General features: G+C 37.1%; 1 protein-coding gene across 1 annotated transcript; it reads right to left on the reverse strand.

The window, feature by feature from the left end:
* Positions 1-15812: 15812 nt before the first annotated feature.
* On the reverse strand, positions 15813-41148 carry SLC6A15 (solute carrier family 6 member 15). The gene is made up of 11 exons (XM_070946797.1): positions 40860-41148; positions 38058-38215; positions 34119-34245; positions 30039-30220; positions 26533-26643; positions 23230-23471; positions 22933-23122; positions 21472-21664; positions 18184-18343; positions 16759-16921; positions 15813-16184 (listed from the first exon to the last, which is right to left on the reverse strand). The coding sequence occupies exons 1-11, from the start codon at positions 41146-41148 to the stop codon at positions 15813-15815; spliced, it is 2187 nt and encodes a 728-aa protein (XP_070802898.1).
* Between the last annotated feature and the right edge of the window lie 30941 nt (positions 41149-72089).

Genomic DNA, 72089 nt, shown 5'->3' on the forward strand with positions numbered 1-72089 from the left:
TGCTGAGAGACCAAGGAGAAAAGATACGGTAGATGCATCACACTTATCCTGCCAAAGCACAATCAATTCTGCCTCCATACAGAAATGTGTAGCTCAGATTTCTCCGAAGTAGACCTCCAGGGATCAATGAGACCATCCATTGTTGTTATTCTTGTTGTTCTTTGTAGTACTATTAAAATAGTACTGATTACATTATTTGCAAATAATTAATGTTTGGGTGTCTGTTACCAAACTGAAATGTCATGAAGGGTTTAATGAGCTGCAGAGTTTGGGGACTCTTCATTTGAATAATCGACTTCCTCCAGGGATCTGTGAATCTGCAATCTGTCCGCCTTCTCATCTACCTTCCCTAAAAAAATAGAGTGTGCTACTATGAAAACTCCAGATTTTTTTTTAAAAAAGACTTTCTTAAGGTTTAGTCCAATTAGAAGAGAGTATCAGACAACCATGGATATCTATTTTAATGCCTGCCTACCTCATTTCTATTTAGCTGTAAAGCTATTTGGGACTTTTTAAGGATAAACAAAGTCTGTTTTGAACCAAGTTTAACTTGGTTACTTTACATCCATTATATTTTCTCAGCCACAAAATAGAAGTGGCTAATGTTTATATCCAGTCTAACCTACATATTTGGGGATCCTTGTGGTTTCTCATCCAAAAGCTAATCAGGTTTAACCCAGCTTAGCTTTTCTGAGATAATACAAGGTTGTATACAAGTGCTGGAATCTGTGCACTTGTATGAATAGCAGTTTCACCTAGCAAAGAAGGCTGGTTATTGAAGTCATGGCAACAACCACACATTTCTACTATTGTAACATGACATTTTCCCAGAAAATGCAATCAGAGAAACAAATGCTACTGTCACTAAGCTGTAGAGGTAATAATATTTTCTGTGAAAAATGTTCACATACAGAAGGAAGGGACATACAGAAGGAACTTGGTCATTGCAAATTCCATTTTTAAAAAACTGTACCTCTTAGGTAAATGACCATTTCAGAATTTAGCTATTGACAAAATCTGGTGCTTCTCTAAAAAGTCTGCTTCAGTTCTGTCAACAGGGTAAAGATATCAATTATGTACTTTGAAGAAACTGAAGTAAATTAAAATCCATATTAAAATAGTTACCTTAAGAAGATTTAAAATACCAAGAAGGTTGCATTTCAGTTTAATCATTAGGGAATTTGGTAGGGAGGCATGGGGAAAACATTTCATTAATTCTAAGAATATATTGAATTACAGTAACACAATAACAATCAACTAGTGTTTATGTGCTAACAACAAAACAAAAAAAGACTGCCAAAAACTACCGGAGGGGTATGTTATCAATATTTCCAGCTTTCTCTGCTTCTTCCCAGTTCTGCTGGTGTGTTGGGGATTTCATTGTGTGAGAATCATTAAAAACTATTCCTTCTCCAGTCTGATTTGGATGCTAGCATGAAAGTATGTGTTCCTTTGTCTGTCAATATTGTATTTTTTTATGATGGATGAATGACCTCCAGGCACTTAGCTCAGTTTTACTTGCACATGAGATTTATTTGAAGCTCAAATCTGTAGCAGTGACTAAGTTCAAAACATTTCCATTTCCTTTCCCTTAGAGGTTGTTGTTTTCGCTGTCACTGTTCTTTTCTTCGTATTTCTATCACATTAAATACCCCCAATTTTTTAAAAGCAGTTTCACCTCAACAAAAGACATGGTGCAAATGGGAATTATACCAGCAATGTTAGTACAATGTATGATATAGTGTCTTGTTGAATCTTAATTCTCCATAGTTTTTGAAGTGGCATTAATAGGACAGACACACATACCCACACCAGTGTCAATGATTGGAAAGCTAAGAATTAAAGAAGGAAGTTATAATGGTGCATTACAAATTTTGGGGGTGGCTAAGTGAAATCAGTTATTCCTCTCTTTGAGGAATATTATATTTCTTATAATTGCAGGTGATGTATTTATTATTTAATAGATTTATATGTTGCCCATCTCACTCTCAAGCAACTCTGTGTGGCTTACAATCTCATAAATAACAGCATAAAGCAACTAAAATGCTAAAAAGAGTAAAATATTGGACATTAACAGTTAAAACATTAAAATTAGCAACAAAGCGGTTAAAAAGAACCCATGTATAGACAAGTGGAGGTGGGATCTTCTCCTAATCTACTAGTCATCTCCAAAATTGGAAGTTCCCATTGGGGGCCCCCAGCCAACTGGCAGAGCCAGGTTTACAAGCTCTTTTCAAAGGCCAAGAGGGTGGCAGTGGGTTTCACATCAAGGGACATAATGTTTCAAAGAGCAGGAAAAGGCTCTTCTCATGAAGCCCACCAGCAGCAATTCCTTCGCCAATGGGTTAATGGAGCCTGTCCCTTCTGATGTATGATATGTCTTTGTGTAATAGCAGCTAATGTTTTAATGAGGTATAACACCTTTCCTTATATTAAGAGAGGGACCTCATTGATGGGACAAAATGACGCGTGTAAGAAACATAATCTTTACTTGATCTGATTATTAGACTTACCCCTACATAGTGCTTTTTACTCAATTCGCTTTGTTATCTTATGCCATTGTTTGGAACAGCCAAGTATTCTTTAAAGCTTGGTTAAGTCAAATACCTTGCAACTATATCTGCACATTTAACTCTTGGTTTAGAATACTGTATTAATCAAACCCATTTGGCTAACTTATGGTTCAATCTATTATGTGAAGCCACACACAACAGGTTAATTCAGTAATCAACCTTACTTTGCCAGACGATGACAGTCAATCAATTCAAACGTTGTAAAGCTAAAACATTTTTTTAAAAGAAAATTTCTCAAAGACAGTGATGAACTACTAAGGCATAAAAATTCATAGGCAAAAGCATTATGCGAGACACGAAAAAGTCAATGAATGCAGGAAGCTGGTTTATACCGAGCCAGCCTATATCTTCATATAATTCAGTAATGTTTCATTACCTGCTATGTTTTCCTAAATTTTAGACCAGGTTTCTTTCCCAATGCTATCTGCAGATGCTTAGACTTCATCCTAGGGTAAGGTGACCAGATTTTAACATTGCTAAAGAGAGACACCATTGACTGGAGGGGGGGGGGGGCGGGGGGGGCGCTAGTCAAAAATAACTTTTTCAGCCCTCTGAGTAGTCCATGTGCACAAAAGGACAACCAGAGGGCTGAAAAAAGTGATTTCTGACAGGTCCTCGCACTTTTGACCAGTCTTCGCACTTATGACTGGTCATCATTTATGCCCATTGTAGCATTCTTAACAACCGTGTCACTCATTTCACAACTGCTTCTCTTCACCATGGTGACAAGATAGGGCAAAAACATAAAATGTGAGGACAGTCGTAAGTTCGAGGACTGGTCAAAAGTGCGAGGACCAGTCAAAAATAACTTTTTCAGCCCTCTGAGTAGTCCATATGCATAAAAGGATATAGCAATAGAGAGGGATGAAGGAAGGGAAGGGAAATTAGAGTAGGAGGGAGGGTAAGACAGGGAGGAAGAGAGGAGGAGAAGGAGAAAGGAAGAGGAAGTAGGGAGGAGAAGAAGAGGGGGGAAGAGAAAGTAAGAAAGAAAGAAAAGAGAGAGGTGGTAGGTTTGAGGAGAAAGATTTCTGTACAATAAAAAAGATGAAAGGGAAGAAAGCCAACCCCAAACAAATATAAAGATATTAAGATAAAGAATGAATTGTTAAACTTTAAAGAATAAAAGAGAACAAATATGAATAAATAGCAATAATTAGAAACACATACAAACATACAATGTATTTTCTTTGAACAGAGTATTTGGCCGGTTCACAAATTTAAACAGTGTTTAGTCATTTCAATTAAATTTACAATTTCTATATTTCCTTTTTGCTATATTTATTCCTCATCTATTTTTAAAAAAAACCAATATTACCCTTCATCCTCATCTCTAATCTTAATCAAATTCAATTTTCCCCTTCTATTCTATATTATACCCCTTCCCATTGTCATCTATTTTTATATCCATCCTCACGTTGGTTAATTATGTAATTATGTAATACAGTTGTTTAATACAAATTCAACATTTTAATATAAATCAATTAGTTATATAACTATCTTTTTTGTATATTAATCAATATGAACATGAATATTCCAATTATTTCCATGCAATCCAATTTCTTAGAAATTAATTAATTATATTTACCAATAATAATAAACCAAATAATTTCCCCCATATATTCCTCCAAACCACAACTTAACCATTTCTGCTTTCAACACAATATACAATTAATAGTATCTCAATTATTACAATTCCCTAGTTAAATAGAGCTTTCTTCCTTTTGTGTTTTAAAATCTTGAACCTCCTCTTTTGCCCTAAATTTCCCATTGTTTGCAGTTTTGCATCTACCTTTTTTGGTGAGGAAAAAGAAAAAGAAAAAGAAATCTCTCTCTGCCTCATTTTGTCACGTTGCAGCAAAGACCCTGCTTTACTTTCAGTTTTGCTTTTTTAGCATAGCTAGGGGAAAAAAACATTTGCTCCAGCAATTTACCTCTTTGCAGCTAGCTAGCAACAGAGCCCTCCGCAAAACAGCTGAGAGCAAATCAGCTGAGAGTCGGGAGGCTGATCAAATCAACTTATGGTAATTAACCTATGCTGAAGCTGAAAGGGGCTGTTTTCTCTATTTTTGCAGGCACCAGTCTACTCATTTGTTTTTTTTTAACACTGATCAGCTGTAGGGCGGCCCTTTGAAGCCCCACGGCAAGAATTTAAACAGGTTTTTTCCCTCTAGCCATCAGCTGGGACTCAGCAATAGATTGGGAGTGGGCGGGGTAAGCGAACAGGGACCAGCGATCCAACAGAGGCAGAGGGTGAGGGTGAATGAAAACCTTATATTCCCTTCCCGTTCTCCCGCCGTTCCCTAGCTTGTCGTGCATTCTTTCCAAAAATCAGGACTTTTTTAAAACGCCACGGGACGCGGGACAAATTGTTAAAAATCGGGACTGTCCCGCCAAAAGGGGGATGTCTGGTCACCTTATCCTAGGGTCTTCTGCATGCAGAGTCACAAACTTTCCTCTGTACAAGTATACAGATAGAATGAAACCTGGAAGTTATTTTTCTCCTCAAAATTCAGTATTTTCTTCTTCTAAGGTGATTCATACATGTTTTCAAACTTGATTTTTTTCATGCATGCATGGTCTTCTTTTTAACTGATTCATTGGAAGCCTTTTCAGAAGAGAACAAACATAGTTAAGAATGCATTCCCCTATTCCCTGAGAACTTTTGGGATCTAAGAAGTGTGCTTCTTTGCTCATTGTGCCTGATGTTTGGAATGAGGCTGTCCCTGAGATACAAAAAAGTACTAGGCAGTTTGTGTGGTTTGTTAAGCTAAGCAGTAGCCTTTGCTGTCCCCAAGTTTGGGTGAAAAACCTATAAACAAAAAAGTCAATAGTAAAACAGAATATATTTTTTTATATATAGGAAGTGGTTTTCATCTTGCCTAAATTCATCTAAATTCTGATTTGTAAATAGACCAGAATCTGGCACTACATTTTGAACTGATTTTTTCACTACTGGTATTTCACACTTACACTTTAAGATTATTTACAAATTTAGAAGCTATGATTGAATTTTCTCTTAAACTGCAGTTCCATTTTCTCAACTTGTTCACGATATAGTCTTGAAGAACTGCATGACCCTGAATTTGTCAGTAATCATAGAAGAATAGCATTCTAGGGATGATGGTTAAAACATGATTGATCAAAGGGATGTGACTCCAAAGGAAACAACTAACAAGAAAACATTCATTTCATGCCTGTTTTACTGTTTGTGTACTGCTCATGGATACCAAATAAACCATACAGATTTCTGAGGCACCTTACCTACTTACAGTCTAACAAGCATTTTTCCTTGTAGAAAAATAGCAGTTGCCTTCAATTACACCTTATTCTCTTTATTTATAACATACTGCTCTAAACCATGAGTGTCCAACGTTTTGGCTTGCCACATTGAATAAAGAGAAATTGTCTTGAGTGAGGTCCCATTAATAAATATCCAGGACCGCATACAGCCTCTGGGCCATGGGCTGGACATGCCTGCTCTAGATAGATTGGCTTATTCTTTATCACTTTCCTGCTTTATTTTTCATGTTTGCTCCTCTGTTCACCTGCATTTGCAGTTATTTGGAAGGAGGCGGGTAAAATATGCAGTTTGATCTGACACTCTGAAACTCAGATGCATTGAGGTGCCAAGGGGGGGGGGAATCTTCCGTTATAGAAGGAAACAGACAAAAGCTTTAACCTTCCACTGTTAGGAGATAGAATAAAAATGTCACAATACAAATAGAGGGGAATTGTGCTGCTAGAAATGTAACTGTGCATGTGGAGGGACCACTTATAGAAATGTGCAAGCAAATCTGCCTATTGTATATAAAAAGAGGTGGGAAGAGCCTATTCATTTTCAGCACAAGACTGAGCTAGTGTCAGCAAATAATTTAAGACCCTACACTGGCAAGTTTAGATCTGATTATGAAAAATGACTGTTTTCCACATACACAGATATCTAAACAGTGCTATCAAGCAGCCATTAATTCCATCCTGATAGTGCAGTTTCACAACCATGAATGAAAAGGGAGAAAGATTGACTAAGTGCAATGTGACAAGGAAGATAGAAAACCGTATCTCTCATTCTCTCTCTCTCCCTCCCTCTCTCTCTCTCTTATTATATAATATATACACAGAGAGAGAGAAACACACAGATGCACAGAGATGCCAAGTACAATCTGGTGAACGGGCTTCAAATTGCTTCTAGTTAAGAGCTGGCACTATCTGCAGCATAGCTTCAACAAGCCAGTCTATGCGTAAAATAAAACAAAAAACAGAAATAGATTCAGGCTAGAGAACAGTAATGAATGTTGTAGAGTTATACACCTCTTATCAACTCCCAAATTGCCACTTCTGATATCCTAGCCAGTAATTTTACAATGACAGAGATTCCATTTGTTCAGACAGCATCAGAACAGTTAAGCAGATGATAACATGAGGACTCTTAGGCGAAATAGACAAGAGAAAGAATTGAATTGGCACAATGGATAGGGGTGAATACCCAGATGGACCTAGAGAGGAGGAGGAAAATGACTACAAAAAGGACTAATAAAGCAAAGGATGCCTCATATTATTTTAGTGAATTCTAATAAACTGTGCACCCAAATTTAAAAGTGTTCTGTCTACATTCAATTCATGGCTTGCTACTGCCACCAGCTGTGGAATAAAATATTGTTCACTATGTTGCAGAACAGTGAAAATGAGTTAATAGCTACACTGCAATTCAAGACAATATTTTATCTTATATAAAAAGATTGACTTAATTTAAAAGTCAACAACAAACAACTCTGTAGGAAAAGAAAACCACTTCCTTTGGAACAATTTGCCAATTCATCTACCATCACAAATGTGAACAAGAATTGGGAGAGCCTACAGAGCATTCTCCACAGTGTTTTTATTTCCTCTGACTTCTAGCTTCATAGCACAAAACTGTTTTATCATTCCCATTATTTTCAAAGCACATTGTTTGCCATCACATAGTAACATGACTATCCTTCTGGAAAATCTATTGCTTCTAGTAGTCCTTTTACAACAATTGATACTTCCTATCAAAACAAAACAATTTTCAACAAATCTATATACTTAGGATCTCCACCGTAAAAATACAATGAGTTGAAATTTTAAATGCTGAAAGTAATAGAAAGTGCATTTAGTTTTGAAATAGATTCTCCTGTTACAGTTCTCATTGTAACAAACATCTTAATGCATTCTGAATTCAAAGCATCTATACAATTATGAAACTATCTAGACAGTGGTTAAACAGCATGTTTCTGTACACTTACTTTGAATTCAGACTCCTTGAATTTAAATGGGTAGACACTATTCAGGTGCTCAGATAATCCTACAGCTCTCTTATTAACCCATTCTTGTGATGTAATAGCTATCTGCAACTATCACATATTCAATAAAATGGTCTACAGGAGAAATCCTATATCAACAGCTGAGTCATGGCTGATGTGGAAAGCTATGCAAATATAGCATGTATGCTCTTTCCTTGCATCCAATCATGCTGAATATGCAGGTTGCCAATATCATGAGAACAACATTGGTACAGCAAGATATGGAACTTAACTGAAGCGTTCACTTGTTAAACACACTGAATGTAATAGTGAGGGTAAAGTATTTACAACAATTGAAATTCTAGGCCCTCCACATGGCTAGATGTTATTATTTTCAAACTAGGATGGTCATTGGCATCAGACTGAAGAAATGAGTTTAAATTAAAGAGAAATGAAACAAGAGAAGAGATGCCTAGAGCATTGCTAGTGCTTGACAAGGGACACAGTTGACCACATACATGTTAGACCCATTATTAAGGCCTACCCTGTGGCAGTAAGGGCAGCAAAGAACAATAATCTCTACTCTTATTGCATCTGCAGATACCGTTTCCCCCAAAATAAGACATCCCCTGATAATAAGCCCAATTGGGCTTTTGAGCGCAATGCAATAAGGCCAAGTGTTTATTTCAGGGTTCAAAAAAAATATAAGACAGGGTCTTATTTTCGGGAAAACACGGTAGTTATCCTGTAGGCTTGTTTGAGGTGACATGGGTAGATGGCTTGAAGATCCTCCTACAGAGCCATGCAAAAGAATCTGCACAGCATCTGTCAGACAAAATCAGCCAAATTTGTTTTCAATTGGATGCTGGCTTTTTTGGGAATTGCCCAGAGCAGTCTTGGCCTGTTATCTGAGAAAGCTGTATTGGTTGCCAGTTGATTCTGAGGACCATTCAAGGTCCTGATTTTGATTTTAAAGCCTTTCATAACATGGGGCCAGGTTATTTGAGAGATAGCTTCCACTTGATTACATTTGCTCAACCCATCACAAGAAGTATGCTGGAGTTCCCATCTATGAAAGAGTTTCATCTGGGCTTTTTCTGCCATGTCACCTGCTCTGTAGAGCAACATCCGCTGAGGTGAGATCAACTCCATCTTTGACATCTTTCCCAAAATCCCTTAAAACATGGCTATGTCAGCAGATTTTCTTCCAGATTTATGCAAATATGAAGTCCTAGTTTTACAGCCTTTTTGAGTAAACTCTTTTGCAAAATTTACCCAATCTTTTTCACTATGGATAGATTATAGGGGAATCTATGGCAGTATTCAATTCTTTCATCATTCTTCCTTAATCCCTATTGTGGTCATGTTTTTTGCTATTTTCATGAAGGTATTCAATAGCCTGGAGGGAAAGTGTATCTTGACTTTCTTGTTGATTGATAGTTTGGTTCAGTTTATGTCCCATTTTTCTGCCTCCCTCTTCCTAGGGAGGGAGAATGGTCTTAACAGGAATAATAAAAATAAAATGCAGCAAAACAATTCATGCATCTACAACAAAATGATATAGAGAGCAGATTAAAACAAAAGAAATAAAACATTCAACCATAAAATACCAAAGGAAAGCCATTAAAACATCTTATAGAATAGAATAGAATAACAGAGTGGGAAGGGATCTTGGAGGTCTTCTAGTCCAATCCCCTCCCAGGCAGGAAACCCTACACCACTTCAGACAAATGGTTATCCAACATCTTCTTAAAAACTTCCAGTGTTGGAGCATTCACAACTTCTGCAGGCAAGTTGTTCCACTGATTAATTGTTCTAACTGTCAGGAAATTTCTCCTTAGTTCTAAGTTGCTTCTCTCCTTGGTTAGTTTCCACCCATTGCTTCTTGTTCTATCCTCAGGTGCTTTGAAGAATAGTTTGACTTCCTCTTCTTTGTGACAACCCCTGAGATATATCTCCCCTAGTCCTTCTCTTCATTATGGTAAACCATGAAAGAAAATCAGTGTATTGAAGGTAGAACTGCATTTCACTAAAAGCTGACAAACCTCTTACTATACATTTTAAAAAGTATATTACAGGTCTAAATGAATCTCTAGAGAATATAAAATTTTTCTGATCTTTAAGATTTCAACTAATTTCCCTAAGAATGTTTGGACAGGGTTTTATATTTATAAAGCGATGCACAAATTTTTAATCGATATATTCTCCTAGTTTGAACATATAGAGCGACCTATCCAATGTCTGTTGAAATATTTCCACAGATGAAAAGTCCAACACATCTCAAGGTATTCTGTTCTATGTTGAACAGTTCTTGCCACTAGGAAAATTTTCCTAATGTCTGAAATCTGGTTCTTTCTAATTCAGTCTAGTTCTTGTCTTTCTGATATTTTGGGACAACAATGAAAAATTATTCTAATTAATAGCCTTTCAAGTACTTGAAGAGTGTTATTATGTCTATCTGTAATCTTCTCTTCTCCAAGCCAAACATACCCAACAACTCCAACTGATTAAATTTCTCCTTCTAGGTCCTTTATCATTTGAACTGTTTCTTCTGAACATGGTCCAGTTTCTCATAGTAATTCTTAAAATATGTAGCTCACAACTAAATGAAATATGTTAAGTGTAGTGTGACCAGTACATAGCCAAGACAAATAATGACTTCCTTTGATCTTAATGCTTTGCTTCTGTTGACACAGCCAAGGACTGTTCATTCTTTATAGCAGCATCATTTCTTTTGCTCAAAATCACAAAAATATCCAGATCTTGATGGCCAATATGGTTGTTCCCATCCCACACTTTTGCTTTTAGTCAGTAATAAATACACTGAATCTTGGAATGAATTCATGAAATATACTTGACATCTCCTTCCACTTAATAGGGAACTATAGATGTAGATTCATGGATAAAAATGTTCAAATTATTTTTATCCTCTAATGTAGTCCAGTCTACTATCTTCTCTACTAGAATCTCATAGAAGACTTTATCAAGTCTTCTGCAAAAATAGAAATATAATATACCCACTGCATTCCCATGCCCACTAAACTGTACACTCTATCAAAAAAAGGAGATCAGGTTATTTGCAATGAGTTTTTTCTTGATAAACTCATGCTGGCTTCTATCAAGTCATGCATTCTTTTCTAAAAACCAATTGTTTCATTATGTATTCCACAGTTTTGTTCAGGAATGACACTAGGTTGATTAATCTATAGTTACTTGGGTTCAATCCTCTGGCAGTACAATCCATGATTTCCCAGTGAGCATAGAAAGAGGCTGATGACAACATACCGGTATTTAGGACTTCTGTATGTAGATTGCAAAAATTAGATGAGTAGTTGATGGCAGCAAAGTGCTAGAATATTGCATTTATTTTTTCTGCCACCTAGTAATTATTTTTGACTTCTGCAGCCCAGATAAAACAGCCTCAATACAATGAAAATAAGACATTTACCCAGTCTACTCAGCCATCTTCTTATTTCTAATACATAAGATACCATTCAATCCTAAAAAGATTAACCAAAATTCTTTTCTGCTCAGAAAAAAAATTCAAATTTCAAAAGCAACCATAATCAAATGAATGAGAACTGGTAGGAAATGATATAAGATAAATTTCTTAAAACATTAAGAAATTCTGCAAATTTTCTTTTAAAGATAAAATAATATCATTATCAGAACTCCATGAGACAATAAAATTGCCAAAATAAAGAATTAAAATACTTAGTTTCATACTTAACAATAACATCTGATAAATAATGTTTTTTCTCAAATCAATCTTGCATTTTCCTGGAAGTTTTCTTCCCCTGTGAAGAAAGACTATGGGATATTTTTTGTCCTCTTTTTTGAAGATATTTCATAAATTCCTTAGAACTTGCAGCCTTTTTTAAATTATTTAAATTTGTGAAGTAGTGATGGATAAGGAAAAGCTCAGTTTCTTACATTAATTATATGTTGGAGTCTATTACTTACATTGAAATAATTATAAGTAAAAGTAGCTTAAGGTATGTGTTGATTGATTTCTCGAAGGCAAATGTCCCAGAATCAGCTGCCTGTGTTCAATAAAAATTTAATAATCTGCATTTCACCTGCAAATTTATTTAGTTAGCTTGTAACTTCTTTGAAGGAGGTTCTTGGTGTTATTTGTATCTTTATTCTCTTGGGTCTGTTCCAACTACTGTTGTTATATGCTCCTCCTACTCCTCCCCCCCCCCCCGCCCAATTTTAGCTGCAAGAAAGTGGTTATTTTTACCTCAGGAAATTTCACTAGTACCCAGGCTTTAAAGCCAAGCAAAATTTCAATTTCAGTCTTCCAGTCCAAATCAGGATATACATAGCTTGTTCTCCAGGATCTAAATCACACCCATTTGTACATTCAGCATGAACTACTGCAAGGCTAAGATGGTGAGTGTTAAAAGAATATTTGTACATGAAGAGACTTCCATATAATCTGCAAGTTTCAGATGTTGTGCAAACTTCCAAGTGTATGTTGAAGTACCTCTTCCATGAAGTATGATACAAATAGAATGTCCCTCTGTAACATTTTACCATTCCCAGAATCAACAAATTCACTAATACATGCTTGGCATAAATACAGTTTCGGTATATAGATTCTACATGAAGGGATAACCTATGCTCAATAGTTTGGTTGTGACACTACAAAGCCCTGACTTGAATGTCAGTACCTGTTAAGGTCTTGGCTGGTCTGAGAAATGACTACATTGGAATCTATCTTGATCAATCATTCTAACTTATTTTAGTACTTTGTCTCTCACAGCAGTCATTTAATTATCATATGCATTCTGTCTTGCACAAACATTTTGTTAGCATTTGTCTCTCAAATAAGGGGTAAAGAAAGAGGATAGAAGGGAAGTTTCTACTTAGTTTCATTAAAAAATAGAACTTGCAGCTGCATTCAACTGATTGGCTCCTAAGATCACCAATTATAAGATCATCTACAGCTATTCTGTTTTTCTCCGTAGCAGATTTTTATTCATATAAGAAAAAAGATGAAAATGATAAATGGAGGTTATTATCTAGACTCATCCAAAACATGACAAATAAAACCTATCCTGCCAGGAGAAGCCCTATCTGGACGCAGCCACTGAATCATGCTAAATAATACAAATTCAGTAAAAACAAATGGAAGAACTCTTCACAGAGAGAATGATCAGAATTATAAAAGGAATTCCAACAAACTATGGTGGTGACCATAATAGACACACAGTCAAAGTAGATAAAACTATCAATGAATAGTATTGACAAAGGGTATATATTATCTCCATAATCAGAATATATTGTCAAAAGGTAATACATCAGCCATTTTTGTTCTTCATCAGCCATGATGGCACAGTGGTTAGAATGCAGTATTGCAGGCTAATTCTGTTGACTGCAGACTGCCAGCAGTTTGAGTCTCACTGGCTCAAGGTTAACCCACCCTTCCAACCCTTCAAGGTTGGTAAAATGAGGACCCAGCTTGTTGGGGGCAATATGCTGCCTCTGTAAGCCTCTTAGAGTGGGCTGTAAAGCACTGTGAAGCAGTATATAAGTCTAAGTGCTATTGCTATTCCTGAATGCTAGCTTTCCAGGTTTACAATGCCTGTGGAACTCTTTGATATCAAATGGCTAAATAAAGGGTTTTAAGATAGGCATGAGCCCAGCAACAAGTTTTTATCAGACTACCTAAATATCTAGGCAACAGCAATTAGGGAAATGACCTTGTTAAGAATTCAAATTCCATGGACTAAGACTTTCTGGGCAGATCTTTTGAAGTATATTGTGGCAAACATCTTGAAATTGCTTGTCATGGCTATCTCTGCATATAGACCTTGCAAAGAGCAGCCAACACCTAGTAAAATATGTGCACACATTTACGCAGGCAAAGCAGCACATATAATCTCAAACTATGTGCTCCCAGCTGTATTCAGAAGTGGACAAGACTATACAAATAGTATAGTCTATACATAGCCTATCTTTGAATGCTAATGCTGGCCATCTTTTGTCCTTGTGATCTGTTTTGATTTAGATTACAAATACATGGCAATGTCAAAAAAAGTTCCTGCTTTTCTTTGCAACCATTTAATAGTTATATTTAATGGTTATGAGAGTTCTTCCATTTCTGCAGCCCAATATGAAAGTCTGAGGCATTCAGTTCATCTCCATGGTCAATTGGATTTTGGATTATTAGGAAGGTCTTGGCATGGAATTGTTGTGGCTAAAAGGACCATGAGTAGCTCTTCTGGATTACTTCATAACGTAGCTGTTAGAATGGGCTGTCCCCTGAGATTTCTGCAGAGCTTTAGGGTGATCATTCTAAAAGGAATAAATTAATATTACATCCTTACTTACACAGAAACATTCACATTAAGAATGTATGATATGTGTATAAACCATGCAACAGGAGAAATAAAGACATCCTTCATCCATCCTATCAGCTGCTTCCCAACTTCTGTCATCTCAAGCACAGAAGTTACAATGGGCTACTGTAAAAACATATTTTATGTCATCCTATATTAAGCCATCCTGTTCTTTTCTGAGAAAAATATTATTTACATTACAATGACAATAAATAAATAACAAACATGTTCTATGCATGTTTTACATGTTCTAAAGAGGTATGCCCAGAATCTTTCTTAGGAGAGCAGCAGAAACAATGAGTAAGAAGAATGTCATTTTTATTACTCTAAAGAAACTGGTTATATCAACTTTACCCAACCTGGCAACTTCAAGATCTGATAGATTACAATTACACATTATCTCCAGTTAGTGATGCTAGCTGAAGAATATAGGAGGAATTCTTATGGGGACAATGTGAGAACGCATGGCTTTGAAACACAGGGCCAAGTTTCTTCAAGGTATTTAACTACTTCTATTATTTTTTTGAGAAACACACATGTAGCCACATTACAGAAAATACAAAGCAGTCATTTTCCACTCTTTTATTCTTAGTTTAAATGTAATGGCATACAGTTCTTGATGATTATTGACTGGGTTGAGGAGATTTCCTCTTTGCATGAAAACAGAAGCAAAACATATTTTTTAAAAAGCCATCTTGCTTCAAGGTTTGAAGCAGTTACATACATTATTACTATACATATGTACATTACAAGTATATTGTATATAAATATAATGTATGTAATCTTGTAACCACAATAAATATTAGGAAGAGGGTTTTTTTGTTTGTTTGTTTTAGGCACACAGCTTAGAAAAATGCAGAATCTGCACAGTTTTGTAAGAGTCTCAGAGCGACTCATGCTTATATCATTTTCACACTGAAAAACCAAATACAGTATGTAAAATACAGCCACATCATATGCAGTTCCCCACAGGCTGAGGAATTCTGTGTTTCCAGCATAATCATACTTGGTAGTCTAATACTACTACTCTATACAGCTATTACGTGTAAGAAAATAATCTGCAGGGTAAATGTTGTTTCCTTTTCTTAAAACTCTGCAAGTAGCCTAAGCAACTGTGATAGCTTAAAAAAAGTATAGGGTATCTACAAAACATATGTACAAATAAGTGCAGTAAATACAGGCTTGGTGAATTCTTTGGAACTAATTTTTTCCAATACACAGAAGGGGACTTAAATTGCGGGAACAAAGGAGGACTTTCCAATTACAGCAGTAGAGAAATATGAATTCACTTAAAAAATTGCTACAAACTGAGGTAACACCTGTACTTTAAAGATAGAAAAATTTCAAATTAAATGCAAAAATAATTTTGTTTTAAAAATTGGCATTTTTTGACAAAGCTAGGCCATCACTAATTTATAGTTATGTGCATTCCCTTCAGTACAAATGGAAACCAGAAAATCAAGCCAAAGGGAATTTTTTCAAGCTTTCTGTACCACATGTCACGATATTTTGAAGGATGCAGTCATGGGGCACCTGAGATTGCACTCTAGTAAGGGAAGCAGATCACTTCTCTTAAGAGAACAAATGTTCAGTAGCTTAATAGAAGCAGAGACATCAATACTGCTTAGCAGCTACAAATCAGACTCTGGCATATCTGACATGTTTGCCATTATGTAGCCAATACCATAACGACCGTTGGGGGCGGTGTCCACTGCTGGAGAGCCAGACTGTTTTCGGTAAATGTTTTTGCCAAAGGTTGGAAAAGGCCCCTCACTTGGACTCTTTCCATGGATCAGGCTGGTATCATCTCCCTCGAGATTCACTGGTTCCTTGATAATGTGCCCTCTTTTATAGGAAACAGCTGCCAAACTACCTGAAGTGTCATCAATAAGGTTGCAGCGGCGAATCAAGTAGACAACAGGGACCGGGAGCATTGCCAGAGCAATTAGAGAGATGCAAACAATCAGGCCCCATGTTGGGTAGTTCTGTAACTCCTTGCTTGCCTGCATGGTCCAAGAGAAGTATCATTAGCACATGTTTCTATGATAAGCCAACACTTAACACTGCCACCTAGACCCCTCACACGCATAATTTACAGTAGGTTTCACTATGCAGTCTGGTTCCTAATAGGCTATGGACTGGGGACCCCTGCACTACAGCATCTCTGCCCCATCCAATTTATTTTGCTAAGAGATTTATTAAGAGAATTATCATCATTGCCATCATCATCATCAACATCATCTTCATCATCTACAACTCATACCCTCCCCTCCTGCCCAGAGGACAATCTTAAGGACTTTTAGGTCACAGTGCTAATTCTCAGTGAGGAAACATGCGTTCTCAAAGTCTGATGGGTATTATAAGTTGTTCAATATGCCCTTTTGAGACATACATTGTAACTTTAAATTGCTTCTTATCTATATGCTTATAACATATACTCATATATATCTATAATATACATTATTAATGCTCCATGTTCTCTCTCTCCCTCTCCTCTCTCCCCCCTCTTCTCTCTCTCTCCCCTCTCTCTTCTCTCTCCCTCCCCCCCTCTCTCTCTCTCTTATAGGCATCACTCACCTTCTCTTCAATCCATGCACTGTAACTAGGGGGGCTTAATACCATCTGGATAATACTTGCTACCAGCAAAGATAATAAAACAATAGGGGAAATATATTTCCATGTATAATAATAGAATTGATTTGGTGAAAAGCCAAGCATATCTTTTAAATCTTCCATAAATCTGGAAAAAAGGAGAAATGTTATTAATTCAAAAGCTATCGTAGTCTTTCCCAAAATTCTAGTTCCCAATGAATAGCCACATGGAATTCTGAGGTTGTCATCCCAACATATATGAAGGGCTAAACATATGAATTAAAGCAAAACATTCTAGTTAATTTAAAAATTAAAAATATTAACAATGAGATACACCTTTCCCATGAAATATACAGTGTATGTATGAATTATAAATATTATGGATAATAATTTCAAAAATACAGTGTTACCTTCAGAAATATACTTATCTAAGTGTTCTTTATGATGCCTAGCATGAGACATAGGAAAGTATGTCACTGTATCTCATAATTATATATCTATCAACTTCAGCACAAATGTTTGTCACCTATTATAGTACTTCCCTGAAGGAAGCTTTAAATATCCAGAAACCAAGCACTAACCATATTTGAATGGAATGTAACCTCTATGCAAACTTGTTCAATAAATAACCCTTTCTGACAATCATGAAGGATAACAAGGTCAACAAATGCAGTATATACCGTATCTAGTACAGTCTCTATAACATTATCTTAAAGAATAATGTACCAAAGACCAGGAGAAGATAAAAATGAACTTCCATTATCAAGAACTACCCACGACCAGCTCAACCTTTCTCCAAATTGTATTCTGAATTGTAACACAATTCCATGAAAGATTAATGAAAACCAGTTGGTCAGAGTCTAATATTTTTAGCTTTCAAAATAAGAAACATAAAAGAGTTCTGTGTGAAGTAGGCAAGGGTGTGGGTGTAGTAAGACGGTCTCCATTCCTTAGGTTGACAGTTTGTTTTCTGCTTTTTGCATGCTATTTCTCCCATTATCTTTTTTACATTACAAAATGTTTCCGGACTAAACAGCTACAAGACAACTTATGGTAAGTATTACTAATTTAATAAGGACTCTCTTTATTATACTTGAGAAATTCATGTCAATTAGTGATGTGTATCTCCAATATAAGTTGTGCTAGAACTAAGTAATATATTAGAGGGACAACTGTATACAATTTTTGTTTCAATAAATCTATGTATTTTCGTATTCCAAACAGTTGATTCCTATGGTATTTGTGCCTACCAGAGACAATGATCCTTAGAGGGAAGAAAATGTGTTCTTTATTCTCTCATTTTCCCTGCCACTTTCCTATACAGCAGGACAACCTTTTAGAACAACAAAATTGCAACCTTCAGAATTATTAGCAGAGTTGCATATTAAAGAATGTAGTATGTGCACTTACTTGTCTATTCCATAAACGTAACTCATTGCAATATTCTCCAAACTGACCACAATAAGTAGAGGCAGTGTAGCAGAATAGTCATCAAACATTGTTACAAAGTAATTACCGGACCGCTGCACAAATATGAGACCAATGCAGAATGCTAGAAGACAGCAAGTGACTAAAAGAAAACAGAAAGAAAGAAAGAAGAGTAGAGGTTGTATATCCATTAATCCAGTGGTGGGATTCAAATTTTTTACTACCGGTTCTGTGCGTGTGGTATGGTGGGTGTGGCATGCCATGGCTTGGTGGGCATGGCAGGGGAAGGATACTGTAAAATCTCCATTCCCACCCCATTCCAGGGAAAGGTTACTGCAAAATCCCCATTTCCTCCCGATCAGCTGGGACTCAGAAGGCAGAGAATAGATGGGGACAGGGCCAGTCAAAGGTGGTATTTACCGGTTCTCCAAACTACTCAAAATTTCTGCTACTGGTTCTCCGGAACTGGTCAGAACCTGCTGAATACCACCTCTGCAATAATCCCTTTGGTGTTATTACCATTGTTTCTGAGATGAAACTACATCTTGGCTACTTTTCTTTTTTCCTTTTCTTTCGTTTATCCTTTACTCTTCATCTTGAAATATGTGGTAAAACTAGGAATGACTCTTTTCCTACCTAGTTAGTTACAAACTTCCAGTGTTAGAAATTAAAAAGGACTGAGAAGATTCTATTATTATATAGAATATTTGGAGAGTGACTTCATACTTTCCAGATAGAAGTCTTACAAGATTTAATCCTTGGCATGGGCAGGTAGGGCCAGAAAAAAATTCTGGTCAAACCCTGGGCAATTGCTGCAAGTCAGAATCAGCAATACAGGGCTAGGCAGACCAGTGATTTGATTTAGTATAAGATAGTTTCTTACATTCCTATGAATATGATATATTGGAAAAGGAATACATATGTTTGGTTTAAACCAAATTTCAACCGATATAATTATATTGGTTTAAATTGAAATATGAATCAATCTTTTCTTTAATCATACTTCTTCAAATGTTTTGATGTAATTCTCCAATTCCTACATTAGTGGAAATTGTTTTCATTACTGTATTGTGTTAGGGAAGTAGCCTGTCATAGAACATGTATTAAGCAAAAAGACCTCCAAATAATTTACAGAAGTATACACCAAATATGAAACAAATTTAATCCGAATGTAAAAGAAATATGCAAAGGGATATGGAAAGATGAAAAAATTAAATCTGGCAAACATGAGAAGCTGAACGGCACAGAATAGACTGTCTCTCTTTGTGATATCTTTCCTGACTCTAATTTACACTTTCATGCCATTCCAATGGGAACAGCTCTGCAGTTTCCAACATTCAGGAGACGGTCTTTTGAAAACATTCCCAAGTTATGTAAAAAAACCCATTAGAAATTGTTATTAGCCTCTACCTTGATATTTAAAAAGACTGTAAATATGCACTTCTTTTTGCAGATTTTAACTATCAAGTGATTTTTGGAATCATTTTATTGTTAATTGGTTAATCTATGTTGAGTTTTTAATATAGGCAGTTCTCAATTTACAACAATTCATTTAGTGACTGTTCGAAGTTACAATAGCACTGAAAAAAATTATTTATGACCATTTGGCCCATACAACTATTGCAGCATCCCCATGTTCAGGTGATCAAAATTCAGACACTGGGCAACTGACTCATATTTATGATGGTTGTACTGTCCCAGGGTCATGTGGTCACTTTTGCAACCTTCTGACAAGCAAAGTCAATGGAGAAGCCAGATTCACTTAACAACCGTATTATAACTTAACAACTGCAATGATTCATTTAACCACTGTGGCAAGAAAGGTGGTAAAAGGGGGCAAAAATCACTTAATAACTGTCTTGGTTAGAAGCAGAAACTTGGAGCTCAATTGTGGTCAAAAATGTATTTATTTTTAAACTTTGTTATCTGTTTTGAGTGTTTATCTCAGTAGAAACACAGAGAGAAAACAATAAAATAACAATAATATAATTTAAGAACTATTATACCTAAAAACATCTTTGGCATGATAGGATAATATCTAGAATTATCTTTATTGAAAATAATACTTATGAACTCCATAAGTATTCTTAGAATATATAACTATGAGTCATCGTAGGGGCTATGTTTACTTGCTCAGAAAAAAGGGATTTTTTTCTGTTGCTATCAGTGATGAGAGTTATATTTTAATTAAGAAATTTCCTAGAGCACCAGTTTTTTAAGAGTACTTATAACAATATCACAAATGTACCTATCCACCAAAAAGGATACCTAAATTTGTCCTAAATACTTGGAAAAACTGGTTCTAATATTTAAAATTTCAATGGAAGAGTACTAATGTTAAAAAAAGAGAAATTTGCATAAGATGTGTGAAGCAAAAAAAGACAAAGTTCTGGTTTAAAGGAAAGATCATAGGATTGTGTGATAAGCTATCTTCAAAAATTGGGTTCATAGTATCCTATAGGAAACTCCTTTATCCCGAAAAGAGTCGGTGTCACTTTAAAAGTTTCAGTTCAGCTCACAAAGTCAGTTGGGTGACTTGAGTCATTCTCTCTCAGCCCTAAGAAGAAGACAATGGCAAACACCTTCTGAAAAACATTGTAGAGGAAACTTTATGGACTTTTCTAGGCAGTCACCAGGAGTGAGCCCTTACTCAAAAGCGTGTTCATAGGCACATACAAAGAAACATTGATTTTACACTAGTTCCAGAGCACCTCTTCATGGCCAGCTCTGGTAACAATCAAGCAAGTCTAAATATTCAGAACAAAGATTAATAGAACCTAAAAAGTATGTTAAATAATTCCCATTTGAATAATTTGGCTCTCTGAATTTTCCCTTTTGTCTTCAAACAGCTGTTCCATATATGAGATAAACTATTCCATCCTCATAAGAAGTGTACTGTTCCGACCTTGCTAGTAGGGTCAGAAAAGTGTACAAGCACTTCCTTTGAAACCAGAACAGTACCTATTGAAAATGTTGAACTTGAAATGTTTTGCACACCTCTAATAAAATCCATGTGGTCTTCTGTTGACAGAATCACATCTATTATCAAAGGGAGGCAACTCTATCTCTGCCCTGCAGTAACTGGCACATGCTCCTAATCTGCTCTGAACAGTCCTGCGATAGGAGGGATTTCAAAGAAGAATAAAAGCACATTTTTCTACTGGTAAAAAGCATTCCATTTGTATAAAAACAGATTAGGAGGCTGTTTTGTAGAGGCCATTTTCTTGTAGATAACATCAAATATAAAGAAAGAAATGTATGCCAACTCACCAGTCAGAATTTCTTTTCTCACTTTGAAGGTATCAACTATAGGTGTAGTGATCCCTTCAATTGTTCCAAACATACTGCCAAGCCCTAGATTTACCAGCATCAGGAAAAACATCACTGACCAGAAAGGAGAAGCAGGGAAGTGTGTCATGGCTTCTGTGAAGGCAATGAAAGCTAAACCAGTTCCCTGAACAGCCTGTCAAGAAGAAATCTCAGTGATTAAAATTGGTCAAGAGGAAGTTTGAAAAGAAAGTAGAGACACTGTATGGTGAGCAAACACACTTAGTAAAGAGAACCAGGGATGGATGCTATTGCTTAGAGCAGTTATGACAGCTAAACTGAGTCAGATGATTGTCTGATCATTGTTTTATTCCAAGAGTTTTCTTTGTTCATTAATGCCATAAACCTGATATTTCCCACTTGCGCTGGCAGAGGAAGCATGCTGCGGGTCCTGTTTACCCAATTATTTTGGTTGGTGGGATCCAGGAGGAGGACCTTCTCTGCTGTTGCTCTGGCTTTCTGGAACCAATGTGAGGTTGGTCCCAACCCTCCTTTCATAAGGACCTAAAGACGTGACTCTGCCAATTGGCTTGGCACTCCAATGGGGAACAGCACAGTGGAGGTGGTTGATCAAGTCACCACAGATCCCACCACCACCTCATTCCACCCCCAGCCTCCCCACATTCCTTAGTTTAATGTTTGATTTTATGTTTTAATGTATATGAAAAGATATGTATTTATGACTGTAAGCTGCCCAGAGTTACCCTGTGATAAGATGGGTGCCAATAAGTTTTAGTAAAAAATAAACAAACAAACAAACAAACAAACAAACAAATAAATATAAGCTGCTAGTGGCTTACTGCATTGAAAAATTAATATACCACTATGCATTCCTTGACATCAGCAATAAACTGTTCCAGTTATGAAACTTATAGGGATGGGAATGGATAAAACATAGACAAGGAAACTTGAAGCAAAGTTCTGATTTAGTACATTCCTTGGAAGTGAACGGGACACGGTGGCTCAGTGGCTTAAGACGCTGAGCTTGTCGATCGAAAGGTTGGCAGTTCAGTGGTTCGAATCCCTAGTGCCGCATAACGGGTGAGCTCCCGTTACTTGTCCCAGCTTCTGCAAACCTAGCAGTTCGAAAGCACTTAAAAAATGCAAGTAGAAAAATAGGGACCACCTTTGGTGGGAAGGTAACAGCGTTCCGTGCGCCTTTGGCATTTAGTCATGCAGGGCATATGACCACAGAGACGTCTTCGGACAGCCTTGGCTCTTCGGCTTTGAAACAGAGATGAGCACTGCCCCCTAGAGTCAGGAACGACTAGCACATATGTGCGAGGGGAACCTTTACCTTTACCTTGGAAGTGAAAACTAAAGCTATTCTCAAAGGGCTAGAGGTTTTTTAAAACAACTGGTCATTTGTAAACTTTGTGTCATGGATTGAATTATCACTCTAACCTTATTAAGTTCATCTTCAATTTGACATGGTTTCAAACCCAGAGGAAATTCTTCTTCTTTAACTTTCTGAATGATATCATAAACCAGATTATAATCCTCTGCTGTAATACTTGATAAATTAATATGATGAGGTATGATAGCCTTGCTGAGATTTCCACTATTCAGAAGGCTGATAATTTGTTGAGAATTTCTACAAAACAAACACAAAAATGCAAAGGCACACAATCACCCAAAAGAATAAGGATGGAAATTCCCAAGTGAAATATTCTATAAAAATTGATAAATAAATATTCATACTGCACAATGCATTTCTCATTTATGATGTTTGCTTTGAAGCCCAGAACAGCAAACACCACTAAAGTTGCCAGCCCAGAAGTGAAAAAATTGATGAAGGACACCAGAACAGCATCGAAATGGCAGTTGTTGTCTCTCTTGTTGTAGCTTGAAAAGGCAATGACTCCACCAAATCCAAGTCCTAAGGCAAAGAACACCTGAGTAGCAGCTTCTCTCCACACCTTAGGCTCCAGCATTATTTCAAGCTGTTTGAAATCAGATACAATATAAGTCAACTACAAAATGCAGCATTTCTATTAAGCAGAGAGGCAACAAATAATCAGGAAACATTCTAAATATCACTTTCTAGGGGTAACATACCCAGCTCAGCCCAATTTAATAATGGTCACTAGATCAGTATTTGTCAACCTCAGCAGTTTTAAAGACAAGTGAACTTCAACTCCCAGAATTCCTCAGCCAGTAAGAGGTATTCTGGGAGTTGAAGTCCACACATCTTAAAGATGTTAAGTTTGACAAACAAACACTGCACTAGATAATCAAGAGTATATTTTGTCCTCTATTTGTTTTGAAAAATAGCTAAAACATATTCCAAATGTTACATAAAACTAACATTAATTTTTTGGCTGTTTTTCATTTACATATGAAAAAATTCCAATAATACTGTCAATATTGTTCTTACGGATAACTGGAATTTGCCCAGAGAAATTTTGGCATGTCATAAATAACAAAGAACAACCATCCAGCAGAACTAAACTAAGAGGCTGATTTGAATTCTATATTATTAATAGCTGCTTAATCTCCAAATCAAAATCACAGTACAGTTATGATTCCTATATAAAGAAAAAAATCTTTTTCAGGATTTTGAAAAAAAATGTGCTTTTAATATTTGAAAGATTTATTCAACAATATGTGTAACATTTCTTGAAAGACCAAGATTTGAGGAATGTTTAAAATTATTTTTCATTTTTATATCAATTATAGAAAGTACATAGCTTGAACAGATCTTGAATGGAAATGGAAATTTTACTTTGTGAAAACAGAACAAGTCATTAGCTAAAGCTAAAGACGTACTTATGGCCACATATCTGTGCCTGTCTAATCTGATGAACATGTTATAAGTTCAATGGTGTTTATTTCACTGAAAGAGGATTTAAGATCACAGTTTATGTAATTTGATGCATGCCAAATGTCAGTAGTATTATCTAGCAAACAGAAATTTTAAAGTAGCCAATTATTTCAATATTCTTTTTGAACATAATGCACTCTTATAATGAAAGCAAATCCAAATATTTTTCCAAGCTGATAGAATGATTGTTTTCTAAAAGTGTGCATTTCAATAATAGGAAATGTTTCTATCTAAATACTTCTATTGAGATTTATCACGTATGAACAAATCTTCCCAAGTTGACATACCACAGTTGGATCATTAGATGGCACTATACACACAATTTTTATTCTCACTTTCCATTGCTTTTGATGCTGTTTTCAGTCACATAATCTTACCCTAGGAAAGTTCTTGGTGGTTTTATTTTCCCCTTCAACATGTCAGTAATCACATTTCTCTGAGTTTTTTACTTCAAATATTGCTACATCTCATTATTTGATGAAAAATGAATTTATGGACTTAAGGATGCAACTATATGTTCACTTCCTTAGAAGTTAAAAACATTGCAAACTATGACAATTACTTCAAATAAGATGGATGATTAACAGGTGTATCAGTGAAAAAGCATAAATTTTGCCACAGAATTGTAGGTAGAATTATGATGATCTTTGACCAGAATAAAGATTTGATTTAACTCGAGTAGGTAGAATTGGCAAAGACCTGAAATCCAAGAAACTGGCTGCTTATCAATGAGACAATATTGAGCTAAGACTGGCTCAGAATTTACTTTTATAGAAGCATTTTATATACTGAAAATACTGGGATGATGGCTCAGTTCATTGCAACCATTATAAATTATTAGACATGACAATGAACTGTGAGTTTATAACAGAACAGTTTTCTTAGACTTGATATAGCTCTGTTAAATGAAGCATCTTATTTAAGCTGAACTTATAAATACATGGAGATAGCCATAATGATTCAAAATATTCAATTTATTGTAATTGAAACAAAAAATTGCCACGCTGGCCCCTCCTATATTACAAATGTCACCTATTCCAGCACTCCAGAAAACAAGCAGTGATGGCTTTATTGTACACCTCGGATTTAGTAAAAGAAATTATGTCCTGTCCCAAAGATGCTTTTTCAAGCTTCTGAAGAAGCTTCTTGGATGAGAAGCGAAAGGTCTTCAAAGAAAAACCAGAAAGTCCAGTTGCCTCTTGAAAAAACACTTTTAGGACAGAACACAATTTGTTTCACTAAATCAGAGGTGTACAATATTCTGCTACGTGTTAGTGCTCAAGATAGATTTGGAATTGTCTTGTACAAATCTGATGTATACTTTGCAACACGTTAATCACTTTTCAACTGTGTACTAAGATAATTTAGATTGCATAATAGCTGCAGCTGTGAAGGTCTTCAAAGGGGCATTTTGCTTTGATCAAAATTTGATTGAAGTGCCCATTTGAAGTGGCACAACAGAATGAAAAAGCATTTTCTTTTAAATGTTGGGTTATTGTGGCTATGCTATTTGGAGCTTTACAATACAAGTTGATTCCTGGTTTGGGCAGAGTTAGTTAATTGTTCAAGTTGCGGCATCACTTTGAATCAGATTACTGTAGCCTTGAAGAAATTCCCAAAGTGGAGTTGAGCCACTCCTCACAGCTTTATTAAATATCTCTAAAATTTCACTCCTTAATCCCATGAAGGAGAGCAGGGGCATACTGGTGAGGACTATCCCCTTCCCCACATTTGGATCAATCCATGCATTAGAATACAACTGAAAAGGGAATCAGAGGAGGGTGTACGCATGTCAAGGATTTCTTTATCTAATTTTGAAACTTACATTATAAGAGTAACATAAATTTGTTATCCTCCTGTTGCAGACTAAGTTATCTTCTTTTCTTTCATCAAGCACGCCAATACAATGTTTTGGGTCTCTTTCTTACTGCTGTAAACTCAAACCACTGAAAGTGAGTATGAATCAAGAATCAAGGACAATACCAATTAGATGGAAAATTCCTAATCCTCTGAGAGTGATGATGTAGTTTAAAAATACAAAAATAATGACCTTTTATATTTGAGCTAGAACTATCTTCCACAGCACATGTATCTCAAATCAGTAGACTTCTACCTCATTAGGAGTTTATTGAAGCTGTTGAGGCAAATAGTAAGTGGGATCAGAAGCAATCAAGCATTACCTTTGGAGTAAACATATGACGAATCCCATCCAGTGAACCATTTAAAAGCAGCCCTCTGATTAGAAAGCACAGAAGTACCACATAAGGGAAAAGAGAGCTAAAGTACATTATCTGAAAGATATTAAAAGCAAAGCATTTTAAAATTTTAAAAACAAAACAAAATTTCTCAATCATCCTGCCCTGACTGACAATAGCAATGGAACTAGTCAGAAATGTAGGTTTTTAGTGAACATTCTCAACAGTCAATTCTGTGTTGTCTTAAGATAATGAATTCTCCAAACAGGCACGCTCCAAATGCGTTGGACTTCAACTGCCCTAATCCCCAACCAGTAGAGCCTTTATTGGAGAGGGCTGGCAGTAAAAGTCAAACTCTATTAGAAGGCACCAGGTTGGAAAAGGCCTGCTTAAGAGGTCTGTAAAATAACCAACAAAGGTTATTGCTCCTTTATTGAAATAAATGTTTCATTGAAATCAGACATTATTTTATTCTGAAATAAATGAGAACAGAGCAGAAAAACATGCATCATCACCAAGAGAGACCATAATGATCATATCATGTCTCTATAGCAGGTCTGTCAAACTCCTGGGCCGCAGGCTGGATGCGTCACACACTAGCTATGCCCACGCCCGGTTTAGCGAAGGGGAAAAAAGTCCCGATACATCACATGACACAGCCGTGAAGATATGAGTTTGACACCCCTGCTCTATAGAGAAGACTAGTGGATATATAGGATTCATTGTTATGTTTGGTACTTTCTGAAGCCCAAGTACCACTGACTCACTGATTAAAAAAAGAAAGGTCCCCCACTCCGTATTCATTTAGGACATCAGTGTACCTGTAAACCATAATTTAAATTGTTATCAGGAGTATGTTTCTTGCCCATCTCTCTACTGTATCAGCGCCTACATGGGCTAAATGAACTATCATCTTGCTCAATGACAGAGACTGCAAAGGTAGGCCAAAACTAATTTTGATTTTATTTTTATGTTTAAAAGTAATTAAATATAGTTACCATTCAATCAATATTTAGTCAAATTCATGCACAGGTGAATCTCCTGCCATGCTAAAATCATATAAAAGCTATTTAGTAACACCTTCTGGAGGTTTCTGGGACGACCTTTTCCTCTTTACCTTTCTTGTGGGTTTCTGGATATTAGATAATTGGAATATGATATTACCAGAGATAACATAAGACAGATAAAGAAATTTGTTTCTGAAAAAGAAAGAAGTTCTACATTTATAGACTGACAAACAGAAGCCTCTGGTTTAAATCTAATAATTTGCTCAGAAATGATGTTTTCCATTAGAAAAAGGCAACCCACTGGAGAGGAGGAAAACTGAAAGCATATTTGTCTCAGAATGCTCTCTGGAAGTCTTTTTAGATTTTGCCAGGCCACTTTCTTCCAAGGAAACCATCTTTCTTTCTTTCTTTCTTTCTTTCTTTCTTTCTTTCTTTCTTTCTTTCTTTCTTTCTTTCTTTCTTTCTTTCTTTCTTCCTTCCTTCCTTCCTTCCTTCCTTCCTTCCTTCCTTTCTCTACCCATCTCTCCCCCCCCTCTCTTTTTCTGGTTTAACAATTGTTATGATTTTAAATGGTACCACTCCATTTCAACTGATGAACAATATAGTTTTAATTTGATGGCCAAGTTATTATGTTTCAGGAAAATATTCTATGAATTTTTAAACATAGGTCTGGGAATGGCAACTATGCTCTGAACAGTGGGTAATAAATTATTAATATAAAAGATAAAGCTCAGTTCTTGATGATTTTATGATCTCATCTATAGAATTTTCCTGGAATAATATAGAGGTGGTTGGCCATTGCCTTTTTTTGAAATGTTTTCTTAACCTCCCAGTCTAGTCTACAATCCAATGGTCTCCACTTCAAGTCCAAATCCACTTAAATTTCTGATGTCAGCCAAAGTTTTTTTGACAGCTACTACTGTTATAGCTGAGAAAAAAATAAATGAAAGCCATTATGAATAAGCTAATTTAGGAGTGATTGCACTGAATGACAACCCACCTTTGAAACAAAGCATCTAAAGCAGAGGTGGGGAACTATGACTTGTGGACTTCAACTCCCAGAATTCCTGAATCAGCCATGCTAGCTCAGGAATTCTGGGAGTTGAAATCCACAGGTCATAAAAGGGAAATAGTTCCCCACCCCTGATCTAAAGTATAATTTTCTTAATAAGCGGTATTGCCAGACCACATTTCACTGCAATCAAGTTTTTTTGCTCACAGGAAAGACATTCATGAGAAGAATTCCCATATGCATTTAATTGCAGAAAAATAAAACAAGATATGAAACATATATGAAAATGTTTGTGCAATCGAAAGGATGTCAAATAAAAGGCTTAATTAACTACCTCCATATACTACAAATAATGTTTTCTTCCTCACTGTAGTAGAAATAAAAAATATGCAATCTGAATTTTAGACATATTATTGAACAGTCCAAATCAGTTGTGAATGGCTCAAAAGAAAAGAATAGAGCCCTGCTGGGTTAGAGGCTGGTCTCGTCTAACATTATGAGCCAAAAGTAGACACTTAATGGATCTGAGAGGTTTACAAAGAAGGATACAAGGGTGATTAAGTGCTTAGTGTCAGGAGGATCACTTAGTATGAAATTTATCTTCAGATGAAATTTATCATGTTTAGCTTGATTATTCATAAATTATGGCTGCATAAAATCAGGTGAAACTCTGAAGTCAACCAATTATACTTTCTGGATGTGCTACTGCCATGTTCATCCAGGAGAAGGTCTATATTGAGGATTCAATACCAACTTGATGGCACTATCATTTTTGCTCATCTTGATTATTTGCTTCCCCAACATGGTTAATTACATGATTAATTTTAATAATCCTATTTAGCTCTCTTTTCCACTCTATCTTCTTCAAATAAAGCCATATTATCATCTGTACTAGTTGGGGCTCCTATTCTGAGCCCCAACTGCTCTGTGGTCTTGTTTTACATTAGCTCCAATCTTCTTTCAGTGATGGAGAACTGTTCTGCTCTGTCTCACCTCTCACAATTTCCTTAAAAGATTGCACATCTGTTTGAGTGGTCTTTTTCTTGCTGTTGGAGTCTTCCATATGATTATATCATAAATGTTTGATACTTGAACTGACTGTTTCCCTATTTCTCAGACTTAGTCCAAATCAAATTAATAAAGCAAACTGTGCTCAAAAATAGAGCTAGTAACCCCACTCCGATAGGTTTTCTTTTCTTTTTTTTTAGTAAATGCTGAGATGTAATTATAAGTATTATTCATAGCAAATGAAAACAGATCAAGGTTCTCATGCCACAATAATCCTTTCTTTTATTTAAAGATGGTTTTTGTTTTTAGCAGACTATAATTTAAAAATTATTATACCAACATTTTTCTACTTGAAAGCATAAAGAAACATACACAAGCACACTCAATGAGTCATATCTTCCAGCAAACTTTGGCAAAATAGGCAAAGAGGTGTGGTGAATAAGAACGTAGGTGGCAATACTCACTTTGCCTGAAGATTGAATGCCTTTAATCATTGCCAGGCACACCATTACCCATGCAGCCAACAAACAGATGGTCATTTTCCAATTTAGACCTCCACTCTCAGATATAGAATTAGAAATATTGAGTGCTTCTCTGTACCAGTAATATGTTGTAGCTGAGCTTTTTTCACATTCGGGCTCCACAACTGAGGAGAGGAGAGGAGAGGAGGGGAGGGGAGGGGAGGGGAGGGGAGAGGAGAGGAGAGGAGAGGAGAGGAGAGGAGAGGAGAGGAGAGGAGAGGAGAGGAGAGGAGAGGAGAGGAGAGGAGAGGAGAGGATCAGAATGCAATTAGAAAATAATACAAAATTATTTGCAGTAGTCCAAAAGCCTTAAGGCAATTGCTGCAATCTGCTGTTCTGCCTTTTGGACCATATTTAGATATTTACATTTGAGAACTCAGAAAAATGAGCCAAACTGGCATGTTGTTCTAAACCTCTACAATGCCAATAATTAAAGTTAGTCCCATATTGTCTTGAAAACCAGTTCAAGACTTTTTAAATTAAGAAGTCAAACTCTTTCTTCCAATTTACCAGATGGTTTCATCTCCTATGCAAAAGGTGCTAATTTTCCTCCACTAGTTTTGTATTTTTTTATTTTGTTTCTAATTTCTGTTGATGATATTTTCAACTTCTAACTCTGACTGTCTCTGCTTCCTCATCTAGGAAGAAGAAAGCCCCTTCTTGGTGTCTTCTCTTGGATTTATTGAGAGGTTGGAAGCCAAGGAAGTTACAAACCATTAGAGGGATGGGTGTACAATAGAAGAAACAGTATCCATGCCCACTTCTTGATCATCTTTTAACCAGTAGTGGGTTTCAAAACCTGTTGCTACTGGTTCGCTTGTGGGTGCGCACACAATGCTTCTGAGCACGTGCAGAAGTATCCAGGCAGCTGGGCGGAGCCTCCTGCCATCGTCGCTACCAGTTTGCCCAATCCGGGGCGAACCGGTAGCAACCCACCACTGCTTTTAACTAAGGTAATTGACAAGAACCCTACATCTCATAATTACAAGAGCCCTACAGCTCATTTAGAACAATTGTTTTTCCCTTCACTTTAATGAGAACAGTGAAAGGGATTTTGAAGTATACTGCTATTTTAAATAGCAGCTGTGGAATAATCCAGATTCAAAGGGCAAAATAAGATTAAAAGAGCATTAAGTGCAAATGTAATACGAGTTGGAAATGCGTTAAATCAAACACTGCGGTGGTGGTGGAGTGTTTCCTAAATTGCATGGCAGTTACAAAGCCCACTGCTTAAAAATATTGTTTTAAAATATTCTAATATCTTAAAAGCTATCCATCGTATTGCAAGCCATGCAGTACTTTGGCTTTTGAAGGTTAATCTATACACAGTCCTCTTTTTAAATGAGTTCAAGACAGGCTTTGTGTACTATAATTTCATTATCTGTGTGTCAGTGGTGGGTTGCCCCAGGTTTGGACCGGTTTGCAAGAACCAGTAGTAAAACCAGCAGAAGGCCCTGCCCACTGCCCTGGATGTCGTCATTAGCGATCTCGCATGCATGTGCAGAAGCAAGGCGATCCCGTTGCGAACCGGTAGTAAAGGTAAGTAGAACCCACCCCTGCTGCGTGTGGAACCTCAAGCAGTTGAGGGGACTTTACTTTTTGTCCCCCGATTAGAATAGGAACAATGAAATCAAGATAGGTAGAACAGGATAAGGTGATCTCATTATATTTGGCCAGATACATAACAAACTAGAAGGATGGAATAAGATGTATTAAACTAAATCTCTTTTGTTTTTCCTTCAGAAATATCCAGCTTCAAAGGAATGTGAATGGATATACAAGAGGGAAAGTATACTATTTTAAAATAAGTCAACTTATGCCACACTTTTCATGAATTCTTTACTGTAAATTCTTAGTGGTAAATAAAAGTCTCTAAATTCTGTGAGATCTACTTGACTTTTTCTGCATTTTCTTTTTCTCCCTTTAAAAAAAAAAGAATTCTGGCAGGAAATTCCCTTTTAGAAAAAGACTGAATATAAGCCAAATAGTTGAATCTTTTTCCCCCTAAACCATATTTTATCTCAAATATGGAGTTTAAGGAAAGTCATTCATTCTAGAATAATATTTATGAGTATTTGTGTGATTCAAATACCAAGAAGCAATTTTAAAAAGTTACTTTAGAAGGTAAACTGCTGGAACATTTCAAAATTATGTATATGTTTCTATCAGGCAATTAAGATTTCTTTCTATTACTTGATCAACGTGATAAATAAAATTAAAAGATAGCCTGTATTTTACTGGATATTCCAAAAAGGTTATGGCCATCAATGATTACTTAAATTTTGCTGATTTATCAAGCACAGAATATAGCCTGATTGTTTACAGGCATTTCCTTTATTCTCTTGGGCTTTTTACTGTTTAAACTTTATGGAAATAGAATGAATGTAGAGTTCTTAGTGTGAAATTCAGCCTGAAAGTTATTTACAAACTGTGTCTATAAGCAAAGAAAATATTTGGCATGCAGCAAAAAATGGTTTCAGAACATGCATTTTCCACTGTCAAGGGAAGTGACATTAACATGAGAACATGTTTGTTAAAGCCAATTAATTCTAATGCTCTTCCATTAAATGAACCAGAGAACACTTCACATTTAAATTTAATTTTACATTTAAAAGTTACTTACTTCATTTGTTTCCAGTCAGAATATTTGGGGTTTGCAATGATTTCGATCTCAACTTTAAAACTGATCACACATTTTGGTGGACCTCTTTAGAAGATTCCCTTCTCTTTTTTTGCACTATGTGCATAATAAAAAAATTGGAATGTATGATAAATTTTGAGGTAATAGATTAATCTTCACCAACCAGATTTCCTCCAGTGTATTGCATTCACTGATAGGACAATATACTCAAGGGCAACAGATTGGGAAAGACTATTGTAAAAAGAATGGGAAGAAAATCTTGTTTTCAGAGTAATTTATTCTAAATGTCAAATCCATAATAGCACTCCTTTGATTAATATTCAAAATGGAACCTGATGATTTCCCCATTAACATTGTCCATTTTGGTGAATAGCAGCCACTCAATATGCCATGATTTGCTAATATGCTAACCAGGAAAGGGCAGCACAGTGGCTCATCTTGTTAAGATGCTCAGCTTGTAGGCTGGAGACCTGAGGGCAACATGACAGGGTGAAATCCCGTCCTCTCCCCAGCTGCCACCAACCTAGCAGTTCGAAAACATGCAAACGCGAGTAGATAAATAGGTATCATTTTGATGGGAAGGTAACAGCATTCCGTGACATTATGTGGGTCACATGATAGTGGAAATGTTTTCAGACAGGCTCCTGGGTCAATGGCCTAGAAATGCAAATGAACACTGTCCTTTATAGTCAGCAACAAACTAGCAGAGTAAAATCTGCAAGGACTTCTCCTTTAACCGGGAAAGAGTGGTCCAAAGTCACCAAATGGGAGTTGACTTCAAGTTGGGTCTCTCTGATCCTATTGAGCACATTAATTTAACATACTATATTATTATTATTATTATTATTATTATTATTATTATTATTATTATTATTATTATTATTATTATTATTTTATTTCTATACCGCCCTTCTCCTGCGGGACTCAGGGCGGTGTACAGCCAAGATAAAACATTGCATATAAAATTTAAAAACAATTTAAAAAACAATTACAATACTATATTTCAATATGTGATGGATGGCAAAGTTATTGAAGTTCTACAACATGCTGCAGTGCCTTCTCTAATCTGCCAGCTCATTACAAAGAGACATGTCTCATCTAACTGGCCTCTCCAGCTCTTAGTCATTCTTCCGATACTTAATGATGGGATACAGGATTTAATAAGAATAGTTTTATTATAAAACTAATAATGGTGATGGGAGAAATCAAATTTATTTAGCAATGCTACCCGATCAAAATATTGTGAACCAAATTACCTAGGCCTATTTATTTTTCATTTTGTTCTTTATTTAAAAAAAACATAACACTTACAAGGCTTCAGTAAAAAGTACATTATTTAAAAGAGAGAAAAAAGACAACACATTACTACATTTAATACTTACAGGTATGTGAAGAATTTTTCACCAAGGGACACTGGTCCCATGGTAATGGATGCTGAAAGGACTGAGAAAAGTAAAATAAACTCCATCCAATGATGACATTGTAATACAGGGCCACAAAAAAGCATACCTGTGAAAGAAGCAAAAATTTAAAAAACAGTTTTCATAAATGCACATTAGTTCTGTGCATGTTTCAGAAATGTTTCAGAAGCAATAGCACTTAGACTTATATACCGTTTCATAGTGCTTTTACAGCCCTCTCTAAGCGGTTTACAGAGTCAGCATATTGCCCCCAACAATCTGGGTCCTCATTTTACCCACCTCGGAAAGATGGAAGGCTGAGTCAACCTTGAGTCGGTGAGATGTGAACTGCCGAACTGCAGCTAGCAGTCAACTGAAGTAGCCTGAAGTACTGCACTCTAACCACTGTGCCACCTCGGCTCTGGTGCACAGCACTTTTATTAATAGAATAGAATTATTTATTGGCCAAGTGTGATTAAACACACAAGGAATTTGTTTCAGGTGCATAATCTCTCAATGTCCATACAGCAATAGTGATAAGCAACAAAGTTATAGTCATAAGAAGATAAGGAGATAGGTAACAGGGAAGGTGAGAATAATAGCAATAGCAATAGCACTTAGACTTATATATCACTTCATAGTGCTTTACAGCCCTCTCTAAGTGGTTTATAGAGTCGGCATATAGCCCCCAACAATCTGGGTCCATTATCTGGTACCATATAATAATGGTAATACTGCCTGTTTAGATAGTTTGACAGTGTTGTGAGAATTAATTGTTTAGCACAGTGATGGCATGGGGGAAAAAACTGTCCTTGTGTCTAGTTGTTCTGACATGCAGTGCCTTATAAAAAGCTAACATATCTGTGCTGTTCCTCCTACTGAAGAGACCCTTTCTGGATTGGCTGGTTTTGGCAATTACTGCGAAGTCTCCAAACTCCTCTTATTGTGATGTGCCACATGTCTTAGAAGATTATCTAGATCTCTTTCAGTCATTGTTTAGGACTGGACAAAGGAAAAGGACAGCCCTGTTTGGTTTATCTTTTTGGGACTTAATTGGCACCCCTCCTACTCCTGTTTTAGATTTATCAGCCTTGGATACCATTGCATATGGCATCTCTCTAGACTGCCTGAACTGACTGGGGATTAGAGTCATTGCTTTTCAATGGTTCCTTAATGATGCAATTTCAGTCAGTGGCAAGGCAGAAGAGATCAATTCAGTGGCCACTCTTTTAGTCCAGTCTCCACTGTTTTTTAGTATCTTTACAAAGCCACTGAGAAAGCTAGTCAGTTAGAGGATGAAGTATCATCAATATGTGGGTGAAATTCAACTGTGCATTGCCAACCCAGAGATTCCAGATATACCATTAAAGGGAGATTCCTTAAGACTGTTGATTTGGAGTGGAAGAGACAGATTACCGGTAAATGGCAACCCATGTAAAACAGAACTGATATTTGTTCCCTGTCGTCCCTGGGGTTTTTTCTTGACAGAGAAGCAGTATCTCTCAAAGAGCAATTCTACGGTTAGGAGTTCTCCTGGATGCAGGGTTACTGCTTAATAAGTAAGTGGAAGCTCTGGCTGTTGGGCACTTCCTCGGCTCTGGATGGTGCAGTAGTTACAGTCCTATCTGGAACAGAAAGATGTCACAACAGTGACCCATGTCCTTATCAATAGACTCATTAAGCTGGGAGAGTGGCTCCAACAGATCCCAGGAATGACATCAGAGCTTTCTCTAGAAGAGTGCAGTACTAAGAATAGCTAAGATTCTACACATGACCCTCAAACTTCTCAGCCCTCTGGTTAGGTTTTAATGTTAATTGAAATACAGGAGTGTTTTGAAGGTCTGTAAGTTGTTCTGAGTCAGACATGAATGGAGGGGCATATAAACCTAGCAAACACTTGGATTATTGCAATGCACTTTATGTGAACTATCTTTGATTCAGAATGCAGCAGCCTATTGGATGGATGGTACTCCTCACCATGAGCATATGGCCTGCATTGCAGCTCACAGACAAACACTAGCTGGTTTCTGGGTCAATTCAAAGTGCTGCTTTTGTTTTAATTTAAGTGCCCTTCAGGTCCAATTAGAATATTCTATCCAATATAACCTTCATAGGAAGAACTGCCAGTGATGCCCTTTTTTTCAGGTGAGGGGAGTGGGAGTTAAGGGCATTGCAGAATCAGTTTTCCTAGAACCTAGATCTGATTCCTGCATGGAAGCCTTCTGGAAATAGGTGGAGATTCTCAACCAGCCAGGTCATAACTGTCCCAAAGATGCTTTTTCAAAAAGCAACTGAAAACTAACTCTTGGCTGCTATCTAACATTTACAGTACCTGGATTTTTTTTGCAGTCTAACTATGGCAACCTTAATCCTTCTGTTATTCATCAACCTAACCCAATTTGTTTTCCAGGTTTCTGTTGTTTTTAGGGAATCTATTTTTAAGTTAATGCAGTGCTTCAATTAGGGGCACAAAAGCCTTGAAAAATTATGAGTTGGTTTGAAGAATAGTCAAGAATTGCAGTGTTTATGCCTAGCCCAAACTCTGAATCATTTTTGAGTTCCCCGAAAGTCTATTAGGTTTTTTTTCTTCCAGTACTGTACATCCTGTTCTGACAGAGCTGCAAATACTGAAATCTCATTGTATTGTTCCCAGATCGATTCATCTCTTCAGCTATGTTCTGTGACTCAGAACATAAAATTTCACCCTGCTTTGTGGCCCATTTAGTCTGGTTCAATTATCTCCTGAATTGATGAAGCAACAGGTCCAGTACAGATCAAGGACAAACAGATTTCTTCTCCCAAGGGTTGGCAGTCATGCCTCATGTATGTATATTTTTTGATTCCAGAAATTTCTCAGATCACTTCACCAAAACCTTTCAATAAAATGACAATTTTTTTGTGAACTTATTTTCTATTATTTGTTTTAAAGCAACTTTTGTCTGCAGTGTGCACATTTGTATATATGCTTGTGCATGTTATGTAATATATATTTATATATATGTAAAATGCACACACGTATATGTATCTCAGAGCCTATCAGACCCTAATAATTTTGATCCTTTGCATTCTGAGAATATCATTTTGTTAACCTGTCACTTCTGCGGCTTCTTGAGGACTCACATAAGAAACAGCGAACGGGAAACACTGCTGTTTCTTCTCCAGTGAGAAACAGCTAAAATGTGCCACCAGGTGACAAAACTTATACAGCATCTTTATCACTTGAGACAGTGAGATAGGCAGCATATAAATTTAATAAATAAATAAAAATTACAGGGCTAGTTCAGGATTAGTTCATCTTGTGATTTTTGAACACAAGACTCATCATTTGACAGCAGAACAACTTAAATGTAGTTAAAAGTGAATGACTCCCACCCTGTTTATTAGGAAAAGAAGGATTGTAGACTGTTTGTTTGTTTGTTTGTTTGTTTGTTTGTTTAATGTAGACATGCTGGTTCTTTCAGATTGTTCAGCAATATGGAGAAGATAGTACTCTGCATAAGGCATCACCATCTCTGCACTGCTAAAGCTTTGGAGAAGATATGGAAGAATAACGATTTTCTCTTACTTGATAGAAAGAAGTTAAGTTTTACATTTCAATATGTCCTGATTTTTATCTTAACTTTTATAAAATCATAGACATGTAAAGGAGCTACATTAGGCTATTCAGGCTACATTAGGCTACATTAGGCTATTCAGTCCAACTCCCTGATCTGTGTAGGAATCCAAGTTAAACTGTTCCATACAGATAGCAATAATCTAACTTCTGCTTGGACGCACCCAAAGAATGGATCTCATCATTTCTTTGAATAATTCAACAAAGTTAAAACTGATGCTATAAGTTGACATCTTAAAACAGCAAAAAAACTTGAACCTTCCATTCCGTATTAAGAGTTGGGAAGCCCGTATTCGGAAATCACTTACTATGCAACTTGCAAATCCAATTCCACCAAGCTTAGGACTGATGTAATTCCATACTCCAATGCTACCACGGCGGATTCTTTGACCCACTGAAAGCTCCAGGAAAAAAAGTGGTATTCCTATGATCAGCAGCAAGATTAAATAGGGCACAAGGTAGGCACCTGCCAAACAGAGGATGAATAATATTCATATACGGAACAATCTTTAGAACAAAGTCCAAGTGATATTATGACATTAAAGCACAGATGAACATATTTAATTGTTTCCAAAAAGAGCCTAATTTTGCTATGTTGTGGTTATCTTTAAGATCTTAAACAAAAATAATAACTCTCATCTGCCTAACCACCTGATATTCATTTTTGTAACATTTTTCTTCTTCAAAAGTACAAGAGATGAGCCGGCAGGGAAGAGATTTTTCTCCCTTCTTTTGCAGTATTTAGAGTAGGAAAGCTACCCGATTCCATCAGTTGCAAATACTGTGTCTTAAATGAAACCAATGTATGACTTATTTTATTTGGATATATTGCTTTAATATTCATCTGTAATTTGTTGCTTTGAATTTTTTTAGAGATAAAAATGTTTACATAGATATATAAATGAATATGTAGTTTTTGACAGTAATAGGTATAACATGCCATTCCTTCACCAATGGTTTGTAGCGTATGGAAAAAATGTTGTTGCCCCCAACTTGGCTTTAGGTTGATTGATGCAACCATAAATGAGAACGACCAAAACTTTTTAAGTTCAACTATCCAATAAACATATCATGAATAAGATATACAATTAGTACAATAATTCTTCCTATATAGTTTACATGCAGTGATTACGAGATAATTACATTGCACACCAAACAACCTATCAGTAAATATCTCTGCTAGCTTCAGTGTCAAACAATTCATTAATTACATGAAATCTAGTAACTGTGAAGAGCAGCAGGAAGCTATTGATCGTCTCTTTTGCAACTGTAGGAAAAATTGCCTGTAATTTGCAATGTGGATGTTTATTCTCAAAAAATGGTGAAATAAATCCCAACTAAAAAGATTCAGACATTTATTTGGGGGAGGGGAGAATACATAGTATTTTTTAAAAAAATTAAATTAAAATGTTTAAAAAACCTTATAACTGGAACTCTTAAAAATCTTATAAATTCCAATTTTCTCTTTTTCTCTTATTCTTGAGACTGATATAGGACTGGAGTAACCACAAATAGCTCTTTTTTTTAATCCATAAAGTGGTGGGTTTCTACCAGTTCACCCTGGTTCGGGTGAACCAGGTAGTGGCAGTGGCAGCAGGCTCCGCCCACTCATCACAGACGCTCTGCGCTTGCGCAGAAGGTTCTGCACATGTTGCAGAAGAGCCGCACATGAGCGAAGCGAGCGTGTGCGTGTGCTAACAGTTCTGAACCGATAGCGAAGGTAAGTGGAACACACTACTGATCCATACTAGTATAAACAATTCATGAAGTTAATTATGAATATATCTATGTCAGCAAGTAGTTTTTCTATCAAAAGGATTAATACTACAATTCTACATAAATACAGTGAAGTTAACTTTTGAGTAAACAGAATCATTATTTTTTAAAAAAGATGGATGTTACATCATGGCCCCATCTATAATGTTTTATATGACTTCTATCTCCCCCTTAAAACATATTAAAGGACAGGATGGCTATATAACATCTCTACAGATGCACGCACACGCACACACATACACACAATTCTTGTAATGGGCTCTTGTAATTTTCATGTGAGGGACCTTCAACAAATGTAACATGTAATCTTTTATTTTCACAGTATAAACTATGAAAGTCTCTGAATTACAATCAACTTTAGTGATTTTTAAAAAATGTAATTGTGAAAAATATAAACTTCAGGGATCAAACCAGGTAATGCTTTTCATACAACTATTTAACATGCAAACTTTTAAAAATAAAAATGCAAGCTACTGATATTGGATGGACCACTTATTATCAGTAGTTCAGCTGGAGAGCACATAAGAGAGTTCAACATTTTCCACTGCTGAGTTTCTGCTGAAAATTGCTCTTTTAAAATTATTCTTTGCATTGATAAGAAAACTCCTATTGGCACCAGTGGGGCATTTTCTCACCATATAGTATCAACTATAGAGGAGAGATTTTCCTTAGGTCTTTAGCAGAGGAAGACAATTTGCTTGCTCATCCTGAAGATGCTTTTTTTCAGGAGGCAACTGGACTTTCTGGTTTTTTTCTTTGAAGACGTTTCGCTTCTCATCTAAGAAGCTTCTTCAGCTCTGACTGAATGGTGGGGAATGGAAGGATTTATATTCCTTGCAGAGAACTGGTCATTTGCATTCTTTTAGAGAGTCGCTGAGGCCACTTGGAGGTTTGTCTGTGTCCTCAAGGTCACCTGAGTAGTGCAAATGTGTCTAGAGCCTTGTTGGCTGCAGAATGTTTTCTGCCCTGTGTCCCTTCCCTGTTGAAGACAGAGACAGGCTGTTGGGGATGAGTCTGTGTTGTCTGCATATCAAACTGAAGTGCAAAAGAAAAAACTTCAAAGAAAAAACAAGAAAGTCCAGTTGCCTCCTGGAAAAAGCAGCTTTGGGACAACCATGACCAGGATGACTGAGAATCTTCATAGACAATTTGCTTGCTCTGTCTTCAGAATTATCAATCTCACTCTCTATCAGCAGCTGCTTTTCAGATGTTTAAAAGGATCGCTTATTAGCAGTTTGAATACCTCAGTGCAGGAGTGAGATGAGAAGCTAACAGAGACCAATAATATTGAATTGCACATCAGCTACGTCCATGAGTACAACAGACAGACTTACCTCCACCGTTTTTTTGACACAGATATGGAAAACGCCACACATTTCCCAAGCCTACAGAAAATCCAACTTGGGCCAGAATATATTGAAGTTTGCTGTTCCAGGCTGGTCGCTCATCTTCTACATCAGATCCCTCTTCTACATCTACATCTTTGTCCTCAGGATCATTAACTGACAATTCACTTTTTTTAAAAGCATCCTCAACAGAATCTTCATTGGATAAGAGGTCCTTGACTGATTCGATGACATCATCATCTATCTCTCTTTTTACTACTTTGCTGTTCTTAGGCATTTGCAATAAAGAAATGGAAATTCCAGAGGAGATTTGGTTTAGACAAGCTGTCCAGCTTCAGTCCAAATAGAATTTCGCAAAGTCTAAACTTCTTGAAGAAACGGTCCACAGTGAGTCTTTTATGCAACTGGATCAAAATGTTTGTAATTGCTTCCTGCTTGTAATGGCTTGCTGTTAGCATAAATAGCTGCATGTAAGAGAGATAAAGAGAGAAAGACTGTTATTATATAACAGAAAATACAAACTGGCGAAGGGGGTATAGGGTTGGAGACTCAGGGTGGAAACTAAGTGACTGTGAACATCTCCTGTTCTTATTTCTATTTTAATGTTGCAAAAAAATCACAAATTTGGGATTCCAGAAAGTCAATGCAATCTATGGCCATTTGCTTGGTAAGAGTATAAGTTATGACTGTCCTTATCATTTTATTTTTTTGTACAGCTATGTTGAACTGCAATCATGTATTCTAGGAAAAAGGTACAGTCTAAAATGGAAGGACCAGAGAGGAATAAATGGCTTTCTACTGATACTCGATCAGATTGTGCTACTCTTGTATGGTTGTCTGGGGAAAAATAAGACATAGAATGAGGTGGCAGCTGCAATTCGGAGATTTCAGACTATATAGTTAAAGAGTAAAACTTAAAGTCAGGGTGCTAGCATATAAATATTCTTTTATTCAACATGTTCTACTCAGTGAAAATTTATCCATTCAAAAACAGTATAATTTCTCATCATGGAGGTTTTCCTGGTATCTCTGTTTGAGGGGGTGAGCTGTTGGAAAATACAATCAATGTTCACTCACAAAAAAATAGTGTTTCGTCACACTTGGATTGGAGACTCGGGGCAATGTATTTTTTATTCATCAACACACTGCTCATAGTATGGGATGAAAAAGTGCAAGAGCCCTCTTTGGTGAATGTTCTCTTCCCCTCTGAACTTACCTGTGTAATGACTTCTATGATTTACCTGTGTAATGAGCTTGGTCTTCCAACTTTACTTGCTGCAGTTAAGCTCTGGGAAATATATATTTTGGTTTGCAACTTATAAGCATTCTTTAAAAAGAATACACACACACACACACACACATACATAAGATTGCAAGTTGAGGCCACATGATTTCTCACTTAATGACCAAATGGGGAAGTGACAACATAAGTCTATCAGGGTCACACAATTTTCTGCTTAGTGACTGTGGCATTTAGTCATGGATTTGCTGGTCCCAATTATAGTCGCTAAGTGAGGATTACCTATACTCAATCTGCATTGATCATTTATTCCAATTAGTATTGGTCCAATCAAAAGGTTAAACAGGAATAAACTATTATTGATCCCATATTTGGGGGGGAGGTTCTGCTGTGCTGATGTTGAACAGTCTCCTGGTTGAGATCAGGCTATTCCTCTCTTTGTTTATATTTGTTGGTGCTTTCAAGTCAGGTTTTTTTTTTTTTACTCCTGGCGTTTGCCTGGACAAGTCCCTGCAATTTTCATGGAAGAGGTTTTCAGAAATGTTTTTCCATTGCCTGTTTCCCAGGGTTGAGAGAGAATGACTGATCCAACGTCATCCAGCTGGCTTTATGCCTAAGGCAAGACTACAACTCACAATCTCCCAGTTTCTAGCCTGAAGCTTTAACTGCTAGGCAACACTTGGTGGTATGAGTGTCTTTCAAATATTTTGAATTATTCTAGAAACTGCAAGTATCAGCTCTAGCAAAGTTCTTGATTATGATTCCATAGGTAGATTCTTCTGTAAAAACAACAATTACATACTTTTTAAATGTAATAGATGTTCCACTTTAAATATTAGTTAAAACCTGTTATGAAAATCTGTTACACACAGATCTTATTCTCCTATATTCCAGAAACAAATTGTCCCTCAACCTGCTACTAAAGATGAAGATCCAAGCTGTATGCAGCTTGAACCTTTACTAAATATGTCAACTGATCTAGATAAAAACAGCACTTCTTGGCTCTGCTAACAATTAAAGGCAATGTTGTAAAAATTAAATCTTTAGGATCTGTACAATTTGCAGTAAATCTATAATCCTAAACACTTCTAGATGAAAGCCTGTATGCATGAGTGAGTATTAAAAAGAACAATTTAAAGATAAGTATGCATATATAACATTTCACTATTGAATTTAAATAATTGCCAGTTTTCTAGCCAAATAAATGTTGCAGTAACTTAATTGTTTTATAAATGGTTTGCATTTTCAAAATACAGAAGTGTTTGCATACTAGTAAAAAGGTTATGTGAGTATAATTCTGGGTATTCCTGTATAAGCCACTTTTAGGTTCGCCCCAAGCAACAGCCTGATACTAGATCAGTCTGTTAATTAATGGCATCCATAGTGTGGGCAAGGGGGAAGTCAAAGTGATGCAATCAACATGCCCCAAGGGGGCAAAGCTTGTGGTCTGATGTGACTTTCATCACTGTGATGAAAACAATAAGATCCTGCAGGTGCTGCGGCTATTACCAAACCAGAGATGAGTGGGAATTGTTCTCCCTCCCAAACGAGATGGGCTTATAGCCCATGATATTGTGTGGGTAGGTAAAGAAGCATGAGAATTTAATCTTGATTTCATCATTAATCAATCCTGCATTTGTTCCACTGCAGTACCTGGAATTGTTTCAAAAGGCATTCTTTAGCTTTTCTACAATGCAGGTAGTCCTCATTTAACATCTACTCATACAGCAAGTTATGACAGTACTGAATAAGGTATGATGGGTTGTAATAGAGGCACCCGCTGAAGCACTCCCATGGTCATGTGATCACAACTCAGGTGCCCGGCAACCAGCTTGCAATTATGATGTCGCAGCGTCATGCGGTCACATTATCACCATTTGTGACCTTCACTACTGGTTTCCAACAAGCAGTTAATGGGCAAGCTGGAAAGAGGTCAAAGATGGCAACCATGTCACTATGGGGTGCTGCAACCATGTGGGTTCACTAACAATGGCAACTGGGAGTATTCAAACTGCCGTTGTAAGTTGGCACTGTCACTTGACATTGTATCTTACAACTGCATTGCTCAGTCTGCAGTGACAGAGTTCCCAGTCCCAATTGCTATTGGTAAGTGAGGACTACCTGGAAATCTATTTTTCTGTATTCTTTAGTTCCTCTTTAGTAATTGCCAATTCAGCTTGGTAGGTGACTCCTGACAACAGCTCCAAAAAGTTATTATTTCCAGAATGCCCAATTTAGGGATTTTGCAATTATTCTGAGCTTGTAAAATACTGTTTTATTACATCAGTTGTTAAATGCACAGAGCATTTCAATCTCAAAACATTCAAATATCGTTTTTTTTTTCCGGTGATCTAAACATGAACTAAATCATGAGCATTTTATTTTGATATCCAAAAACACATGAAACAAAGCTAGATTGTTTCAATAGGCAGTTTTGAATGTCCAACTCAGCAAGGCAATTGGCCCGTTTAGTGTCTTTGATTTGGCTGCTTTTTCTCAAATATGTTCCACTCAATCACAACAAATGATTATATTCTTGCTGATATTCGTTTGGATGGGGTTAAATGGAAATTGACTGTTGAGACCAATACATATTCAAACAGGGAGGTCCGATTATGTTGGTATACCTTCATGCCTAATAAATTACTGCTTTAAAAATGCAATGGAGAAACAGAGCTTAAACTGTACATAGATGCATTTCATGATCTTGTGTCCTTTTGATTTTGGATTTCAGGATGTTATTTAAAATATAAAGACTCTACAGTATGTCATTTTGCTTCTTGAACTTTAATGTATAAGTTCACTCTGCATATTTTTCTGTCTTGTAACGTTAATGTTATTCATGCAATTAATAAATATCAACATCTTTCTTTCAGCCAGTAATCCCTGTTGGATACAGATAAAAACATCAATGAAGGTGCTTTTGCTAATTTGCACCTGGCAAGCAGACTGCCAAAAAAAAGACAAATCTGTTGCTTGATCTTGGGAAATAAGTGGGATGTTAGAGCCTACAGAGAAATTGGCTAAGAAGATGAATAATAATTATTTTAAATCAAAACTTTAAGGAAATATGAGCAAGGAGATCTACTAATTGAAAGGAACATTGAAGTTATTACCTATTGAGTTTGTTTCCTACTCTACAAGCTGAGATACCTATTGTAAGAAACTGAAAAGATTTCTGTCTATTCTGAAGAGGGTCCCACACCTCATCCTATATCAATTTAGTTACGCCATGTGGCTAATAAAATCATTAAAATATCTATTTAGATAAGAGTCAGAACTGAATTTGTTCTCATTAGTTCTCACTGAGATTTATTTTAAATGTTTAAAGAAAATGAAAAAGTCATCTCCTCTGCCAATTTAATGGCAGATGCTCAGTGGTAATAAAATGTTGCAGATGAAGTGGAGGGGAATTTTTTTAAAAAATACTCAAAATTTAATATACTTTTCCTTTAAAGGATAATCAATAAGAAGAAGTAGGCGAGTACAAAGCTTACTACATAAAACAAACCCGAAATAGTATATTCTATGCCAGCAGCAACGTGGATAATAATGGCAATGAGCACACCCATTGGAAGATTTGAAAGTACAAGTCAGAGATGGAAAACCAAGTACAGGTCAGATCATGGAAAAAGTCTATCTATGTGGTTATAGGAGATGAAAACAATGTGATGGCACATAATTAATTGATTGATCAAGTTTATTTCATTAGAGATTTCTGAGTAGCTACTGCAATTGTTGGGAGAGTAGATGGGCAGTCTCACAAATATGAAAGTCTTGCAGTAATTACTGAGCAGAAACAGAAAAAGATTAAAACTTTAGTATTTAATCAGAGGGTCATATTAGCCAAAGATGAAACTCTAATTAAGTGTGAGCTCCACAGTTCCAAGCATTTTTCTGAATCTTGCATACTATACAAAAAAATTAATGTGATATACTTTAGAAGAAAAAAACTTAGTAAATCATGGCTTTGACAAACAATTAAAGGTATACAAAACAGAGATTTTCTGAAAAATGAGATTTTCTCCAATCTTTTTTTTTTAAGTGGTTTAAATTCAAAATAGCTGTTTTGATTTTAAAACTTGCAGACTCAAGATGGATAATTTCAAGTTTTAAAAAGTACGCATTTGAAATGTTCTGTAAGCTATTGTGTATATCAGTATTTACCTAACTATACACCTTTGATTTATGATTCCCACCATCCTTTACCAATATGGCTAACACCTAATGATAGAAGTCGTTATTCAAAATATCTAAAAGAATTCAATTTAGGGTCTCTTGAAGCCAAAAAATAAACACTTTACAGAATATGACAATATTCTGCCTCTAGGAAAAGAAAATTGTCATACTTATAACTTATGTTGAATATAAAGTATGTTTACTTTGATGCCTGCATTCCACAAAGATTCCTTTGAGACAGGCTCTTGAAAGCTGATAACAAGTGATAATAGTTTCTGTGCAACCTCAATTTATAGGAGTGAAGAAGTGAGGAAAAAAATGAATTAACTAATATTTCTTATGCAAAAAAAAATGGTATCTGAGAATTAGTAAGGATGCCAACGGCATAAACACAAGCCTGGCCTGGGTCCTGCTAGGTTTCCATTCTTACCTGCATTTATTTTTTGGATGAGCTTTTGATTATATTCTACTACCATTAACAATTTTAAAAATACACATAAAAGGAGGGTTTCTATAATTGCAGGCTCTCTTATCAGAAAAAAGATTAGCAGGTTTGGTTGGAGTATTTTGAGAGGCTAGGCATGCCAGGATATCAGAAATTCAGCAATTTAATTTCTAATAAAGGAGTATTTTGCAACTGACCATACCCTCTGTTACTGCCATTTTACAAAATTACTATTGTATACATCGTGCACTGAATGTTACCTTTAAGCACCATTAAAAAAGCTATTTTGACATGCACAAAACTCTTTCATCAGGGAGTAGTAATAGTAATCTTGGAGTAGGAAATCTGAAAATAAAATCTAACAAGAAAGGTTTATGTATACACACATATACATATACATGCATATATATTACATTGTGTGTATGTGATGTGTATGTGCTTCTGTAGTTCTGCTCACTAAGTTTTGCCTATGAAGATAATATCAATTGAAAATATACTTCGAACTGTTCAAAATCAACTATTCAGGCACAAAGGGATATGGCATATAGTAACAAAATTTTTGTTATTACATTATTTCAAAAATTTTAAAGCACTATCAATTACTGTATTTTTTGAGTTGTCAATAATTACTATATCTATTACTTTTTAATGGAAATAATAATCTATTTCAGTGAATAGATTTCTTCATGTATCAGTAAATAGGTAAATTGATGATCTGCTGATGCAATTGAATATTATTTTTGCATCATACTTCCTTCATTCCAAGTTAGGTTTTTTTTTTTTCAAGATAGTTTCTGTTTCAAGTTTTGTATTAAAAAGTAATGAGGGCTGGAGGCTAAAAACTTACTGCACAGTCATAGCATAAAATCTGATGAAATATCTCAATGCTCTATCATCAGTTTGATCACTCAAGTTCTAAATAAAATACATCAGAGAATGAATTAAATTGTCTTTTTTTCCCATCAGTTTTTATTTACATATCAATGTAAATGCACTCAGGAAAATTAAGGGTTTAGCAATGCAAAACCATGTCTGAAAGTACTACCAATTCACCATTACCTATCTGTAAACTCAACACCTTAAAAATGAAAAAGCAAAAACTATCTACAACTAAAACTTTCATTGTTGTGAACTTTACTGGGGCCAAACTTTGTATCATAGGGCAATCATTTTTGAACCAAAGTATCTCAAATGGATTAATCTACAGAATGCATCCAAAATCCAGAATCTATGACTCCCGAGGGAACAAAATTTAGGGAAATTGTGGCTGATTCAATGCTATCGGCTGCTCCTATGCTATGGAGCTGCTGTGGTCACATGATCCTCATTTTAAATATCCCATGACAATTTCCCAGCCAGATTCACAATTCCTCACTCTATCCCCCACCCAGCAGAAAGGAATTGACACATCATGTGACCTTTAAAGAAGCAACAAATGTAAAGTGCTTGAAGAAAAGTGGGATATTTTTATTGCTTTATATACCCCTTCTCTGGCACACAAACGTGCATATATTTATATTTTATAACCTATCTCTGTTCAGGAACTCAAGGCATATAAATAATCCTCCATCCTGCTATATTTCTTCACAGCAACTCTGTGAAGTAGAATGGGCTGAAAGTCACCAAGTGAGCTGCTGTACTATAGATGAAGTAGAAACTGGATCTCTCTAGTCAAATACATTAGTTACTATATACCTTAAATCAGGGGTCCTCAAACTACGGCCCGCAGGCTGGATGCAGCCCGACAAAGCCATTAATCTGGCCCGCAGGACCACAAGGCTGCCCCACCCACATCACTCTGCCTACCCGCTGGCCCCCACCCACCTTCTGGAGGCCAGGGAAGTCAAAAATGGGACACGCAGAGGCCTCTGGAGGCAAAAAATGGGCCAGTTTTTTGACTCCCCGGCCTCCAGAGAGGCACACACACACTCACACACACACACACACACACACACACACACACACGTCCCTCATACACATCCCAACGCGGCCACATCCCTTCATTAACAGGAGCATAACAAATTAAAATTTAATTTGTGTGTATTGTTTGGACTGCTAAATTGGCCACGCGCACCCAATCACATGACCACCTAGCCACGCCCACCCAGCTGGTCCGGCCCCCGAACAGTCTGAGGGACCATGAATTGGCCCCCTGTTTAAAAAGTTTGAGGACCCCTGCCTTAACTCATTGCTCATTCAGTTTCATTTTTCAATTGCTTCCTACTCTGAAACTGTGTGTAGATCATCCCCTTCTTTGGCCACTAGAGATCACAATCCTGCTCTAGCCCTCAGGAGATCATATGATCTTATTTTTAAACTGTCTCTTTCTATATGTCTATGGAGATTCTCAGACATCCAGGACATGATTGTCCCAAAGCTGCTTTTGTTTAAAGGTAACTGGACTTTCTTTCTTTCTTTCTTTTTTCAAGCAAAACAAAGTTCAGTTGCCTTTTGAAAAAAAGCACCTTTGGGATGTCTCTTCCTACAATTCAGCAGAGAAGATGGCAGGAATTCTAAACTGTCCTGAGGTGAGAATGGTAATGTACAATATTGTAGTGAAGTATAGTTACATTAAAATATTGTCTGCATAATTACGCCACATGGAAAGAGAAGTGGAGTATCATGATCAAGATATGACATCAAACATTATTGGAATGGAGCAAGGAGGAGGAGATTGAAGAAATTGAGGATGAAAGGCTGTACATGTCCAGAATCACAAGGAAAGGTACAGAATAAGGAGATAAGAAAAGCTGGAGAAGGGAAGAAAAGATCAACTTGAGAATATTTGGCAACCACTAATCACTGGAAGAGTTCCTCAACACAACAATAGTCATCTTCAACAACAAGGCTTCAATAGAGAAAGAGCAAGGCAAAATGCACAACTTGCATGATGCAATATTTCTGCTGATGTTGGTGCCATGGCTAAACTGTCCTCACTGTTGTATATTCCTATTCCTATTCCCTGGGAAAACCACCAATTCCTATTGTAGGAAGGGAAAGGTCCGAATAGGCAATCTACAATTTTTCTTTAATGAACTCGATTTATATACTGTAGCAATGATGTATTGCAAACAAGTTCAGGAAGAACATCAGACAATACTGCCACTTCCAAATGACATTCTTTGATGACAAAGAAGTCCTTCAAAGGAAGAACAGATAAAATTGTTCTGTTATTCAAGGGCAAATCCATCATTACATTGGACATTTAATGCCAGACCCCAACCAGCAAGTCAAATTTATTTAAATTTACTCCATGGATCCTCAACTCAGCATTGAATTGAGAATGAGTACACTCAACAATGATGGAATTTAACTTGAGATTGTTGAAGCACTTGAAGAATATAATTTGCCAAAACAAATAAACAGTACAATTAATAAAAATGCTGGCAATCATAAATTATCGTATGAACTGTAGTATAACAGAGACAAACAGGGACAAATTTGTGTAATACTACACAAATCCATCTTGAATAATGAGCAAAGAGCAGTATGTAACTATGTGTGTAAGTACTTGTAAAGCATCTATTCTTAATAATAATAATTGATGTACCAGGTGAACCAAAAAAACATTTGTTATAAATTTGATTCTTGCTAAAGTTAGGGGGTAAAGGGCATGATGGATCAGCCATTAAAGATGTTGAACTTATCAGCTGGAGTGCTGACAGCCTGGATTTGAGACCCGAGCTTCCCACAATGGGGGAAGTAAAGTTTCCATTATTGGCCCCAGCTCCTGCCCACCTAGCAGTTTCAAAGTATGCAAATAGAAGTAGATTAATGGGTACTACTTCCATGGAAAGGTAACAGTGTTCCATGCACCTTTGACACATAGCGATTCTGGTCACATGACCATGGAAATTGTGTTGATGACGTGCTCTAGAGTCAGACATGACTGACAGGGAAACTTTTACTTTTTAAAGTTAAGGGAGATGGAGAACTTGCTGTTGCTATAACATCACCAGTATTGCAGCAGCACTGATGCCTGGTGGTAGGTCAGCACATTCATGATTCAAGTTACTGCTCAAAGTAAATGAAAATGTTCTCTGTAACTTTAAAAATATCCTCCAATAGTGGAAATTTACTTCGACATGCAAGGCTTATTGTCTGGAATAAGAGCTCTCTGATGAGGAGTGTGGCAAGAATGAGGCTTTTGGGGAAATGGTGATTTCCATCAGCTTCTACCAGTTGTTCACCAGTTGTGAAAAGAGGAAATGATACTGATGTGGAGAATTTATGCATCAAAAAGGGATATTTATGAAGAAGCTTTGTCAAATTTTAATTGAAGAAAAATATGTGACTGAGTGAGGGTGAAGTAAGATATTCTGAGTTCTTCCTGGATGCTGAAGAAGACAAAATTAAAATGCTGAAATAGAAGTACCTGAAGATAAGGTTCTTCCAGCAAAAACTATTGCAGAATGCATAGGTTTCATCTACCCAATGTTTAGCAATCCTGCAGAACTGTTCTTAAAGAATTCTATTTTGGTTCGCCTCAATAAAATGATGATTACATACCCCTTATATCCTGGACATAAACTGTTTCAACGCCTTCCTCAAAACAACGCTGTAGAACACTGCACACCAGAACAACTAGACACAAGAACGGTTTTTTCCCGAACGCCATCACTCTGCTAAACGAATAATTCCCTCAACAGTGTCAAACTATTTACTAAGTCTGCACTACTATTAATCTTCTCATCGTTCCCATCACCCATCTCCTTCCACTTATGACTGTATGACTGTAATTTTGTTGCTTCTATCCTTACAATTTATATTGATATTGTTTCCTGATTGCTTATTTGTACCCTATGACTATCATTAAGTGTTGTACCTTATGATTCTTGATGAACATATCTTTTCTTTTATGTACACTGAGAGCATATTCACCAAGACAAATTCCTTGTGTCCAATCACACTTGGCCAATAAAAAATTCTATTCTATTCTATTCTATTCTATTCTATTCTATTCTATTCTATTCTATTCTATTCTATTCTATTCCTATTCTATTCTATAAAAATCAAATTGACATACATTACGTTCTTCTCAGGAATGATAAAAGAATATTTTTCCTTCAATGCTGTCAATGAAGGAATTTATGTCACTCATTTTTCAACAGAATTCCTTGTTACAGTTGAATTCTCTGGATTGGCACCAGGTAAATTAGAATTGAAGATAGGAGCTCCCATTACTTTAATGATGGATTTTCTAAAGCTTTAAAATAGAATGCAGATGATCATGGAAGAACTCCACAAGAATGACACTGTAGTAAAGATATACATTAGAGCGCTCAAAAGTGACATTGTCATGATTCCAAGAATTGCACTCAATTTATTAGAAGGTGAAAATATCATGCTTCAGTGGGCACAGTTCGCAATATAATCATGTTTTGCTCTCACTATACATAAAGCACAAGAGCAAACAATGATAAATGTGCTGCTTTATCTGGAAAAAAAACAGTATTCCAGCATGGTCTCTGGTATGTTATTTTAAGCCAAGGAAAAATAGTTGAAAATATTAGAGTATTCTTAAAGAATGACAGATCAGCCACAAATGTTGTCATCAAAAAAGTCCTTTGTCAAACAAAGGACATCTATATTTTTCTTGCTATGCATCTTTCTTCTTTAATAAAATGCTTTCTTCTGTAATTTTAAAACCAAAACAACTGTAATTTGCCCATAGTCATTCTGTTTCTCCGTTTAGGAAAGGAAATATATCTAAAAGAACATTCAACAGGTCATGAGTTGTCTAAAAACTGCTAATAAAGAACCCAAATTCTTTTCCATGTCCTCAGTTTATTAGTCAGTTAAGTGTGTAACTCCAGTATATATTTCAAAGTAAGAAGAATTGTGTTCAGCAAGATTTATTGTTCTACAAGTCAGTCAAAATTTGTGGTGTGGATAATCAGCGCAGGAAGATGGGAACAGTAGAGTTTGATTTCAGTGAGTTGTGTTAAATGTATATACAGATAAGAACAGATACGGAAGTGCATCAAATGCAGTATGATACATGTAGAATATGTAAATATACCATTATTTTATGTAATTTATATATTTGACTGTTGCTGCCTCTACAATACACAACAAGTGATCAATTAACCTCAGATCTTCCTTAAGGAAATAATATTTGCAAATAAGTTAGATAACCCTAGAAGACGTGTCACAATGTCACAATGATGTCTAACTAATGGCCTCTCATTTGGTAACTGGGAAGGGAGCAAGTGCTGCAGACAATGAGAACTGCTCATTAACATACCTACCCAAACATGCTGATGTCACTATGGATCGCACCAGCGTCTCCATTCCTATTCCAGGCAGGGTGGAATTAGGGATGCACAGGGAAGCTGAACCTTGGATCCACCCCCTATTGCGAATTGTCATTGGACAGCTCCATATGATGAGCAGCACAGCATCAACATCCTACCTCCCCTCCGTTGTCAACCACCATCCTGAAGTGGGTTGTTGTTTTTTTCCTCGGTACCTTTTGTGGACACTGTGCGAGCCAGACTCGTGTCCCCGTTCCCCCCCCCCACACACACACACACAGTTTCCCGCTCCGAGTTCACTGAAAAGCATCCTAGGCGGTGTTTCTCGCGTTCTCCTGATCGATCAGGATCCTTTTTAAAGTATCCGTTTCGGACTAATACGCTGCACAAACGACCCTGCGGCGGATTCTCAGGTCGCAGCTCTGATAATGGGGAGAAACACCCGGTGACAAAGCGAGGGGACACAACAGACACAATAAACGTTGCGAAAGCGGGGGCGGGGGGGGGGGAGGCAGTTAAACCAGCACGCCGGAATCGAAAAGCCATGCTCTCTCCTGATGCAACATCCACTATGCATAACTGCATGAAATGCCGCCTTTTCTTCCCAATACTCTGATCGGCCGCGAATCAAACCGCCCGAACCTGAAGATTTCCTCCAAGGTAGAGAAGCCTCTTAAAGAGAGCGGGAAGCTGAAGGAGCACCGATTCCCCGGACAGCTCTCTCGCGCTAAGGATAAGGATGTGTGCAGAATGGGCCACTTCGGCCTTAAATGGGTACTCGCCTAAGAATTCCCGATTTTCCCTTCTCCCCCACCCCACCCCCCAATTGCCTTTCTCCTCCCGTATCGGTTCCCCCCGTTAGCCTCTCCAGACCGTCCCGAATTCCTCTTCTGTCTGACCTACAGGGTGTTTCCTGCTGAGGATTTTGGTGCCATCTGCTTGCTTTCCGTAAGCAGCCGGGGTCGTCGATTCTCTTCCTTTTCTTTCTGCAATGTCATTTTAACCCATTTCGATTTCAACCGCGAGGAAGTTTACCCTGATGATCCTCTTCCAAAGATGGGAAGGTGGGGGTGGAAGTGGAGGAGGAGGAGGAGGGGGGGGGTGTAGACAACGCTCAACATTGATGGGAACGTCCTATAATTATCGATTCATTCCGCTTTCTTCCCCTCCTGCGGGCACTCTTGGGTTTGGGTTGCCATCCCCCGATCTCCCGACTGTTCCCTTCCCAATTACGGACAAGGTTGTCGAGAACGCTCCTGCGAAAGCTGAGGAAATCTGAGATTTACCTACATGCCCATCCATTTGTAGGGCTTGGCATAACCCTGAAGGCTTCCTCGGCTAGATCTCTAGTCCCTAATTGGGCGAGCGTGGATGGCAGCTTCTTGTCGCCTTGCTCACTTTCCCTTTCACGCCGCACCCATGTCGGAACGTTTCTTGTTTTGGGTTTTGTTTTTTTTTTTGTTTTTTTTGAGATTCCCCCCCCCTCCCGGGCCTTACCTGCTCTCGGAAGTGAGGGGCACCCAGCGTGCCTCGGGCGGCTCTCCCTCGCGTCCTCCAGCACCTCCTGCAATGTGGCGCAGGTCGGCGCAACGAGGAATCCGAGTGTGGCTGCACCGGCAGGCGCGCTGGTGTGTGTGTGTGTGCGTGAGCGCGCGTTAATGTGCGAGGCGAAAGGAGACATGTGCGCGGCGCTTCCGAGGATGGGCGTTTAAAGTCGGGGGAGGGGGGAGGTAAGAGGGGGGAAGGCAGGGCAAGGAGAGCCGCACCTCCTTTGACGCAGGCAGCCTGCAGCGCAGGCGGCAACCCCCCCCCCCTCCGCCCCCCAAAGGAAGAGACAGCGTAAGGGGTTCTCCCTTTGGCCTAAGGGCGACCCACGCTCCTTTCTTTTCCCCGCTCCCCTTAGACCCACCTAGTAGCAGACACGCCGGAGTGTTTGGCCAACAAAGCAGCGCATTTACAACCAGCCCTGGTTCTCATACCCCGCCGCCCGGCTACTAGCCCAAGAACCCCACCCTGCTGCGCGTCTCTCAAGCCGGACGTTGCGGCACGTTTCGCCTTAGCAGGCTTGCCATGTGCTCTCCGTAGAAATGCGACTGCTTAGCTGCATCATTGCGCATGACTGTCTTTGCTCGGCGCCCTCTTCCTTCTGTCAAACAAGAGCGGATGAGGATGGGGACCGGGGGTGGGGGTGGGGGAGGCGGGGAAGCGTCGCTGGAATGGTAGAGCCAGAGAAAGTGGGAATGGGCGTGAAGAGAAAAGCGGTAAAAAGGGAAAGAAAAGGAAAGTGGTTAAGGCTTAAAAATGGGTTAATGTATGACACTTGACGGGAACCTAATTGAACCTAATTGATATCCATCAAACGTTTTTGACCGGCATCATCCCTGTAGGTAGGAAAGGATGGGAACAAATAGCAGGAAAGCTAATACATTCTGCCTCTTTCTCTACAAGACAGGACAAAAGAATTTCAACACTTATTATTTGGGATGGGTTTATAGGGTGTTTTTTTTTGTTTTTTTTTTTAGGGAAGTCATGCCGAGACATAAAGTTGGTGGAAAACTTGTAGGAATTAGAAGTTCACGTGGCATCACAATTTATTTAAATTATACTCAAGATCAACGTTGCTGGGCTTTAGGGTGAAGCAAGCTGCTTAAGCCTGCCTGACTAATAAGGAAAGGATGCAAAATGCATAGTGGTTTCATCATCAATGAGAGCATCCCTTCTGACCTAATGCTTTTTTTTTCAGGAACTAGTCAGCACTGAGCTTTTTTGCTACTAGCCCCAAAGTTATCTAAATGCATAAAGAATTTAAACCAGATTAAGGTTTAGAGACCCCATATTCAAATACCAGGAGAATTATTACTATTTCCTTAGACTGCAAGGAACACTTTTAAACTGGACACCCTCAAGCTAATAGAATGACATTTAGAACTAATACAGAAATAGCCATGCATTCTTATTCTAAGAGAATCTTCTCTTTTTTCAAAGACATTTTACCACGTCTCGTTCAAGTTACTGCCAAGTGCACATAACTGTGCTTACTGGGTTTTATACGAATTTGCTCTTTTCTGGGAGTTGAAAGTATGTCATGTGGACTGAAGTTCTGACAGAATATTAATTGGAGCAGTAAATATAATAGCCTGCCATGAGGAACAAATTCTCTGCTTGAGCCACTTATTCTTCCTCCAAACAAGGCAACAGGCTGTCCAGATAGCTGCACTGTCTCCAGTGCTCATTCCATGTTGTCCACTGACCATCAGGACAGTGGTGGGTTTCAAAAATTTTTACTACCAGTTCTGTGGGTGTGGCTTGGTGGGCATGGCATGGCTTGGTGGATGTGGCTTGGTGGGCGTGGCAGGGGAAGGATACTGTAAAATGTCCATTCCCATCCCAATCCAGGGGAAGGTTACTGCAAAACCTCCATTTCCTCCCAATCAGCTGGGACTTGGGAAGCAGAGAATAGATGAGGGTGGGGCCAGTCAGAATTTTTACTACCGGTTCTCCGAACTACTCAAAATTTCTGCTACCGGTTCTCCAGAACTGGTCAGAACCTGCTGAAACCCACATCTGCATCAGGATCAGTGCTTCAGAAAAGTATGGTCTTAATGATCACCTTGAATAAATTAAGGCATCGTGGACCATACAAGTCTCCAGAGTATGCACTGGGTCCAAATGTCTCACAATTTGGTTGAGGAAGCTACAGAAAACTCCAGGGCTATCATAGTACACATGACTGTTTTGCCTACAAGATCTTATCTTGAAGTCCCCTCATGTAAGTAAAAGTGAGAGAACTGAAAGTAGTTAACGAAAGGAGAGAGAGCATCAATTAGTCCTTGTGTTTCTTGACCTGTTGATTCTTGACAATTACTTACAAATTACTACCATGGAGAATGGGACAATAGAAGTTCAGCTCTTAGTATCATGTTTTGCAAATGACATGGATGTGTCCATAAAGTAGCATTTTCTAGGCTTGGCAATTTTCAATTTTATGAAAGTAAACTCCTAGAATTTTCAGCAACAGCTATGCTAGCTGGGAAATTCTGGTACTGAAGGAAGTTATCAAGATTGGGACATATTGCTTTAAAGTAACTAGGACTTAAACTTGACTTCAAGAAGATTTTCATCTTTCCATCTTTTCCTCCATTCTTTCTTCTTTTTACTGGTAGCTGAAGTCAGGAATCATTTTATTCAATATTTTATAATAAATCATGTGCACATTTATTAAAGTAAAAAAGTTTAATCCAAGGACCTTTTTAAGCATTTACTGAAAAAGCAAATCACGATGGCCCCTTTGTCTCCTGACTATTTCAGGCAGACTAAACTCTACTGTACCATCATTAATCTAAACACATTTTATCCTTTAATGTCCCAAAGCAATTGATCCAACTTTTACTCTGTCAGCATTTTATAAATTCTCAAATCCTTGGTTCTCAAATGGATTAATAAACTAAAAAAATTGCAGGCAAAGTGAGGGGAAGATTAAATAAGGAGATTACTGCAGCAAAAAACAAAAAAAAACCCACCCTTGTAAAAGTCTAGCCAATGCAAGAGGAAAATCATTGAAAAGTCAGGTTATAGGTTTGTTAGGTAGTCTGTTCTGACACTGAATAATTATGTCCTGAAAATGTTTTAGGAATAATCAGTTTCACATTATATTTCTGCAGCTTATAAAGGTTTCTTTGAGAAAAATAACTGTGGTTTAATGTATATAAGCCTGTAGCAGTTTATCTTACAGTGTCTGTGAGCCCCCACATAGTTGACAAACTGCAAGAAGTAAGAACAAATATGGATTTCAGAAATGCTAGTCCGGGGATAAAAACATAATCTTGAAAACTCTTAAGAGCAAATTCCCAGGCAGACTTATAACGAGCCAATTAAGGCAGAGTCTGCTTGAAAGTTTCCTTCCCACAGTCCCAACATCTGAGATGTGTTGCCTCTTCTCACGTCATTTTAACTCCTCCTTCCCCATTTCCCTCCCACAGAGTCTTAAACTATGAAACCTAGTAGTCATTTGGATTTTGGGTTGTATTAGGTCCATGATGGCGAACCTATGGCATGTGTGCCAGAGGTAAAATGCAGAGCCCTCTCTGTGGGCACACGCACCAGCCACCAGGTCTTTGGGTTTCCGGCGCTCCGGCATGCATGAAGAGCAGCTGGCTGGCACATATGTGCGCGCAGGAAACCTGACGACCAGCTGGCCAGAGTATACATGCATACCGGCCAGCTGGTCTTTGGGTTTCCGGGGCTCTGGTGGATGTGAAGACCAGCTGGCCAGTGCACATGTGCACACCGGAAACCAGAAGATCAGATGGCTGGTGTGCATGTGCGTTCTGGTACACATGCAACTAGTTTTCGAATTTCCAGGGCTGCGGCGCACGCACACGTTCCTGTGTGGGCACTCTGTGCCGAAAAGGTTTGCCGTCACTATATTAGGTCATTCTAATAAAATATTGTTGTTCCTAACTATCACCAAAATCTGGATCATCTTAAAAATTAACCAATTATAATTGGTTATAACAGATTATTGAGCAATCTAAATTTCTTCCTTGGTCTAGAATTCTCCTCTTGCCTTTGAGCACTTAAAAATAAATCTCAATTTGATTTTTCTGTGCACGTGAATTTGCAGTAGTGAACAATAGGTAGGCCCTACTACCACAACAAAATATAACTTCAAAGAGTGCTAGACCATATTTGATCCAATTATTTAAAATCTGCCTGATAAACTAACAGGAAATTCTCCACAGCCATTAGGAAATTATGTCGGTTATAGTGATATTGGTTTGATGGATGCATTCAATAATATCTGCAGGTTGATTTTTGAAAGATCACAGGCTGATTCCCTTCCGTCCTTTTTCAGACTAATCAGTCTTTCATTCACAGAAGAAAACCATGGGAAACTGGGCAACACTCTACCAAAAATTCCTATTGTGTTTAGGAACCATTTAGCACATGAAGAATGGAACTCTTTTAGAATATGTATAAAGAGATAATTAGTATGGAATTCAACCAAGAATATCAGCAGGAAGGCTGTTCAATTAGTGTGAACATCTGTTGATTTTGTGGTGTCTTATCTCTCAAATGCAACAGTCGATGTGTACATGGTGAATGTCCATCATACAACTGTAATTAATTTATAAGAGTGTATATTGAAATGGTAAATTAGCAAAAGCAAGTGATGACCAATATTTTTTTAAAAAAAATCAAATGAACAATTATATTTGGAATCTTTTATTATTCATTGTTTCTCATACATGGTAACCAATAGTAAATAAAAAATTTTGACCCTGTAAACAATTTGGGCAAACCTTTATAATAACTAAATAATTTATTTGAAAAATGGCTCATAGATTCAACCTCTCAGCCATTTGAAATGTGAAATATTTGTTTTGGAAAAAGATCAGGATGTTATTTGTTAATTTCCAAATCCAGATCTGATATGAAAATTTCAGCCTAGATTTTATCTGGCTACTACTCTATGTAAAAGCTGAAATACAAGGTAAAGAGAATACTGTGCCAGTAAGTCAATGCAATAAGTGGAAAAAAATAAATGTTTATGCCAGGCTGTTATCTATTGAGATATGATACAAAACCAATTCTACCTGAAATGAGTATTAAAATACCCCTCTTGTATGTTTCCCGACATACATTTATCTGGTGGCAGTTTGAGTATCTGTGGGGCTAGTCACTATTTTAATTCTGATGGACTTCCCCATAGTGCCACAAACCAAGACTAGATATGAAGAACTGAAGGAAATCAACAGTAGCGGGCACAACATTCTACCTGCTACTGCTGTTTCTCAGTTGCTCAGGGTAATTCTGTACTACAGCCTAAGCTGATTATCTCCTACGCTGCTCCATCTGTTTCTCAAGCCAATTTCAGTAATTCCAGTCCAGATTAAATTCCATTGGCAATAAGGCCAGGCTGGCACTCAGCTGGCTACTACATGTCCTGATTGGTCATTCCTCTGCTTCATGCCGTTCTTGATTGAGGAGCATGGAGAGTGGCCATAGAATGGCCAAGGGTCAGACACGACTGAATGGCTGACAACAATGATGACAACGGTCTGATCTTATGTAATGGAGTTGATTAATGTATGCTAGAAATTGAGGATATAACTTAATTATCAATGAAGGAGTAAATATATATGTTAGGTATGAACTGGAATCATCTAGTTGTGTGTGAATATAAAAGTGAATGATGATAATAGAAGAATGGGTTTGGGGCAACATTGTGCAATATTTTGAATGAATGCTGTTGAGGGGGAAATATATTAGGTGACAAATAGATGGGTATAAGTGAGATAAAAGACTTCAGAAAAACAAAGTTGTTGATATTTGAGGAACATGCAGTCAGGAAAATGTTTTTCTGTTTAACAGGGAAAACAGAGCGAACAATTCCAAGTAAAATATAAATGGTGAAAAATTAGAACATTTTACATAATTTGTATACTTTGCTAAAATATTTATTAAGGTTGGTAAAATTGATGGGATAAATTTTTGATGTGCAATGTTTTTTAAAAAGATAGTAGATAGAATACAGATTATTGCAAAAAATGAATCTATGTGACTGAAGTAATTTGATTGTATAAAGTGAACGAATGGTGCTAGTGTGAGAGAATCAAGAACAAGAGGAGGATCAAGAAAGTGAAAGTTTATTCTAGATTGTCTCTCTTTTCCCAAGATCATTGTCTGGTGACTAGACAAATTCTGGTTTGAAAGATATAATCTTGTTAAATTCATACTGAACAGATGCCAAAGATCTATATCATTAAAGAGATGGATAAGGTGCATGAAATATTAACAATTATTTAACTTGTTCCTACCATCATTTAACTTGACTTAGTAGCTGCTTTTTAATGTAAGAAAAATATGTGATAATTTAGTTGGAAATAAATGTTTTTGGGAGTTTTCTATAGCAAAAATGAGAATGTTATCAAATCTCTGTTAAAATGAAGAAAAATACCATTTTTTACTCCATCTGATTAAAATATTTATTTTGAAGATATATCCAAAGTGTCTGTAAAGTGAGGTTTTTTTTCCAGATAAACATATAAGTTCCACTGGAGTTTTGACTAAAATTGTAATACCAATAATGTCATATTCTTCCATTACAGATATCAAGTGAGATATCAGAATATAATGAAATATTTTTAAAAATAATTTTATGGAACATCCTAAAGAAGACACATTTTTTAACATTTATATTTTTATTTCAATTCCAAAATATAAATGGAAGCAATTTGGAAATGGAAACAATTTATTAGAAATAATTTTATTTGCAGAACTTAAAATGGAAATCATATAACAATGAATAAACTTTAATCAATCTTTTAATTAAAGATTGTTCATTGATATATGATTTGCATTTTTTAGTTTCAAGACTCTTTACCGCTGTGTTAATTTTTCAACCAATATTATTGTTTTCATTTTTAAATATTGTTTAAAATGTAATACAGGTAGTCCTTAACTTACAACCAGTCATTTTCAACTATTCGAAATACAACGCGTATGAAATGGATGCTTTATAGGCCATAAAGCACTTCTAGTTGCCATAAGGTATCATGTCAATCCATGTCATGTGACTGCATTTCAGGCGCTTGGCAACCGGATCACCTTTACAACCAATTGCACTATTCCATGGCCATATGACCATGGTTTGTGAGGGTTTTTTTTTTACCAGTTTCCAGCATTTTTTGTCAGTTTCTGGCAAAGCATGTCCATTGGATGAATAGTGTCTATGGAGATTCTCAGTTATCCAGGTCATGGTTGTCCCAAAGATGCTTTTTCAAGAGAACCAAAGAACTTTCTTGGACGAGAAGCTAAACGTCTTCAAGGCAAAACAAAAAAAGTCCAATTGCCTCTTGAAAAAGCACCTTTGGGTCATTGGATGAATAGGTTTACACTTGGAATCACGGAATGTGCTTAATGAACAGTGATTTGCTTAACCACCCCTGCAAAAAATGTTGTAAAATTGGGTCCAGTCAGATGAATGCCTTGAATTATGACTATATCAGTGTATGACCATAAGTCCAGCCCCAATATTGGTTGTAAGTTGAGTACTACCTATAGTATAGTTTTTCAATATTTTACAATAGTTTTGTCAGACAACAACATAACTTGAATGAATTTCTTATGTTGCACTGCAGCAGATATTAGAAGGGAAATGTGCAATAAAAATACAAGTATTAATTATTAAAGAGTATTATGAACATTTTCCAATTTTCTCAAATATCAGCTGAACTGAGTAACTTAAATGCATTGTCATCACAGACGGCAATCTGTCATAGACTTGATTGCAGTACTTACAACACAATTTAGAAAAAAATTTGTTAATATGATGCATTTTTAATGGAGCAAAAATAGTGGAAAAAATTTATATATTGTTAAGAAAGATATATATGTTCATGAAATCAAATTTGACTCAATCTGTCTTTCATTATTTAGCGATCAATTATAATCAAGAATAGATAGCTTGCCAAATAGATTTATAAATAATTTTATACTATCAAGAGTTTCAAGATGAGTCAACAAGTACGCTTGTTGTGTCTACATTCCATATTGTTTTGAAACATGTAAGAGAAACCATTGAATTTGATATTTTTTTTGTATGATATTGAGGTCTGTGCATGTTCCTGTTTATCTGAGCTTACTATATTCTTTCTACTTCAAAGGTTATGGAATTCATTTGTCAACTCTAAATAGGAAGCTTCATATAAATTATGAAACTCAACCATTTCAGAGAACACCCATGGTGTAAATGTCCATGAGATTCTAAGTTGTTCCTTTACCAGTACAGAAAACCTCAAAGGGTTTATAATACAGTTAGTATAATCTCATTTTCATGACTTTAAGCAGCTTTGATTTTCAACTGCAACCTTTCCACCACGATTCTTTAGTTCTTGTGAACTGATGCATTGTCTTCTAATAATATAATAAAAATATGTTTATATTCCTTAGCTTTCCTCATAGATTTTAAGAATGCTTGTCAAGGCTGGCCAAAAAACTTTATGAAGACTGAGATTTTTTTCCCCCAAGAAGCGTTTTTGATCTTATTCACAAGCTTTCTTAGAAAAGTTTAGGAACACATTAAATGAATATTCTTATCAGATTGCTTTAGATCTAGAAGACAACTAGGTAGTACAATTATATTGTATTTATTGCATAGACAAAACAGAGCAGAAGCCATCAACCCAAAACCCTTTCCCCCAGAACACACAAACATGGGTAATCTTTATGTCCCCGTTGTCAGGGTTCCAACCGATGTCCTAATAAAAGCAGGAGCCTCAAGCAAAGTTTCAAGAAAAATCCAGTTGTTTATCAGGAGTGCCATATCTGGATGGACCAAGTGAAGCCAGCTTTAACTTCACTCAGTTTGCGCCTTGCCTCTGACCCTGTTTCCCCCTCCCCCCAAGGTGTGTCATCAGTCACATTCCCCAACGAAGCAATTTTGTGGGTCATAGAAGTCACTCCCTCCAGTCTTTGTGGGTCTCCATGGAGATGGCCTTGACTTTGGCCAGCTAGGATGTGTTTTGTTTTGACTGAGGTGCAAATTCTTCAATGCAGCTGTGAGGCATGATTCCCCATTCCACTGCCTATGGCAACTCGGGAACAGGTCAGGAAAGCTTCGTGAGTTGACACCCATTTTGTTTCTCCAAAGGACTATGCTACTGATTATGCCTTGACTGTATGGCCAGGATTCAATTGTTGTTTAAAAAGTGAACCATCTTCTAATGAAACCTTATTTTATACATATATATTTTTTATTACCAACATTTGAAGTCTGCTTATTCATATGACTCTGGACAGCTTCCAAAACATTTATAATGCAGCATGTTAAAATGAAATCAGTTGCTGTTCTAATTAAATATTACATTTTCAAATGCCATATGGTAGAGAACTGTCTTCACCATTTTCCTGGAAGACTAAAAGATAGGGAACAAGCTGAATTCAGAGGGCATGCTTTTCCAAAAAGATGGGGCTATCATTCAAAAATGGAATTTTCTGAGTCTCAGCCACCTTAATCTCCGCTAAGGTGGGCATCCTCTTCCTTGTAAGATGGTGTATTTCTACCCAAAGGTGATTCTGGAGGTAAAAAGAGCTAAGCTGTATAATATGTGACAGAATGTCTGACAGAGCCAGTGAAAGCAAAGGAGAAATAGGACCATTGTAAAAAATTATAAAAGGTATTTTCCACTGGCTGTCATTAGAAAATGAATAAAATAGTTGTGCCAATCTGCCAATAGGTTTAACATATTGATACAACTTAAAAATGCTTGCTAAAAAAACAATAAAGCAAAAGAGTAAAAAAAAAATGCCTTGCTACACATCCTACTGCAGTCTTCAAAGGATGAAATCATCATCATCATCATCAACCTCATCATCGTCATCATGTCTTTGAACGCAAAGGCTGATTGTGCCTTACTTAGAATAAATTTGGAATTAGTGACAGTATCTAAACTTTTTTTTAAAAAAACACATAATTTGAAAAAAAAATTGAGAAGAATGGAAGACTAGTGATAGGCAGTTTTTTCTCCTAGTACATAGTTTACATTTCTTCCAAGTTTTAATTAAATTTTGTCTGAGCTTAGGAATTTAAACACAGTGGGTTTCTTTTTTCTTACAGTGCATAATTGGCCTGCCAGATAAATGTTTACAATTTCATAAAGCTGTAAACAAAGAAGTACACAGTGAAACAGTCAAAAGAAATCTCTGAACAAAGGGCTGCTTTACATTTTATCAGACAGCCCCTATCCTTGGGTCTTGCTAAAATAGTCAGGCAGACATTCTGCTTGCATCAGATAAACTAGTCAAATCCAATAATCCCAGTAAAGTGTGAAGGAACTTTGAAACACCCGTTGTTCCAGCACATTGTCAAATTCTTCACCAGTATCAATACTAAACCTAGAAAGTGTGCAAGAATGCTAGTTAATATAGCTGAAATTGCACAATTAATATTACTTATCAAAAAAAGATTAACTCCTCATTGCAAGACAGGGCAAAACTATCGTTGCTGTGTTAAGATTCTATCAGTCTTTAACAGCCTTATCTAAAATGATAAGATGTTCAGATTTCATTTTCAGTTAGCAATATTTGGATAGAAGACAGACAGACAGCTTTCTTGGAATTCTTGAAATCACAACCGTCAATATTTCTCAAGTGGTTTAGGAATATTTTCAAGCCACTGTTTGATTATGTGCCATCAAGTCAGTGCTGATTCTTAATGACCATATAGATTTCTTCCAGGATGATCTGTCCCCAACCCAATCATTTAAATCTTCTGAAATTATACCCATTACAAATATAGTCCATCTGCCTTGCTGCCATCTTCTTCTTTTCTTTCCACATTTCCCAGCATTATTGACTTCTAAAGTGGGCTAGGTCTTCACATACTGTGTTCAAAGTATGATAATTTTACTCTTGTCATTTGTATCTTGAATGAGAATTTTGGGTGGGTTCGAAAGAGCCAACCCTCTTTCTCTTCTGCTTCTTCAAAATCCAATTTTGGCTTTCATAGAGTGCCATAAGGGAAAATATTACCTGCATAATTCTGGTTTTTTGTAATTATAGACACATCATGGCATCTGAATATCTTTTCCAAGATCTTCATGACTGCTTTGCCAAGCGCTAGCCCTAACCCTATAAGTATATCTTGATTGCTGGTTCCTTATTGTTAATCTTCATTGTCAATTCTAAGGCTGGTTGCTATATCTGTTATCATTGTATATTTAATCTCTAAATTTAATCAGTCATAGTAAACGCATCAGCATAGCTTGTTCTTGATATTTCTTCCTCCAATTTTATAGCCACGTTTATCTTCTTCCAACCTGGTTTCTCCTAAATATACAGTAAATAGGTTGAATATAGTTGATTAAAAGGTTGAATAAATAAAGGAACAAATATGACTCCTTTGCAAATTTATTCTGCCATGTTCAATTTAGACAGTGGGCATTCCATTTTCCTAAGCACATTCCATACTTGACTTTGTTGGAATGTGGGAATAGATAGGAAAAAAACCTAGACACACGAACACAAATAATGATTAAAGGTAGCACTATTAATTAGTATACAAATGTAGTGCAAAGTGTGTTTAGAAGACTTTGTGTGTGTAAATTTATGCATATGTTTCTCAATATCTATTATCATTTCTATATCTGTGTATTCTACTATCAAACTTAACTTAATAAGAATTTACCTAAATGACTTAAATTTTACCAGTTTCCTAGTACAGGGAGTCCTTGACTTACAACAGTTCATTTAATGACCATTCAAAATTACAGCAGCGCTGAAAAAAATGACTTATGACTATTTTTCACACTTACAACCATTGCAGCATCCCCATGGTCACATGATCAAAATTCTGATGCTTGGCAACTGGTTCATATTTATGACAGTTGCAATATCCCATGATCATGTGATTACCTTTTGTGATATTCTGACAAACAAATTCAATGGGGAAACTAGATTCACTTAACAACTTTGTTATTAATTTAACAACTGCGGTGATTCACTTAACAACTGTGACAAGAAAGGTCATAAAATGGAGCAAACTCAATAAATGTCTTACTTAACAACAGAAATTTTGGGCTCAATTGTTGTCGTAAATCAAGGATTACCTGTAATACAAGATGCTTCACTGCTGATTTGTTTGTTTATTTGTTTGTTTGTTTGTTTGTTTTGTCAAGCATCTATAAGATAACAGATATAAGTATAAACATGATTATGAATACAGGAAATGGATACAAATAAGTGGGGACAGTAGGACAGGGATGGTAGGCACGTTGGTGCTCTTATGCACTCCCCTTACAGACCTCTTAGGAATGGGGTGAGGTCAACAGTAGACAGTCTAAGGTTAAAGTTATGGGGATTTGGGGATGAAACCACAGAGTCAGGTAGTGATGTCCTCCTCCTTCCATGCTTACTTACATTCAGGCTTAGGAATGCTAACAGCTTTTTCCCATAATATTCTTTTGTCTAGTTCTCTAGCACTTGACCCATATGGAGTTCAGCCTGGTCACTCTTTAGAGTCAGGGCTGTGTTTTCTTTCTGCTGGTTCCTTTCTACAGCTTCTTCCTTCTTCCAGCTACTTCAGGCACCTTCCTGGATTTTCTCCCTGGCCATGGATCCTCTGTCTTCTGGTTCTTCCAGATGTTGCTTCCTCTGCTCCAGGCCTTGTCCAGTCACCCCTCACTCCAGCAACACCTTCTACCAAACTTAGAAGAAAACCCTTCCCTTTTCTCTACTTGGTCTGGATTCTTTTATAGTTCTTTCTTTTGAAACATACATGGCAAGTTGAAACAACTTGCTGGTTGGTGCTCCTAAGGAGTTAAACTCCCCTCCATCCTCCATCTCTCCCCCACTTTCTCAGCAAGTGCTTACATGCCTAAGTGGAACAGCTGTCAGTAAGATTTTTCCAACAATGGAAAAAAAAAACCTATGACCTTGGTAATTGCATGTACCATTTTTCTGTTTCAGAGCAATTCATTCTTCCATAGAAATGCTCAACACAATTGAATGTACAGGCATGCCACTATATGTGACTATTCTCTCAGCCTTATGTGATCTTCAGGAGTTTAATCATGCCAAGATGCAAAAGGTCCACAATCACACAAATATACATTAGAGGAGGGCAAGGTTTCTGCTAACTGCCCCACATCACCCAGAAGGATGGCACAGGGTAGCAGATTCATGTCAAATTGGCAACAAGTCTAGTTAAGCATTAATTAATAAGTTATAGTGATAACTAAATACTGTCCTTCACAGTATGGGAGGAACCTTTTTTGCCTGAGGGCAGATGTTGAGACCTTCAAGATGAATGGCATGACCTAACAATGGGTAGAGCCAGAGCCAAGAGTGAATTGTGATACCTTGACCTGTGATTGAACTTTTATCTTAAATTGGTATCCAAAGATTTGCTTGGACAAGTTAGTCTTTCCTTATCTCAATTAGACAATTATTTCCCTTCTTTTGTCTTAACTATGCATGCAATATTTGCTTGCGCCTAAGAATGAAACTACTTCTTGGTAATATGTAACCTTTCCTTGATGATGCCTAAAGAATGCAACTATTTCCTGATTTATTTTCCCCAAAGGAATTTAGGCAATCCCAGAAGGGATGAAAGTGGAGAGAGAGTTGAAAGGTTATAAAACTTGCCCAATGTAGACAACCCTTTGTGGGTGGTTTGACCATGGCATGTTTCTCCATCTTTGCCTCATACCTTTCACAGTTGATAAATAAATTATCTCGAATTATTCGATAAAGCCGTGTTAATTGCTTTTATTCTGATCACCCGTTCATCCTTGTATAGGATCTGCAGCTGCTTTATCCCCATTTTCTATGAAACCCAAATGTTAATCTTTCATTGCCTATGGGATTTAATCTCACTAACTAGAGTTCACATGACAAAAGTTGTCAACACACCATATTCCCTTGAGCTGGGCAATGTCCAATAAGGCTCATTCAGTACTCATTAATTGGTTTCCAAGCCCAATGGAAATACATATATTTGTACGGGTATTACTCTCTCACTCAACTGTGCCTAGGAAAATGAAGCAGGTGGATGAATGTTTGTGACAGAGCCACACAGCACTTGGAAGGGCAATGACATATCTTGCCTTCTCTATAGTCCTCCCCAATATCCCAGCTGAGGCAAAAGAATCATTCTGTCACAAAAGTGAATCAGCTCTGATATCAGTTGAAATAAATTTGCAGACTACTAAATCTGTGTCAGAGGGACACGGTGGCTCAATGGCTAAGACGCTGAGCTTGTCTATCGAAAGGTTGGCAGTTCAGCGGTTCGAATCCCTAGTGCCGTGTAACGGGGTGAGCTCCCATTACTTGTCCCAGCTTCTGCCAACCTAGCAGTTCGAAAGCATGTAAAACATGCAAGTAGAAAAAAATAGAGAACACCTTTGATGGGAAGGTAACAGCGTTCCGTGCACCTTTGGCGTTTAGTCATGCCGGCCACATGACCACAGAGATGTCTTCGGACAGTGCTGGCTCTTTGGCTTTGAAACGGAGATGAGCACCACCCCCTAGAGTCGGGAACGACTAGCACATATATGCGAGGGGAACCTTTATCTTTAAATCTGTGTTCTTGACTATGCCTCAAAACCTATTTATTATAAATGTTGCTAATCATAGCAGAGAAAGATTTATTTTTTGGATTAATTGTTTCCAGTCCTTCCTCTACATGCCTAGAGATTATATTTGTTATCAACAGCCATATTTTAAATAGATTTCCAGTAACTGAATAATCTACCCTGGGTTGTTTCTTCTATCCCAAATTTTACCATCATTAACAATGATCAGGAACATAATTAAAATGAATAATAAATATAAACAGAAACTGTCAGTTTGTTTATATTTGCAAACCATGAACCTTAATCCAGCAACAGGCAACACTGCAGATTTCTTCTGATTTAGAGCCCTGGCCTGCAGCAAAAGTGCCTTCCAAATGTCCTTGGACACAGTTGATTATACAGTAGTCCCAATAAGATATCCTCACTATTCTCTTAACAGAGATTCTTTGATTTAGACCAAAAAAAAGGTATACTTTCAGCTGCAGGAGGTCTTAGTAATGTATCTAAATATCTCACAGAAAGGAACAATTTTAAATATTAAAAGCTTTTGGATGGTGCTTTCAAAATGGCTGTTATAGGGATGCCAGGCTGTAAGAATGAAAACAGATGGGTACACCCTACCATTCTCAGTTTACTGTAATATTTCTTTTTTTTTCAGGATAGGAAGGACACAGTCTTCTGGGTTGTGGCTGCATCGACTTTTTATAAAATTCAAAATACTCATGAATCCCAGTCAGTGGTGAAATCCAAATTTTTTTTACTACCGGTTCTGTGGGCGTGGCTTGGTGGGCGTGGCAGGGGAAGGATACTGCAAAATCTCCATTCCCACCCCACTTTAAGGCCAGCCAGAGGTGGTATTTGCCAGTTCTCTGAACTACTCAAAATTTCCGCTACCAGTTCTCCAGAACCTGTCAGAACCTGCTAGATTTCACCCCTGATCCCAGTGTGAAAATTTATATTACAGAAGTAGTTTAGTTTAGTTTAGTTTAGTTTAGTTTAGTTTAGTTTAGTTTAGTTTAGTTTCATTGGTGCCCACATAACACCTGTGTTCATTTTAGTCATTCTAAAAATGAAAATGTTTACTATATAGAGAAAGTAAGCCCTCCTTCCCACCCTGTATATCACCAAAATATCTTTGTCTAGTGACCTATTATTCAGTTAGTGTGAATCCTTTGTGTTGCAATTTTAAATATGCTAGTTTTGATAAGCACATGCAGGGCTCTATCTTAAACCATACAAGAGGGACTGAAAGGTCCAGCAATATAGACATAATAAATGACAGAAAGATTTAGTTTAATACATATGAACAAGGACAATTGTAACAATCTCATTTCCATTCATTGGAGATTGAAGAAAGAGGCTAAACAGAAAGCTGTAGAAATTTGCAGACTTAGCTAAATATGAAAAAGATCCTGGTTCTTGTCTACAAACCTAATCTGCTCAAAAAACAACAACCTAGTACAAATAAAGCACTTAGGACTGTATCTTCTGGAGAGAGATGTTTGACATGGCTATTCCGTTTAATAGTTTTCTGTAGACATCATCAGTCCATTCTGTTCCAGTAATATGGAATAATCACTATTTCTAACTGGCAGTCATATATTCATCAAGTCAAGAGATGCAATCATTTGATAATAACAAGACATAAGCCAACTAAGAGCAAGCTGTCTGAATGTATTAGATTTTTCAGTCTGTCATGTGACTGGTGGCAGCCAGTTCTCACCCTTTTCCCTGTAACCACTAGCAACAGAAAAGCATGTGATGGTTCTTATGCAGTGCAGTGGTCCTGTAATTGAGAATGTAAATCTGTAAACTAAATTAAGTACACGGGAATACTGTTTTGAGTTATAGGAATTTCTCGGTGAATTTTACAAAGATCTGAGAATAACAGCTGTCTTCAATAAAATAGCCAGTTGCTCTGCAAGGCACAGTACAGTAGAAGGAATATCTCATTGAAAAATAACAAAGTGACACTCAGCAAAATAGAATATTTTAGCAATAGAATAATGCTACTTTTTTCAGTAAAGGAGACACTCTTAATCTAATTTAAAATACCCATAATTTAAAATACCCATAATTTTAAAATACATTAAAAATTTAAAATTTACACTTAAAAGGGAGAAGATTTAGGCGAGGCCAGCTTGATGAAATAAAAGCGTCTTCAACTCGCGGCGGAAGGTGCGCAGATCCGGAATCCTCCGTATCTCTGGGGGGAGCTCATTCCAGATCGTCGGTGCCCCCACAGAGAAGGCTCTCCCCCTAGGGGCCGACAGCCGACATTGTTTGGCCGACGGCACCTGGAGGAGCCCCTCTCTGTGGGAGCGTACTGGTCGGTGGGAGGCTGTTGATGGTAGTAGGCGGTCCCGTAAGTAACCAGGTCCTAAGCCATGGAGCGCTTTAAAGGTGGTAACCAGAACCTTGAAGTGCACCCGGAAGACCACCGGGAGCCAGTGCAGCTCGCGCAGGAGAGGTGTTACATGGGAGCTCCATGTTGCTCCCTTAACCACCCGCGCGGCCGCACTCTGCACCAGTTGGAGCCTCCGGGTGCACCTCAAGGGGAGCCCCATGTAGAGAGCATTACAATAGTCCAGACGAGAGGTGATGAGGGCATGAGTGACTGTGCGTAACGAGTCCCGATCTAGAAAGGGACGCAACTGGTGAATCAGGCGAACCTGATGAAAAATCCTCCCGGTCACGGCCGTCAAGTGCTCTTCTAAAGACAGCCAATCAAATTGCCATATGATTCCTTGTTTCAAACTTACTCTTCTTTTAATGTTTTTGCAGAAGCTCCTGGTTGTCATGAATACAACATTCATTCATTGCCAGTCACTGATGAACTGCATGAAGCTGACTCCTATTAAAATTCTGAAATTATACAATTATTTTCTTTGACTAATAGTCACTTTATCTCACTATTTGTTTCTTATGAGAGCCAGCATGGACTGAACTTATAACTTTCTATGTACTGTTACCTCTAAATTATAGTTTCTGCTTACCAGCCATTACAGAAATCTGCTTCTT

This window comes from Pituophis catenifer, unplaced genomic scaffold (genome assembly GCF_029215685.1).
Source record: "Pituophis catenifer annectens isolate HBS135680 unplaced genomic scaffold, rPitCat1.0.hap2 SCAF_7, whole genome shotgun sequence".
Classification (NCBI taxonomy): domain Eukaryota; kingdom Metazoa; phylum Chordata; class Lepidosauria; order Squamata; family Colubridae; genus Pituophis; species Pituophis catenifer.

Bases quoted from the DNA above. Each gene is read 5' to 3' on its own strand.
- SLC6A15 (XM_070946797.1), bottom strand. From the start codon at position 41,148: ATGCCTAAGAACAGCAAAGTAGTAAAAAGAGAGATAGATGATGATGTC. The intron at 34,246-38,057 runs GTAAGTGATTTC...CTTCTTTCACAG, and splicing joins TTGGATTTGCAAGTTGCATA to GTATGCTTTTTTGTGGCCCT. The intron at 26,644-30,038 runs GTGAGTATTGCC...AATATCTTTCAG, and splicing joins GCATTCAATCTTCAGGCAAA to ATAATGTACTTTAGCTCTCT.